This window comes from Musca vetustissima, unplaced genomic scaffold (genome assembly GCF_032173495.1).
Source record: "Musca vetustissima isolate MV318-11 ecotype Yass unplaced genomic scaffold, APGP_CSIRO_Mvet_v1 utg10700, whole genome shotgun sequence".
Lineage (NCBI taxonomy): Eukaryota > Metazoa > Arthropoda > Insecta > Diptera > Muscidae > Musca > Musca vetustissima.
Window position 1 is genome coordinate 89,865 of NW_026876745.1, and position 72,089 is coordinate 161,953.

A 72,089-nucleotide genomic window follows, 5' to 3' on the forward strand; every position below is an offset into this window, starting at 1 on the left:
TATGAATAGGTCATCCGTTGGGCTATGTCTGTACTTCTAGAAAACGCAACTACGTAATTCTATGTTCAATTTTTTAAGTTGTGCAAACTTTGATGTCAATCTGACTAACATGAGGAGTTTGATGCCCAATTTACTTGAAATCGGGCGAAAATATGTATGGAAGCTCTATTCAAATATTAAGCGATTTCAAACAAACTTATCACAGGTTAGGTTATACTAATTTAAGAACGCTGTGTTCCTAAAAGCTTATTGGATCCTTGCTGCGTCAATTACTTATAATCAATCTATAATAAAAGGGAGCTATATCTAAATCTGGACCGATTTTCAGTACGTTATGCCAAATTTCGTGCAAATCGAAAGATATATAGAGACTTTGGTGAATCATTTACATGAAATCGGACGAAACTATATATGGGAGCTATATAGAAATCTGGACCGATTTGCTCGAAACTTGGCAGACATCTTTCTAGGCTCAATTCAGTACGTTATGCCAAATTTCGTGCAAATCGAAAGATATATAGGGACTTTAGTGCACCATTTACATGAAATCGGACGAAACTATACATCGAGCTATATCTAAATCTAGACCGATTTTCTCGAAACTTGGCAGACATCATTCTAGGCTCAATTCAATACGTTATGCCAAATTTCGTGCAAATCGAAAGATATATAGGGACTTTGGTGCACCATTTACATGAAATCGGACGAAACTATATATGGGAGCTATATCTAAATCTTGACCGATTTTCACGAAACTTGGCAGACATCATTGTAGACTCAATTCAGTATGTTATGCCAAATTTCGTGCAAATCGAAAGATATATAGCGACTTTGGTGCACCATTTACATGAAATCGGACGAAACTATATATAGGAGCTATACTTGGCAGACATCATTCTAGGCTCAATTCAGTACGTTATGCCAAATTTCGTGCAAATCGAAAGATATATAGCGACTTTGGTGCATCATTTACATGAAATCGGACGAAACTATATATGGGAGCTATATAGAAATCTGAACCGATTTTCTCGAAACTTGGCAGACATCTTTCTAGGCTCAATTCAGTACGTTATGCCACATTTCGTGCAAATCGAAATATATATAGCGACTTTGGTGCACCATTTACTTGAAATCGGACGAAACTATATATGGGAGCTATATCTAAATCTGGACCGATTTTCAGGAAACTTGGCACACATCATTCTAGACCTAAACGATTAGGCTGTACCAAATTTCGTGCAAATCGGAAGATATATAGGGACCGTTTACATTAAATCGGTTAAATATATATATGGGAGCTATATCTAAATCTGAACCGATTTTTCCCAATTTCAATAGGGTTCGTCCTTGGGCCAAACAAATGAGCTGTGCCAAATTTCATCCAAATCGGATCATAAATTCGACCTGTACTTTGCTCACAAAAATACATGGACAGACAGACAGACGGACAGACGGGCGGATGGACATGCATAAATCGACTAGAAAGTGATTCTATGCATATTCTCAAAAGGAACCATGTGTCTATCTCGTTTCCTTTTGCATGTTACAAACATATGCACAAAGATATAATACCCTGTACCACAGTGTGGTGAAGGGTATAAAAAGTGGTCAAGCACCCCAAACTACCGTATAATTTGGGGTAGCATTATATGGGGGCTATCATGAAACATCGGCCAATATGGATAATTTTTGGTAGGGAGGTTTTCTATTCAATGAGAACCCAAAATACCAAGTTACAGCAGACTAGGTTGAAAAAAGTGACCAAAAGACTGAAAATTTAAGGGTTCGGCCCAATGGGGGCTACCTTAGGAAATGAACCGATATCCATCATTTTTGTTTGGAAGATTTAAGACCTTGTGAGAACGCAAAATACCAAATTACAGCAGGGGTACCATTATATGGGAGCAACGATAAAAAGAAGATTGAACCAATATCGATTACTTTTTAACAGCCACTTCCGTTAAAAAATGCCCAAAATACCGAATAATAGGGGTACCATTATATGGGGGCTTTCATAAAAAGTGGACCTATATCAATAATTTTTTGTAGGAAGATTGACTACCCAAATTAGAATCCAAAATTCAAATTGCCGATGATTATTTAAAAGTGGTACCAAAATTCCGAATATGGGGGCTACCTTAAAAAATACCAATATCAATAATTTTTTGTAGAAAGATTTTCTATGAAATGAGAATCCAAAATACCAACATAAAGCTGACTTGGTTGAAAAAATGCCCAAAAATACTCCAGACACCGAAGATTGAAGAGTTCGGCTCAATGGGGGCTACCCTAAATAATTAACCAATATCGATCATGTTTGGAAAGAAATAAGACCCGTGAGAACCCAAAATACTAAATTACAGTCTATTTGGTTGTAAAAAATTGCCTAAACTCCTTAAAATACCGAAATTCGGGATATAGCGTTGTATGGGGGCTATCATAAAAAGTGGACCGATATCGATTATTTTCTATAGGAAGATTTGATACGCATTGAGACCCCAAATTACCAAGTTACAGTTAATTAATGTGAAAATTGCGCTCAAAAACCCCAAAATATCCAAATATCGGGGGTTCCGTTATGTAGAGCCTATAGCGACACATGGACCGATATATCTCATTTTCATTAACAAATATCTTAGAAGTGCTAGCAATGTCTGTGCAACATTTTAGAGCTCTATCTTCTATATTGCGATATCTATGGTGATTTCAACACGGACGGACATACATAAAACGATAGAGAATTTTATTCGGATCAAGAATATATCGACTTTTGGGTCCTGGGTTAATATTTCAAGGTGCTGCAAACGGAATGACAAATTTAGCATATTCTTCACCTTATTGTTGTGAGTATACAAATTTATGGTTTGCTTGTTGATGTGGGATATTAAAAACATCCAACCCTGTCACAGCAATCAAACAATTGACTATTGTATAACACATAGCATACTTTCAGGCGCATTGTGTTAGTAATCAAACCAATGCAATGTGTTAACACGTACAGTCATACTATTAAGTGGTTTGAGGACGTGATTAAACTTTTTATCTGTCATTTACAATTTGTACAGTACTTACCAATATTTTTATAAGAAAAAAACCTTAATTTAATTTTTATTTTTCTTTAAGTATTACTAATTTATTTTTATTGAATTAAATATATATTTTTTTAATTTTTATTAATAAAATTCAATGGTTTTCTTTATTTTCTTATATTGTAATTCAGTTGTTGTTACTTAGATGACTAATTATTTAGTAAGTTCTTGTTGTTGTTGTTTTTTGTTAGAATTATTTTCAATAAACTTATTGATTTTTTTATCTGTTCTTTTTGTTGTTGTTGATTTTTTTACTTAGAAGTAGTGTTTGTTTTAAATATGTAGTTCGTATATTTATATTTAATATTTTATTTAAATACTATTAAAAAAATTATTCTCATAGAGATAATAATTGCAAAATATCTTTGTTATATTTGTTCTTCTTCGTTTAATTCTGTTTTGTCTTTTTTTAAGCTGATAAAAACAATTGGGTTTAAAGAAAAAATATATAATGATAATAATATATAAAAAAATAATATTCCTTTTTAATTAAATTTATAAAAATATATATTTTTTAATAAATGTATAGAAATATTTTCATATTTTTCCCAAATAAAAACTTAATTATTAAATAAAATATATACTAAAAAATATATATAAAAAATATTTTAAAAATAATAATATTAATAAATAAATGTTATAAAATAAAAATATGTAAAGAAAACATATTTTTTAATTAAATTTATAATATTATTTTATTTATAAATATTTTGCAAATAAATTTAATGAAAAAATAAAAAAAAATAGTTTTTAAACTAATTTATAAAAATATTTTTATATTTTTCATATATAAACATTTATTTATGAGATCAAATAATATATAAGAAGTATGTATGTATTATTAATGTTATTAGGAGGGTCATTGATGGAGTTTAGAATAGATGAAGCAATCGAACTATAAGTATCCGAAAAGTACTAAATTTGGTACAATTTCGTAATGGGTTTGTGAGTGTGTTGTCATGTATACGAAAAGTACTAAACGGTACTATATTTGGTACAATTTTAATTTATGGGAAACGAATGAAGCTGGAATCCTGAAATTTAAAATTAACATTACCGACGGAGTGTAGGATAGCGATATAAAGGTAGTTTTGGAAATATTAACTTATTTGCACGAAAAGTACTAAATGGTACTATATTTGGTGCAATTTGAATTTTGAGTGAACCGATAGTGCTGAGATCCTAAAATTTTGAGTTAAGATCATTGTTGGGGTGTAGGACTGGTATATGTAGTAAGCTTAAAAAATTTGTACTAATGTGTACTAATTAGTACCAAATGTATATTTGGGTGAATCGATAGAGCTAGAACACTGAAATTTGGAAATAAGGTGTAGGATTGGTGGAGTGTAGGATTGGTGTATGGATATAGTTTTGGAAATTCATACTTATGGGTACTAAATGGTACTAACTTTGGTGCAATTTGAATATTGGGTGAACCGATAGTACTGAGATTCTGAAATTTTGAGTTAGAATCATTGTTATACCCAGAGATGGTCCGTCAGAAACAGTGACGTAAATGACATACATATAATACATACGTCAGAAACGTCGGAAACCCACCCAAAACCAATAGGTTTTTGACAAAATACCTATTTCTATTAATGAATTTTGAAATTATATGTGCTTTACTGAAATCCATATCAAATTTCAAAAATTGTTTCTCCAAAAAGTATAAAATTTTGTATTAGTTATAGTAAAGAATAGACAGATACATGTATAAATAACTTATATTCTTGAAAATAACGGTACATGGTACTAATATTCGTATAACTGACGTTTTCTACATTTATTACATTTTATACAGGTATGTTACGTTTTCGACGTTTACACGTTTTCGATAGTCGAAAACCTAAAAATTCGTCATACGGACCATCCCTGGTTATACCCTTCACAATAATGTTGTCAGGGTATTATAGCTTTGTGTAGACCCAAGAGTTTGTAACGCCGCGAAATATTGGTCCTAGACCCACCTTTAAGTATACCGATCGTCATATCTCAACTAGCTGAGTCGATCTAGACATGTGTGTCCGCCCGTCTGTCCACTATAATTTGTGAACACGATACAGGCCACAATTATGGACCAATCTACACGAAATTTTGCAAGTTGGATGGGTTCTGGCTAATAAGGACCACTATTGTTTTTGGTAGAGATCGGTTAATATTTTGGGGATGAAATGGACCAAATACTTAATTTTTGTCGTTTTTTCTGGTCGCTGCAAAGGCCTCAATTATGGCCCAAACAATGCGAATTTTTACATGGATTAGGGGATCGGGCCAAAGAATAAGTATGACTTTTGCGATAAAGATTGGTCAATATTTAGCGGGTCAAATGGACCCAGACTTTTGTGTAAAGGAGTAATTGACCTTTAAATATATACCAATTATATGTCGTATGTACTCGGATGTGGGAGTTACACTTAAATAGTTACAGGTGTTTATGTATTCATATAGTATTTAGTAAGCCATTACCACACTAGAGGGCGGAAATATTTGACATTTTTCATGAGGATCCAGGTATGGTCAAGGACAACGCCTATAATTTTCGGACGATCTATAGGCCACGATTGAATGCCGAACATCACAACACAACCCACCGTGAAGGTATTCTAGACAAGTAATTAGAAGGGCTGTACTGAATATTAGTCATATTCGGAAAAATGTCTGTGTAAGGAAGAGGTGCTGTTGACATCAAATCGGGAAATAGGGTGCAAATATCACGAAATATTGTCCAGGCTCGGAAAAAACATCCTCAGAAATAATATATAATAAATAATAATAATAATAAATAAGTAGAAGAAAATAAAACATAATTTATGTTTTTAATTATTATTTAAAATAAATTTATAAAATAAAAAATATTTATAAAAATTAATAGATAATAAAAAATATAAAAATAAGTAAATTTAATCAAATAAAAATATTTTTTATTGCATTTTTAAAATTATTTTTAAATTTTTTATTTAATTAGTCGCTATAATTCAAATAATGTGAATGAAAAGAAAATATTAAAATAATATTTTTAAATTATAACTAAATAGTAATTATAAATAAGTAGAAGAAAATACAAATATTTTTTTTATAAATATTTAAAAATTCGAATATATATTTATATATATTAATAAATAAAAAAATGTACAAACTCTAAATAAAAAAACTATTTAAAAAAATAATTTTTAATTAAATTTATAAAAATAATTGTGTAATTTATAAAAATATATTTTCCTAAATAAATGTATAAAAATGTTTTTATTTATTTATTGAAAAAATATTAATAATAATAAATAAAAAACATATATAAAATTTAATGAAATAAAATTCATTTATAATTTTTATATTATATATTAAAAACTGGAGAATATTTATAAAAATGTTTATTTTAAATTCCAAATAAGTAGTAATTTTGTATAATAATTAAAGAAATAAAAAATTATTTACTTTTTAAATTATCTTTTTTATAAATTATTAGTAAATTGTAACATATTTTAAAATAAAATGTTAGGATAGAACCAAATACCATGAAAACATTGTTTATTTATTTTTAAAATGTATTATTTAAATTATTTTTTAATCTTTGTATAAATAAATTTAATTTTATTTTGGACATTTTTTAGAAGAAAATTTCAATAATATTTTTCCTTATTACTAATATAGTTCCCCTTAATTTATTGTTTTTTAATTCAATTAATTAATTTTATGATTTATTTTTGAAGAAAAATTGTATCTCATAATTCTTGTTATATTTTCAAATTTAATTTAATATTGACTTTACAAACAGTCCATTGTTGTTTATTTATTTTTTACAATTTTAATGACTGCCTAGATTTCTTTAGCATTTTTATAATTTTTTTTTTCTTAAAATTTAAATAAGAATGGTGCGATTCTTTGATTTTTTTAATAAAATATTTTGTTTTTTATTTTTAAAAAATAATTATTTAATATATTATTTTTTCTTCAAATGATTTTCTTTTGGATTTTTTAAAATTTCTAAGGCATATTAAAATATTTCTAGATGTAAATTTATTTTTATTATATTTTTTTAATTAATAAATTTATATTTATTTTTATTTTCCTTATGCTACAAAAAAAGTTTATTTTTCATTTCAGAATTTATATTTTACAACAAATTCTATTCCAATTTTTAGTGGTCTTCATTAAAGTATTGCAATTTTCTTTGACTAAAACAAAATAAGTATGGCAGGAAATTTTCAAGTCTATTTTAGGTGCAATTAGAAAATAAGTTAGTTTTTTTTCTGTTTAGCTTTCAATTCTTTTCTTTCGTATAGTAAATAGTTCCTTTACAGATTTTATTGGCGTTCAGAAAAATATTTTTCATATAGGAAAATCTGTACAGTCCCTGTACATTCATAAACATAACCTGATAATTTCCGTTGATCGATTTTCAAAGCTAGATGGCAACAGAGTAACGTAGAACGATTTATAATGCATCGCATTTTCGATAACATGCAATAAACCGGGTTGGGGCTGAGCTAAGTCTATCCAAACACAGAACCAAATTGGTATTTCAGTGATCGATGCCATAAGAATTCTCATTCACTTGAAAATAAAAATATATGACCTTAACCCAAATCTGATAATTTCCAAAGCTAGATGGCCTCAGAGTAGCGTAGAACGATTTATAATGCATCGTAAAATTATTGAGATTGCTTTAGATAGCCACAGATGTGATTCGATTTGTGTAGTGATGACTTCATCTCTTCGAGTAGATTTAATAGGACCGTACAAATGTTCAAGAGAAATCTGTACAGTCCCTTATATGACCTTAACCCAAATCTGATCATTTCCAAAGCTAGATGGCGTTAGAGTAGCGCAGAACGATGTATAATGCATCGCATTTTCGATAACATACAAAAAAGGGGTTTGAAGCTAAGCTAAGTCTATCCAAACACAGAACCAAAATGGTATTTCAGTGATCGATGGTAAGTGAATTCTCATTCATTTGAAAACAAAAATGATATAAGTTAAAATTATTGAGATTGCTTTAGATAGAAAATAAGTTAGTTTTTTTCTGTTTAGCTTTCAATTTTTTTCTTTCCTATAGTAAATAGTTCCTTTACAGATTTTTTTGGCGTTCAGAAAAATATATATATATAGGAAAAACTGTACAGTCTCTTATATAAGGTCATAATCCAAATCTGATAATTTCCAATGATCGATTTTCAAAGATAGATGTCGTCAGAGTAGCGTAGAACGATTTTTAGGAATCGCATTTTCGATAACATGCAATAAACCAGGTTGGGGCTAAGCTAAGTCTATCCAAACACAGAACCAAAGTGGTATTTCAGTGATCGATGTCATAAGAATTCTTATTCACTTGAAAAGAAAAATTATATAAGTTAAAATTATTGAGATTGCTTTAGATAGCCACAGATATGATTCGATTTCTGTAGTGATGACTTCATCGCTTCCAAAAGAAGTTCGAGTAGCTTTAATAGGACCGCACAAATGTTCAAGAGAAATCTGTACAGTCCCTTATATAAGGTCATAACCCAAATCTGATAATTTCCAATGATCGATTTTCAAAGCTAGATGGCGTCAGAGTAGCGCAGAACGATATATAACGCATCACATTTTCGATCACATGCAATAAAAGGGTTTGGAGATAAGCGAAGTATATCCAAACACAGCACCAAAGTGGTATTTCAGTAATCTATGTCAAAAGAATTCTCATTCACTTGGAAATAAAATTGGTATGAGCTCAAATTATTGCGATGGATTTAGATTTATGTTGCCAAAGATATGATGCGATTTGATCGAACTTCTTAGGCATTGAATATCTCTGAATTCATAGATGCAGTTTCTTTAGAGTTTTGCTACCTAAAAGGGGATCTGATGACATATCATATAAATATGTTCAAATTTCTGTAATGGCAAAATACTTTTGGAGTTTCTGGTTTCAAAATTTATGTATTTTTTTCTAATAGAATTTTTGTTACAGATTATTTTTGCCGTTCCGAAAAATTAGCCTTGAAATAAAAAAACTATACATTTCAATTTTCAAATCCATTATCCGTTTATTTTTCATGGTTAGGTTTTCAAAGCTAAATGGCATTGCATTTTCGATCACATACAGTTAGAGGTTTAGAGCTAAGATAATTTTATCCAAATATCGAACCAGAATAATGTTTTAGAGAATTGTATGGAATCCCATTTTCGATCACATCCAGTAAGTGGATTTGGGCTAAGCTAAGTTTATCCAAAACAGAATCAATGCGGTGTTTAAAATGTTTATGGATACCATAATTTCCATTCACTTGAAAATATAAAAGGTATAAGGTAGAAGTATGGAAATTCCTTTTGATTGGAAATTAGTTGTGTTCTGACCGTCAACGTGAATATACCTACATCGGAAAAGTGCTTAAGTGAATAAAAAAGTGAAGTTGAAACCCTGTCATGGAAGGCCAGTTACCTTGGAGGCGCACACAAGAGGAGGAGTCGTCGTGTAGCTCATCAGACGACGATAGCTACGCAAGCAGCAGCGAGCGGTTGAACGAGAACCGCAAGAGGAGGAACGTTACCTGCGGATGTGAGGAGGCCAACAACTTCCAGATCTTCAGGTTAGTCAACATGGTAAAAAACCTAAATGGGACGATCGACTTGCTCGAGGACAAGGTGGCGTCACTGGCGGAAAGCAACGCGCGCTTAATGGCGCAGTTAGAAGCGGCGAATCTGAGGGCGGCTTGTGACCTGGACTCGTCGATGGAGGTGGAAGGGACGGACGGTTCCTCAACATCTGCGGCGGCGAAGCCGGTTGCTAAGGTCCCGTCTACATCGACTGCAGCCAGCGAAGTCTGCTGCTTTATTGCAATTCGCTCAATGTGATTTAATAAAGTCATTGGGGATGCATGGTGTCTGAGGAAAGATTGGGTGCTGTCTTCAGCTCTAGAGGTCAATGCGGTTAGCTGCCATGTCTAAATCCATTACAAAGGTAGTTGGATCATTCTCAATTGGAAAACCCTAATATTTAATATCTCAAATGTGATTTAATAAAGTCATTGGGGATGTATGGTGTCTGAGGAAAGATTGGGTGCTGTCTTCAGTTCTTCCAGAAGCATATGGTTCGTGTTATAAAGCTCCATTTTGATAGCGAAAATGCTCTGCCACACAATGACGCGAATTAGTGATCCACCAACCTTTTCGGATAACTTTGCAAGAGGCCTATTACAATACAAAAGAATTTCTGAGGTTCCTAGAGAGGATTGCACTGAGTATTGATGGTCGTTGGAACATCCAGCGATCGTTGGAGCATCCCTTATTGGAAAAACCTGATTTTAGGTACCTCAAATGTGATGTAAATTTGGTCTGAGGAAAGATTGGGGAATTTTATTGCTTCAAAATGTACTTCGCCATCTTGTGCAGTCTTCAGTTCTTCCAGAAGCATCATTTTTTATGATGGAACTCCATTTTGATGGTGAAAACGGCCTGCCCCGCAGTGTATACGATTTAGTTACCCATCGAGCTTTTTAGAGATCTTTGAAAATGGTATAAATAATTTGAGTGACATTCTTGAGAGTTCTGGATGGGAACGAACTGAGTAGTGAAGTTATTAGATTTTCCAGCACTAGTTGGAACATCTTTAATTAAAAAAATACTTATTTTAGGTACCTCAAGTCATTGGAGATGCAGTCTGAGGTCTGAGGATAGATTGGGAAACTTAGTTTGCTTCAGAAAGTAATTCATCGTCTTGTGCCGATTTAGATATCCTCTGAGGTTTTTGGAGATCTTTACAAGGGGTCTACTACATTTCAAAGGAATTTCTGTGGGTTCTAGAGGGGAATGTAACAACTAGTGAAATTTTTGGATTTTCCAGCGGTAGTTAGAACATCTGCAAGTGGTAGTTAGAACATCTGCAAGAGGTTGGATCATCAGCGAAGCATTGCATACCATTCCTAATGGAAAAAATCTTTTAGTTAAATATTTTTTTTTTCAAGAACTTGAAAGTCAAGTCTATCTAGAGTTGAAGACAAATATGTAGAGGCTTGAAGATCTGCCAGATAACAATGCACTTGATTTTCTCAAAATACTGGGTCCCATGTTTTTGTTTCTTTTATATCTATGTGAGATCTAAGCTTTGAAGCTCTTAATTTATTATTAATTTTTTCTTCGGCAGGAAAATTCTCTTCCTCCTCTCTGTAAAGCAACATAATTGACAATTAATATTTATTTATTCTGCTTCTTCTTCTCATTTTTGACTATCATAAAAAGGACAAAAATTGGTGTATCTCTTATTTTTTTGGATTTGTTTTTCTTCGTCTTTACATTCAAAGCCTTAATCTAATAGTAAATCAGTTCGTTTTACATTCGACAAAAAATACGAAAATTACCTTTTTTGCTACATCTCTACCACATTTTTTAGTTGAACTATGCTTTTTGGAATACGAATAAATCGAAATAAAATATTGGCCGGGATTTGAACATCACAAAAGTTTGCTGTTTTATTTGCTTTTGCTGCTAAAGCTGCAGAACCAAAATGTCAAAGGTGCTGTGCCGGGGATACAGTGACTTTAAGATGCCACTAGTTCGGAAACCGAATTAGAACGTCGTCGTTTTGTAATTTGTTTCCAAAGGCGGCGATTCAATGACGGTTTGTCCTGGAAATAATGGAAAATAAAGAGGAAATTAGTTTATTTTACGTTGGGCACCATTTAAAAATAATAAGAAAAAATCGATGCTTTAATGTGGACTTTAGAAAAATGTTTTTAAAACTCTTCTCCTTGAGGTAGACTTTAGAAAAATATTTTTTAAACTCTTCTCCTTGAGGTAGACTTTAAAAACTATTTTAAAATATTCAAGCCTTAAGGTAAGCATTAAAAATATTTTTTTTTTAAATCCATGGCAGGCCTTATGTCAGTCCTTTAAAATCTATTTTTAAAAAATCCAGCCCTTATGGCAGGCCTTTAAAATCTATTTTTAAAATAATCCAGACCGGTGGTCGATGTTTTGCAAATTGTTGCCCCACGTTGGGCGCCACATTTTTTGGTTATTGCTTACTTACATTATCCTTGCGTGGCGACATCGGTGCCTGCTTGGCGTGCTGAGGCGTGCTACTAGAATTGGAATCATTAAGCGAGGTTTGTGAGTTATTGGCGCTCGGGGGTATTTCAGAATTGCGACGTTTAATAAAATTTATTCTGCAAGAGATTTTTTTTTTCAAATTAGCATTTATTTTTGTGACCCTTCTCAATTTTTTTCTCACTCACAATTTATTTGCCTTGCCCGTTTCCATTAGAGCGGTCTCATCACGACTTATTTTACGTTGTCGACTCTGGCTCTTCTTCGAGCTACTGCCCGCCTCTTCACTCACACCGGCCATCGAAGTAGTACTCGTCGTCCTCATCAGAGGATTGTTCAATGAATTGCTGGCGGTCGCTGTTGTTGTTGTTGTGGAGGCCATGATTTTCGTTGACGTCATCATCGTCGTCGTCATCGTCTTGACTCGTGAGCCACTCCTCAATTGAGACATGCAGTATATCTTCTCGCGTCTCGCTAAGATTTCGAGATCGCTTAGCTTGCTGTCGTCTTTGCTGTTTGCGTCGCTGGCGTTCACGTCTCGATTTCGATCCGCAAATGCAAAACTGCTCCATGTATTTCGATTTGGCTGCAGGTGTTGTTGAACGTCGCCGACACGTACCGAACCAGCGAAGGGCATTGACGAGACGGCCGCTGTCGTTGTCGGACTGGGCGCCGTTATGCCGGTGCAGGTGGTGGTGTTGGTGGCCGCATGACCGTTGTTGGTGCTGCTGTTGAGATGAGGTCGTGGCCTGCGATTCACTGTGGGCGTATCCATCTTCGAGTTTCGCTGTTGAGAGTACGATATGACAGCCTCTTTTGGTTGAACCCGATTCATGGCCGAGCGATTCAATAAATCTCTGCCCGTCAGACGATGAAATGTTGAGAGGTCGTGCCTGGGAAGACCAAAAAATAAATAAAAAAATTAAAAGAACCCTTCCAACCCTTCCCTTTTGCAAATCACTTACACCAGAATAGTTGTTAGATCTGGCCCAGGATCGTAACTTATCAAATCTTCGTCGCCCATTATATCCTGATTGAGGGCCAAACGCATCTCTAGGCGAGGACTTAAGGCCGAGCCAACTACTGCGGGCTGTGCACAAGTCGATGTGGAATCGTTTTCGGGTTCGTCCTGTGGTCGTCGCTGCATCTCCATTTGCAGTTGCTGATCCAAATCTCGTGATGTCGGGGTTTGTGTCGTTGCCACCTGTTTGCGTTCGGGTTTCATGGGACATTTCCCCTTCATCTTCGAAGCTGTTGTTGATGATGTGCAGTGTGGTCGATTGGTTTTGCAGCTGCTGCTGTTGTCCATTAGACTGAGCAGTGAGGTCTCGATTATTGTTGATGATAGTCGTTGTTGCGGTTCCAGAGGCTGTTGTGGCTGTGGTGGCCCGGTTGGGGGTTTCATTGAGTCGCACATGCTCCTGTTTGTGGGTTTTGCGGAATAATTTCTGATAACATCCTCTACGTTGGTAGTTTTCGGTGTCGCTGTCGTCATATTCATCGACGTCGTGTTCGTGGTGGTTGTCGTTGTCGTGATCTTCGTGTGTTGCGGTCCGACTATATTTGCCGTGGGTATAGCAGGGCTGGCGTCGTAAGCCGCGCCTTCTTTGGCACCCACGGAAGAGCCAGTGTCAGCAAAAGCGCCAGATTTTCGTTGAGGTTGGAGCTAAGGGTAAGAAAAATGAGAGAGGAATGAGGAGAGAGCAAGATTTTATAAAAAAAAAAAATTTTGTAGGACCTTCTATATGTCAAGATTTTTAAAAATATTTTTTCAAGGACCTTCCATAGGCCAGGAATTTTAAAAATAATTTTTATTCATCTTCAAAAAGAACTCACCACTTTTGCTGCCGCTATTTTTGTATCCGCTCCACTTGTCTTGAGATTTGTTTGAGTCAATAAGAGACGACGTGGCGGCGGTGGAGGTGGTATAAATTTCGCTGGTCGTGGCACAATTTTCACTTCGTTCTTCGGCTCCGCCGGCATTGTTGTTTTGACGTCTTTCTCGCTCGCGGTAGTGACGTTCGCGCTGCTGATTGTTGTAGATGCCGACGAGGCTACCCGATTCGGTGTTGTCCGTGTTGTTGAGGCCATCGTAGTAGAGGTCTCCATTGCCGGCGTTGTCATGGCTGCGGTGGCTGTTGTTGTTGCTGTCATCATCGTTACTGTAGTCGTCGACGTCGTCATCATCTTCGTCGAGCAGGTTGCGACTTCGACTGCTGCTGTAACGCTGTCGGCTGTTGTAGCCATCGTCGTAGCCATTATTGTTGTAGCCTCGTTGCTGATCATAGGCCGATCCAAGAGGTACTCGCAAGATGAGGCCTTCAGTACTGCTGGAGGTAAAACGTTTACTTGACCAACTGGTGTTGTAGTCAAGGGTCGAGGACCCAAAATTGTGGTTTGCAGCTGTGGCTGTAGCCGTTCCTCCGTTGAGGTCAAATCCTCGTCCTCCTCCTCGTAATCCGCTGTATTCACATGATCCTCCATCTCCTCCTCCTCCCCCTCGTCCTCCGCTTCCTCCTCCTCGCTGGAACTTCCAGCTTCCGAATCCTCTAAATAGTGGCCATTTGTCGTTGTTTCCCCCTACCAATTTTTTTGAAATAGAATTCAACTAATCAATTCTGGTTTAAAGCAAGCGACTTTTTATAGAATCGTTTAGGCGGGTGGGTGATCGGTCCCAGGCGGGCTGTTGAGGACCTGGGTTGCAGAAGCGTGGTGTAGTTTAATTTTGTTTTGGGAGCAGTGTTGCCGTTAGGGTGAGAATAGAATACATTTTGTTGGGTAGTAATGCCATGAAGATGTGATGTTTTGATTTCCCTGGTGTCAGAATGATGGGCTGTGGCTTGAAATCAAACCCAAAAAACGATACCATTTAACGTGGAGTATTCCTGGGTAACTGAAGAAAATACTTTTTGGGGAAAAACTTGATCCCGTAGGTAGTTGGATGGATTTTCGGATCTTGAGGTCTGATGATTCCTGTTTAAACAAATTTTTGCGGCGTCAGGGAAAAGGACGGTGACATGGAAAGAGAATTTTGTGGGATCCAAGACCGGGCTATATTTAACGAGGAATATTCCTTGGTAACCGAAAAATTTGGGGAACAATTGGTTACGTGTATGGCTGGATGCATTTTCATATCCTGAAGCGTAATGCTTTCTTTTGAAATATGTTTTCAGGCATCAGGGAGAAATACTGTGGTTTGGAATCAAATCTTTGCAGGACCCGGAAAATGGTTCCATTTAACATGGAATATTCTGAAGAAAATATTTTTTACGGAGAAAAATTGGTCCCATAGATAGTTAGATGGATTTTCAACCTCTGAGACCTGATGATTCCTGTATAAACAATTTTTGAGGTGTTTGATGAACGGGCTCTGGCTTGAAAACAAACCTTTACAGGGCCCGGAAATAGTTTCATTGAACGAGGAAAATTATTTTTTGAGGGGGAAAATTGGTCTTATGCTGGGATGGGTGGATTTTTTGATACGGAGGTCTAATACTTCCTGTTTAAATTGAGGAGTGTGAGGAGTCAGGGTGAAGAGCTGTTTCGAGAAAAAAAACGTTTGCTGGATCGGAAAATTTTTTACATTTGACGAGGAATATTCCTAGTTAACTAAAGACATCTCATTTTTGAGAGAAAAATTGGTCCAATAGGTAGTTAGATGGATTTTCAGCTCCTGCGGCCTGATGATTCCTCTTAACGTTCTTCTGCGTCTTCAGGGAGAAGTTATGTGTTTTGAAAATAACCCATTATAGGATCGGGAAAAAGGTTCCATTTGACGCGGATTATTCTTGGGTAACTGAAAATAATATTTCTGACGGAAAAAATTGGTCCCATGGTTTGATGGGTGAATTATAAGATCGTGATGTTTGATGATTCCGTTGTACATATTTTTTGAAATATATAAATAATTTATTTATAGGGGGAATTGGTCCCATGGATGGCTGGGAGGATTTTAAGAACCTGAGGTCTGATGATTCCTGTTGAAATATTTCTGAGGAGTCAGGGACAAGTGCGGTTGCGTGGAAGTAAAGCTTTACAGGACCCGGAAAAGTGTTTTATTTAACGTGGAATATTCCTGGATAACTGAAAATAATTTATTTATTGGGAAAAAATGGTCCCATGGATGGCTGGGTGGATTGGAGGAACCTGAGGTCTGATGATTCCTGTTGAAATATTTCTGAGGAGTAAGGGAGACGTGCTGTTGCGTAGAAGTAAAGTTTTGCAGGGCCCGGAAAAGGTTTGCATATAATGTAGAATATTCCTGGGTAACTGAAGATAACTTATTTTTGGGGGGGGGGGGGGGGGGAATTTGGTCCCATGGATGGCATGGTGCATTTTAAGAACCTCAGGTCTGATGATTCCTGATGAAATATTTCTGAGGAGTCAGGGAGAAGTGCTGTTGCGTGGAAGTAAAGCTTTGCAGAGCCCGGAAAAGGGTTGAGTTTAACGTGGAATATTCCTGGGTAGCAGAAGATGACTTATTTTTGGAAAAAGTTTGGTTCCTAGGATGGCTGGGTGGATTTTAAGAACCTGAGATCTGATGATTCCTGTTGATATATTTTTTAAGGTGTCAGGGGGACAGGGCTGTGGCTTTGTAACAAACCTTTGCAAGACCCAAAAATAATTCTATTTGATGCGGAATATTCCTTGTTAAGTGAAGACAATTAATTTTTGGGAGAAAATTGTTCCCATAGGTAGTTAGGTAGATTTTCGTATCCTGAGGTCTGATGATTCCTATTTACATATTTTTGAGGTAATGAACATTTATTTGATAAGTGTTTGCATAGTTGGGATCCCTGGATTCTATATTTTTTCCTTATGAGCTCTGAGTACTGGACCAAGTGTCTGGAAGATTGGTGAGTGGATTCTCCGATCCTGAGGATCCAGGGCCTTGAGATAAATTTGTTTTGGTTGGTTGAATATTATTTTTGTATGTAAAAAACAATCCCAATTGGCAACACTACTTCTGTCCGGGTATAGTTTTTTTGTGTGTGTATTTGAATTTTATGGTTTGTTTGTAATTCATAGTGCCAAACATAGATGGCGCTGCATCAGTTGCCTTTAATGTGTACAACTTTGCAGTATTGAACGTTTTGCTAGAGTTTCACTAATTTAACTACAACTTTCTATTGATTTATGGGTGGGTGAGTGAGACACGAATGAACGGAACGACATACAGTAACACATAGAACAAGCAAAGTAAGAAATAGTTTACACGCACACAATTAAAGAAAATGGTACAATTACAAACACATAGATGGCAGCGTATGAGAAAAAAATGTTATTTTTCAAAAAATAATTTTATTTTTCAAAAATTGTGTTCGTTTTATTGTTGTGGATGACATGGCGATGATGAAATGGTTGAATGACATTTTGGCATGAAAGAATAAAAATAATGAAAAAGAACAATAAGAGAAAAAATATATTATGAGAAGAAGTATAAAAAAATTAATTGTGATGAGTGCAAATAAGATTGAAGAGAAAAAATGTTCCCAATTAACCTCTCTGTGCTTTGAAAATAAAATTAAATTTTTATGATTAGCATGATGATTGCCTTGATTTAAAAAAATCCCAAAATAATTAAAATAAATTTAAAAAAAAAAGTTTCTAGAAAATTTCTTGCTTTTGTTGCAGTTTTATTTTCATTTTTTGTTGTTGTTATTGTTGCTTGTTGTTGACATGCAATTTTTGTAATGGTGACCCACCTTTTTCAATTCTTCACTTTCCTGTTGCGTTTTCTCTTCATCACTTTCCGTTTCCTCCTCGAACAATGGTTCTAGGCGACGTCTATTGGTGGGGTGTGTGTGTGGGTGGTTTTAAATATTTTTTTAATTTGTTTTTTCAATATTAGAAAATTTTGTGTTGTTGTGGATGATATGAAGATGGCGATGATGTTGATGATATCGATAAATTGTGGTCCGATGATTTCAACAAAAGTCGATGAAATTTTACATAAAAAAATAAATTAAAAGAAATTTTTGATGGTAAAGAAATTTGAATTAAACTACTTTTTAGATATATTTTGAAAAATAATTTTATACTATATATATTTTTTCTATACAATAAATGAGTGTGAAAAAATTGTCTATCTAATCTAATCTAAAAGCTTTGTTTTTATTGAAGATTGAAAAAAACCTAAATGTTTGACTTGATACACTGAGAGACCCATACACAAATATGGATTTTTTTATAGAAAAATTATTCATAGCCATTTATTTAACCCTTCAAATTGTACGAATTCTGCCATCAGCATTATTTTTGATTCTAGTAAAAATAAATATAGAGAATAATTTAAAATTATTTTTCTGTCGATTTTGCATTTGGTTTTCTTGATATTTGATCTTATTTGTTCAAAATACTTTGAACAGAATTTTATGTTACAGAAGATTTGATCGTTGGAGTGTTTTAGGATAAGAGTCTAAAATTCCACATGCAACGCCGATAAGGCGTTGAGATTTTATGACGCACACGATGGGAAAACTCTCCCAGAGCAAATTCTATTATTAGAACAAATAGTTTATTGATAAGTATTTTGTGTTTGAGATTAGGCTAAGCAAGTGTTGTTTAAGTAGAACCTAAGGATAAATATTTTTAAAATAAAATTAGTGCCTCACAAACACTCAACTAGAACAATCGGGGTCACCGTGTCGTGTCTTAATTTGTTATACAGATGAGCAGCGGCTGTCAGTATATTTTTAATATTTTTGGTCCTTCGAGGTAAGAGACTCAGTTGAATCAGCGATTTGCTTTGAAATGAGGAGCTCAAGTATTGTGATTTTCTGTTCTACGAAGTGAACAGTTTTTATTAAAAAATAAAATGGAGTTAGATTTTTTCATAGAGTCTTGGGAAAAAAGAGTTGATGAGAAGTAGAGAACGAGAACGATGTACAGGCGGTTAAATCGAGAAGCACAGGAGTTAAACGCCACATGTGCATATTTAAAGGAAAGAATACCCTTCCGGCCAGAAGGTATACTAAAGGAATGGGTTAAAGTTATTAAAGAGAAGTTGGCTGAACTGAAGCAACTTGAATCCGAAATCAAGAATGAAAATACAACTGCAGCTCTAGAGCAGGTGACCCAAAAATGTGAAACCATTGTAATGGAAGTTGATGAAATCAAGAGGAATTATTTGGAGTTCTATTGTCCGATTTACACCAAGAACATGAGAATTTATGATTTCGCATTAGAGGAAATATACAATGAAGCTGGTTATGTGATTAGCCGATGCGATGACATAAAAAATGAAATGACTACAATGTCAATAAAGAAAGCCCTAACGGAGATGGAATATCTGAAGGCTTCATATATGGAGATCAGAAAGTTCATTGCAAAATTTTAAAATGTGGAATTTTCTGAAGATATGTTCTCCGAATTGAACCGTATGGCAGATATATACTCTGATGTAAAGGAGAAGCTGCATAATAAGCTGGAATCTTCCAACGACATTTTGGTCCCCTCGGCAAGCCCTCACTGCAGAGGGAATTTAGTTACAGAAGGCAGTGATGGAGACAGTCCATTGGAGAAAAACATTTGGAGTTATATTGTCCGATCTACGGCAATAACATGAGAATTTATGATTTTGCATTAGAAGGAATATATAATAAAGCTGATTATGTGATTAGCCGATGCGATGACATAAAAAAATGAAATGACTACAATGTCAATAAAGAAAGCCCTAACGGAGATGGAATATCTGAAGGCTTCATATATGGAGATCAGAAAGTTGATTCCAAAAGTTTCAAATGTGGAATTTTCTGAAGATATGTTCTCCGAATTGAACAGTATGGCGGATATATACTCTGATGTAAAGGAGGAGCTGCATAATAAGCTGGAATCTTCCAATGACATTTTGGTGCCCCCGGCAAGCCCTCACTGCGGAGGGAATTTAGTTACAGAAGGCATTGATGGAGACAGTCCACTGGAGAAAAAACATGAGTTAGAAATAGATGACTACGAAAAGCAGAAGCAAGAAGAAACCCAGCAGTTTACCGAGGCAGAATTTGTGGGCCAGCTTAACAAAAAGGAAGATAGTGGAACGGATCTTAGGAAACAGGAAAAAGAAGTCGATTACCCTGAAGATGAAGAAAGCAACGTAGAAGAAAATTGTGATGTTGTTCTCCTGGATGTGGATGCCAAGCAAGAAGTGACGCTTGGGTTTAAACAGGAATACAGTTCACTAATCTCCGAAGGTAATTTACATTGTGTTGTATTTAATCACTTCTCCAAATTTAGAAAAACAGAAGAAGAAAGCCTCAAGCTAGTCGAAGGTGTGCATTGTCGCGGGAAGAAACCTCCGGCCAACGAAGAGTGGAGAAAGAAATTTCCTAAGAAAAACGATGGCTGGATAATGAAAGCTGTAGACGAAGCTGGAGGAAATTCTGATCGAGACTCTATTAAAAAAATTGGCTGCGAAGATTCTTGGGTGCCGTCAAGTAGAGTTTAGTTTTTCTTAATTTCAGTTTATACGATAAGATTTTATATTTTTAATTTTTAAACATGTCGCCTATGGATAAATGCCCAGTATTGATAATACTTGTTAGTATGTATGATAGAATAATTCCGATCACATTGCTTTAGATTTATATAAGAATGTATGAGTAGATTTAAGAAAACACCACAAGGGATCAATCTATTTAAAAATAAAATAAATAAAATAAATGTTCAAAATGCTTTGAACAGAAATTTAATTTGTCAGCCCTTCTTGCCAGTCGTCAGCATGTTCAAAATACTTTGAACAGAATTTTATGTTACAGAAGATTTGATCGTTGGAGTGTTTTAAGATAAGAGTCTAAAATCCCACATTGTGGAAAAAATTTGGAGCTCAAAGGGTTAAAAAGAAAATAGTTAGTGAATTTTATTATAAAAAATAATTCTAATTATGAAATTGAAAGAAAAATTGTAGATATATTGGTAAATTATATATGGAAAGATCGCCGCACATTGTGCGTTAGCTAGTCACTGCATTAGAATGCATTGGAGTATTTGTTGCGCATGTTTTTTAGTCGATGTAGGTGTAATGTATGTCTAGTCTTATATTTATAGTTTAAGGTTTAGAGTTAAGAGATACATATTAATAAAATCAGTTTCCGATTCATACTCCAAACCTAAATTCAAAATCTTTTGTATTTTTAACAATTTTTTTTTTTTGGCTGAAAATAAATCTTTTTTAAATATTTTTATTGAAAAAAAACTAAAAATTATGAAAAATATCTCAATTCTTTTAAACCTAGGTCAAACCTTTCATTGACGAATTTCGAAAATAAATGATCTTAATTTCTATAATTTTTTTAAAAAAATATTTTGCATCAAGTCAAATATTCTATTCTAAGCTATCTAATCTAAAAATATTCAGTTTTTTCTCTAAAAAAATATGTATCCAACTAAGATGATATTGAATGAAATGACATGATTTTATCAACAGTTTTAGAATGAATTACAACAATAAAAAATATTAACCTGTAAAAACTACAGAAGATAAAAATAGAGCGAAATATATATGTTTAACGCGTTGGTAGAAGAAAAAAAAATAGAACAAGAGAAATATATATTTACGATTTTTATATAAGTTTTACCACAAAGTTATATATAGACTATAGACTAACTAACATATTTTCTAGAACCTTAACTACTTGGGAAATTTAAACAAGTGGAGTTATATTTTCAAATTATAGGAATATTTAAAATATTTGAATTTTTTGAAGAAACATATTTTTAGAAATTATTAAAAATGTTTCAAAGTAATCAAAAAATGAAAAAATATGGTTTTTAATTTCTTAAAAAAAGTATTTAAATAAAAAATTAATAAATACTAAAAAATATTAAAAACTCCATTAAATAATTATTTTTTTTACTAAAAAATATCTTGATTTTTAAACCAGTAAGAAAAGTAGTAAAGTCGGACTGGGACGACTATCTCCACCACTTTGGGGATATTCTACATATGTATCCTAACAGAAGTCGCCTTTTCAAAGGAACATTGACATGAAATTGAACGAACTTAAATATCCGATCGATCTTTATCTATAAGTAAACCGAATTACATCAATTCCAACACATGCCATTCTGCAACCCATTCCATACTTTGTAAATAGATTTAAAGCTATCTTTACACACGCTATTTGGTATGCTTCACTGTTTAAAATGTATCAATCAGGCTTCCATTGATTATTTGGTGTACAATCAACATGAACAGGTCGAATTTATATATGGAGGCTATGCTATATCTAAATCTGAACCGATTTCAAGGAAACTTGCTAGATATATATAAATCTCAAACTCTGCACACGTCATTCTAGACCTAATTCAGTACTCTATGCCAAATTTCGGGCAAATCGAATCGAATGGTGCACCATTTACGTAAAATCGGACGAAAATATATATGGGAGCTATATCTAAAACTGAACTGATTATCACGAAACTTGACATACATCATTCTAGACTCAATTCAGTACGCTATGCCAAATTTCGTGCAAGTCGAAAGATATATAGGGACTATGGTGCACCAGTTACATAAAATCGGACGATAATATATATTGAAGCTTTATCTAAATCTGGACCGATTTTCACGAAACTTGGCATACATCACTCTAGGCTCAATTCAGTACGTTATGTCAAATTTCGTGCAAATCGAAAGTAATATAGGGACATTGGTACACCATTTACATTAAATCGGACAAAAAAATATATATGGGAGCTATATCTATATCTGAACCGATTTGCACAAAACTTTGCACACATCATTCTAGACCAAATTCAATACGCCATGCCAAATTTCTTCCAAATCGAAACATATATAGGGACTTTGTGGCGCCATTTACAAAAAATCGGAGGAAAATATATATGGGAGCTATATCTAAATCTAAACCGATTTTCACGAAACTTAACACACATCATTCTAGGCCCAATTAAATACGCTGTGCCAAATTTCGTGCAAATCGAAAGATATATAAGGTCTTTGGTACACCATTTACATTAAATCGGTCGAACATATATATGGGAACTATATCTAAATCTGAACCGATTTTTGCTAATTTCAATAGGGTTTGTCCTTTGGCCAAAAAAACGAGCTGTGCCAAATTTCATCCAATTCGGATCATAAATGCGACATGTACCTTGTTTACGATTTAACATGGACAGACAGACGGAAGGGCGGATGGACGGACATGCATAAATTGACTTAGAAAGTGATTCTATGCATATTCTCAAAAGGAACCATGTGTCTATCTCGTTTCCTTTTGCCTGTTACAAACATGTGCACAAAGACATAATACCCTGTACCACAGGGTGGTGAAGGGTATAAAAATGTTGAATAAATGTTTATACCCTATACAACTATGTTGTCAGGGTATTACAGGTTTGTGCAGTTCCAAGAGTTTGCAACGCCGCGAAATATTGGTCCTAGACCCACCTTTAAGGCGACTCAGCTAGTCATATCTCGACTAGCTGTGTCGATCTAGACATGTGTGTCCATCCGTCCATCTGTCCATTATAATTTGTAAACACGATACAGGCCTCAGTTATGAACCAATCTTCATGAAATTTTGCATGTAGGTTGGGCTCTGGCCAATGAAGACTCCTATTGTTTTTGGTAATGGTCGGTTAATATTTAGGGGATGAAATGGACCAAATACTTAATTTTTGTCGGGTTTTCTGGTCGCTCCAGAGGCTGCAATTATGGTCCAAACATCGCGAATTTTTACATGGAGAAGGGGATTGGGCCAAAGAATAAGCATGCCTGTTTTGATAAAGATCTTTCAATATTTAGCGGGTCAAATTGATCCTGACTTTTGTGTGAAAAATTATAAAATTTGTATTCTATAGCGCATATGTTTACCCTGAAGGACATAGACCCGAAAAGTTGATAGTATGTTCAAGAGGAGTGGTTGACCTTTAAATTGATACCAATTATATTGTCGTTTGTACTCGGATGTGGGAGTTACACTTAAATATTTACAGGTGTTTACGTATTCAGATATTATTTAGTAACCCATTACCTTACTGGAGGGCGAAAATATAGCGCAGATCGCCTTGAAATGTTCCGTGAGGTTCGAGTTATGGTCAAGGGCAACGCCTATAATTTTCGGTGATGATCAGATACTAATATTGGGATGAAGTAGACCGAAAACTTAATTGTTTATGTTTTTTTCGAGTCGACAATTTAAAGCCGAACATCACAACAGAAACCACGGAGAAGGGAGTCTGGGCAAGTAATTAGAAGGGCTGTACTAAATATTAGTAATATTTATGGACCTCCAGTCGGTCAAGAGGGTGCATATATCAAATATTGTCAAACTCAGAATATAGAGCCACAGAAAGTTAGAGTTCCGTGGTATTTGTCTAGGGTCCGTCCGACTATACTGCCCGTCCGACTATACTGCCCGTCCGACTATACTGCTCCGCTCACTGGTTTTTATATATATTTTTTTAATTTTTTATAGGTTCAATTTTAAGATTTATTACTAAAAAAATAATATTTATAATAAAACAATAATTTTCAAATTGTAATAAAACTGTAATTTTTTACTAAAAAATTAATAATTCTTTTTTTATTTTTCATAGTTCTTAAAAAAATGTTTTAAATAAATATATTTTTTTTAAATTCAAAAATAAGTTTTTTTTATTTAAAAATTTATTTTTAAAATTAAAAAATCATAATTGCTAAAAAATCTATTTTTTATAAGTTAAATTTTTTTAAACCCCTTTTGTTTGAAAAATTTTAAGAGATCTAAATTTTTTTATAAAAAAAACTAATTTTTTATATTTTTTTTTAAATATTTGAAGGCATTTGTGTGGGTGTTTTTCTATTTTCTTTGTTTTTAAATCGCTCACTAAAAAATAATAAACTTACCGTGGCAAGAGACCCCTAATACTGCTGGCAGACATTGGTGGTGCCATTAATAGCTCATCCATCATTAGCTCCGTGTCATCATCATCATTTAGCGAATTACTGGATTTTGTGGGGGACTAAATGTTCGGAAATTAAAAAAAAAATATTAGGTTAGGTCCATATTTTAATAATTTGGGGAATCCCTACCGAATGTGTATTTTCCGAATTGGCCATGTGCATATCATCATTATCTCCCCCACTGGTCGGAGTACCCCACACCTCTTCGCCCGATGTGGCTCCCGAAGTGCATTCATCCATTTGTTCCTCAGGATCAGAGGTCAATGCCGGTCCCGCACTATCTGGCTGTTCCTGATTCCATCTACCCAAATATTTGTCAATGAATGCTCGCGACTCTTCGAAAAAGGACATTTTCCCCGAGACAAATGTTGAGGCACGACTTGTCCAGGCATTGGAGGTGTTAGAGTTATTCGCCGAGCTTAAAATGGAACCACTTGCCTCTTCCGAGGAATAAATGGCCTTAGTTACCACACGTATTTCATTATCCAGTTCTATGTTATCGGCTCGGGCCTTATCCATTAGTTCATCATCATCCTCATCATCATCGATGGCCATGTCATTATCATCGGCATCGATGTCGTCGTCATCATCCTCATCATCGTCGTAATCATTTTCCAGCCGATCCTCTGAGGGTAACTTTTCCAAACTGGACATGGTCCCATAACGCCTCAGAGTGTTGGACATGGGCCTATAGGGTGGTTCCTCATCCAGGGGAGATTCATCGCATGAATCTTCCGGGATGTTTTCGATAATGGCCTGATGTCGTGGTATATTGCTGATCAGGAGATTTGAGGTATTCGTAGGGCTGTGGGTGGAGCTCATATTGGAACTGTTATCCCAAACATTTGTGGAGGTTTTGGTTAGCACAGAATCGGGAGTGGCAGGTACTATGGCAATTGTGGGTACAAAATTTCCAGGTTCTCCACCAGCATAACCGATGTGCGTGTTTTGGGTGGGTGTGGGCAGGGGAGCTGTGGGTGTGGTCATATTTAAAAGTTTGGCTGTGGGTGTCAATTGGGCCAGGCCAATTAACATCAGGGAGAGGTCATCATCATCCTCGTCTTGATCATTCTTCGGAGGATTTTTTTGTTTTCCCGCCACTGTAGTTTGATCTTCTTCATCTTTCCGATTCCCCGGTCCTTGATTGCAAGTACAACGACAAAAACGATGTGGATCTTCGGAAATGTCTTCAGAGGTTGTCTCCTGGGTCTTTGGCATTTTGGGAGATTGTTTGGGGGATTCCAATAATTTACAGGTCTTCAGCTCCACCTCCTCGGGACTTAGAGTGGTATTGGCGAAGTCCTCAGGTCTGCAATTACAATTGCAGGCCACAAATTGTTTGGATTTTGTCGAACTACTGGCGGATCTATCCGATTTGGGTGTGGAGGGGGTTTTTGGCGATTTCGTTGGGGTTTTGGGGGAGCGTGGACACTTCTCAGGGCTTTCGTTGATTTTCACCACTTTCGGAACCTTCTCTTCCTCCTGCTGCTGGCAATTATTTACAAATTTTCTGGGTGGTGGCTGAGGCTTGGCTGAAATCTCCCCCTCCCTTTCCTCTCCCTCACAATGACCATTTGTCATTAAACCTACCCCCACCTCATTATTTTCCTCCTCCTCTAAAATTCGTAAATGATGGATCCTTCCGGTGAGTTGCTGGCCACCGGCGATTCCGTTGATCTCACTGTCGGTGGTGGTGTCCTGATTTGTGGAGGTTGTGGCATTCGCCTCCAATTGGGTACTGCTAATACTGGTGGTGCTGGTGGTGGAACTGGTGGCTGAACTGGTCGTAGAACTGCTGGTGGCTTCGTTGTGATTGTTATGGGCCGTTTTATGCTCGCCAGCCGTTGCAGGTGGGCCGGCAAACCCAGTGTCGCCCTCGTCCATTGCGGTCTCTGAGGGACAATAATTATCATCGGTTAGCAGCTGGGCGACATCACTTTCCGTATCGTCGCGATTACTACTGCGACTACTGGGATGAGGCTCATGATTGTGATGCTTCGTTCCGGGTTTCTCTCCCGTCACCGTACCCCCACCCGATGATATGCTCGTTACACTACTCGCCCGACTGGCAACACTACTCGTGGTCGTTGTTCCGCCATTACCATTTAATTTACAACAACGATGTGGCGATGATTGGCTATGTTGGACTTTAAGGGAATTACAAACTAAGGAGGATTTTTGCAGGGAATTGGGTGAAAGGGGACAACTGTTAGGGGGTGGCATGTTCGATGTTTGTTCTCTAGCCTCGGCAGGATCTTTGTCGCGGTTTTCTTCCGTCTGCTGTTCCTGCTGATGATGATCATGATGCGATTCAGTGTTTGAATGATGGTCTAAGGCATTTTTGGGAGTTTTTTGACAATTTTTATGACAATGACGACACACGGCTAATTTGTCTAAAATAATGGGACTTGAACGAACCGTAATCTAAATGAAGAGAGAAAATGTTTAAATGAGAGTGGGATGAATGGGGAACATAGCAATAATAGTAATAACTTCAAATATTAGATCCCTACAAAATCCACGCCTACAATTAGGCCTTGAAAAGTAAAAAAATCCACGCCTAAAGGTAGGCTTTGAAAAATCAATTTTTAAAAACCCACTCCTTAATTTAAGCTTTGAAAATTTAATTTTTAAAAATCCTCTCCTAAAAGTAGGCCTCGAAAAAAAATATCCTAAAAGCAGGCTTGGAAATTTTAATTTTTAAAGTAAGCCTCCTAAAAGTAGGCATACGAAAAATAAAAGATCGGACAAAAATATATATGGGAGCCATATCTAAATCTGAACCGATTTTCACGAAACTTAGCACACATAATTCTAGAGTTGATTCAGTACGCTTTGGAGCACCATTGACCTTATATCGGACGAAAATATATATGGGAGCTATATTTAAATTTGAACCGATTTTTACGAAATTTTACACAAATCGTTCCAGACTTAATTCAGTACGCTATGCCAAATTTCGTGCAAATCGAAGGGTATATAGGGACTTTGGTGCCTCGTTTGCCTTAAATCGGACGAAAATATATATGGGAGCTATATATAAATCTGACCCGATTTTCTCGAAACTTGACACAAGACATTCTAGACCCAATTCAGTACTCTATGCCAAATTTCGTGCAAATCGAAAGATATATAGGGACTTTGGTGCACTATTTATTTAAAATCGGACGAAAATATATATGGGAGCTATATGTTAATCTGAACCGATACCAACAAAACATTGCACACATCAATCTGGACCTATTTCAGTACTCTGTGTTAAATTTTATTTCATTCGGACCAATATTAGGATTTTGGTGCACCACTTACCTAAAATCGGACGAAAATATATATGGGAGCTATATCTAAATCTGAACCGATTTTCACGAAATTTAACACACATCGTTCTAGACTTAATTCAGTACGCTATGCCAAATTTCGTGCAAATCGAAGGATATATAGGGACTTTGGTGCCCCGTTTGCCTTAAATAGGACGAAAATGTATATGGGAGCTGTATCTAAATTCCGAACACACATCGTTCCAGTCTCAATTCAGTATCCTATACCAAATTTCGTGCAAATCGAAATATATATAGGAATTTTGGTGCCCCATTTACCTTAAATCAGACAAAACTATATAGGGGAGCTATATCTAAATCTGAACCGATTTTCACGAAATTAAACACACATCATCCTAGGCTTAATTCAGTACGATATGCCAAATTTCGTGCAAATCGAAGGATATATGGGGACTTTGGTGCACTATTTACCTAAAATCGGAGGAAAATATATATGGGAGCTATATCTAAATCTGAACCGATTTTCACGAAATTTTGCACACTTCATTCTAGATTCACTTCAGTATCCTGTGCCAAATTTCGTCTAAATCGAAATTTATATAGGGCCTTTTGTGCACCAATTACCTTAAATCGGATGAAAATATATACGGGAGCTATATTTAAATCTGAACCGATTTTCACGAAACATTGCACACATCATTCTAGACTTGATTCAGTACAATATGCCAAATTTCGTGCAAATCGTATGATTTTCAGAGACGTTGGTTCACCAATTACCTAAAATCGGACGAAAATATATATGGGAGTTATATCTAAATTTGAACCGATTTTCTCGAAATTTGGCACAAGACATTCTAGACCTAATTCAGTACGATATGCCAAATTTCGTGCAAATCAAAGGATATATAGGGACTTTGGTGCGCTATTTACCTAAAATCGGACGAAAATATATATGGGAGCTATATCTAAATCTGAACCGATTTTCACGAAATTTAACACACATCATTCTAGGCTTAATTCAGTACAGTATGCCAAATTTCGTGCAAATCGAAGGATATATAGGGACTTTGGTGCACCATTTACCTTAAATCGAAGGAAAATATATATGGGAGCTATATCTAAATCTGAACCGATTTCCAGGAAACTTGACACACATATTTCTAGAATTAATTCAGTACGCTATGCCAAACTTCGTGCAAATCGAAAGCTATATAGGTAATTTCGTGCACCATTTACTAAAAGTCGGACGAAATTATATATGGGAGCTATATCTAAATCTGTACTGATTTTTCCCAATTTCAATAGGGTTTGTCCTTGGGCCAAATGAATGAACTCTGCCAAATTTAATCCAATTCAGATTATAAATGCGACCTGTACTTTGTTTACAACTTAACATGGGCAGACAGACGGACGGACATGCATATATCGACATAAAAAGTGATTCTATGCATATTCTCAAAAGGAACCATGTGTCACCTCTTCAGTAGGCCTTGAAAATATTTTTATTAACAATGATTGTTCCAAAAAGCAACAACAATAACACCTAGCTAAAAATCCACAAATTAATTGAAAAAAAGAAAAAAATCATTTTCAAATATTCACCTGACTATCCGATGTTGTACTATGCGATTGACTAATCTGGCTAACCGCTTCTGAATGTGACACATCACTCATACTCAACTCATCCACACCACTCAAACGTTTACCCCCGAAATTTGGTCTTGCCGATAGATGGCCATTTTCTTTGGCCAAATTTAGCTCTTGAGTACGTTTTTCCAATTGTTGTCGTGTCCAATAGGTTATCCGTTCATCACATGACTCCTGTTGATTAGCATCTTCTGTGTCTGTATTTGTGTCTAATTGATTTTCGGGTATAAACCGGGATACTACCAAACGTGCCTGTTCCTGTTGTTTATCCAATTGGCCTTTCATCCAATTGGCCAAATGGAGGGCACTCGATTTTGAAGTGCCCGTTTTATTGAGGATGCGACATTTTTCATCTATGAGTTTTTCAATTTGCTCCGATACTTGCGGGGTGAGACGGGAGTTCTGTAAGAGAAAATATATTTTATTATTTTTTTTTTAATTTTTTTAAATTAAAAATTAAGTCACAATTTTTTGGATTTTTTTTTGCTAATTTTCGTTAAAGAAAATTGTGATGGGCTCATACCAATTTCTTTTTTTGAAATATATAAATATTATTTTTTTTTTAATATTTTTTAATTTAACATTATTATTTCAAACTAATTTAAAAAAATATATTACAACAAAAAATTCTTTGTTTATAAAAACGCTTGTTTTTTGGTTTTCCTTAAGAAAAAACGCTTAATTGTTAACACTTTTTTTACAATATTTGTATTTCTTGGTTATTTGAGACCATCACTATTTTCTTAAAATTTAATTATTTTTTTATAATTTTTTTGTGACTTAATTTAAAAAAAAATATTTTAATTTATTTATTTTTTTATAAAAATATACCAACTTTTCTTTTTGTTTTTGTTGTGTACCCAAAAAAATTAATCAAAACTTACAAGCGTTTTTATTCAAAGAATTTTTTTCTCTCTCTTTATTTCAAATTATTTCTTTTGTTTTATAGTTTTTAAATAATATTTTTTTTTTTTAAAATTTTAAAAAAATGAAAATTAAAAAAAAAATAAAAAAAATATTTTATAGCTTTAATGGAAATAAAAAAATAATAACTTATATATATTTTTTAACAAATCTAATTTTATAACAAATTTATTTACGCCTTATTTACTACATTAATTTAACAACATTTTCCTTGTAGAGATAACTTTTTTATAGTTTTGGCAAATAATTAAATTCTAGTATTTAATACAGGATGGAATTTGATTAAATAGATCGATACAAAAATTAAATAGAGGAACTACTAATTTTTTTATAAAGAAATTAAAATAATAAAAAAATTAAATTATTTTAATAACTAAAATAGAAAATATTATAAAAAAAAGAAAAATATTAAAAAAATATTTTTTAAAATAACAAAAGTATTAAAAAAATATTTAAGATAAAAAAAATATTTAAAAAACCCAGTAAGGAAAGTAGTAAAGTCGGACGGGGCCGACTATATGATACCCTTCACTACTTTGGGTATATTCAACAGATGAATCCTAACAGACGTCGCATTTTTGAAGGATCAGTAATTTACATTAAATCGGACGAAAATATATATGTGAGCTATATCTAAATCTGGACCGATTTTCACGAAACTTATCACACATCATTCTAGACTCAATTCAGTACGCTATGCCAAATTTCGACCAAATCGGAAGATATATAAGGACTTTGGTACCCCATTTACATTAAATCAGACGAAAATAAATATGAGAGCTATATCTAAATCTGAACCGATTTTCAGGAAAGTTAATTTCAGTTCTAGAGCTAATTCATTACGCTGTGCCAAATTTCGTGGAAATCGAAAGGTATGTAGGGACTTTGGTGGGCCGTTTACATTAAATCGGACGAAAATATATATGGGAGCTATATCTAAATCTGAAGCGATTTTCATGAAACTTTGCACACATCATTCTGGACTTAATTCAGTATGCTGTGCGCAATTTTGTGCAAATCGAAAGATATATACTGACTTTGGTGCACCATTTATCTTAAATCGGACGAAAATATATATGGAGCTATATCTAAATCAGAACCGATTTTCAAAAATTTTTACACACATCATTTTGGACCTAGTTCAGTACTCTATGCCAAATTTCGTGCAAATCGAAAGATATTTAGGGACTTTGCTGCACCATTTACATTAAATCGGACGAAACTATATATGGGAGCCATATCTTAATCTGAACCGATATTCACGAAACTTAGCACACATCATTCTGGACCCAATTCAATACGCTATGACAAATTTCGACCAAATCGGAAGATATCTAGGGACTTTGGTACACAATTTACATTAAATCGGGCGGAAATATATATGGGAGCTATATCTAAATCTGAACCAAATTTCACGAAACTTAGCATACATCATTCTGGACCTAATTCAGTACTCTATGCCAAATTTTGTGCAAATCAAAAGATATTTAGGGACTTTGGTGCACTATTTACCTAAAATCGAAAGAAAATATATATTACAGCTATATTAAAATCTGAACCGATTTTCTCGAAACTTTGCACACATCATTCTTGACTCAATACAGTACGCTATGCCAAATTTCGTGCAAATTGAAAGATATATAGGGACTTTGGTGCACCATTTACATTAAATCGGTCGTACATATATATGGGAGCTATATCTAAATCTCAACCGATATTCACGAAACTTAGCACACATCATACTGGACCTAATTCAGAACCCTTTGCCAAATTTCATGCAAATCGGACGAAAATATATATGGGAGCTATATCTAAATCTGAACCGATTTTCACGAAATTTAACACACATCATTTTTGACTTAATTCAGAACGCTGTGCTAAATTTCATGCAATTCGAAGGATATATAGGGACTTTGGTGCACCATTTACCTTAAATCGGACACATATATATATATATGGGAGTATATCTAAATCTGAACCCATTTTCAAGAAATTTTACACACATCATTCTAGTCTCAATTCAGTACGCTATGACAAATTTCGTGCAAATCGAAAGTTATATAGGAACTTTGGTGCCCCATTTACCTTAAATCGGACCAAAGTATATATAGGAGCTATATCTTAATCTGAACCAATTTTCTTTAATTTCAATAGGGTTCGTCCGTGGGCCAAATAAATGACCTATAAGAAATTTCATCAAATTCGGATCATAAATGCGACCTGTACTTTGTTTACAATTTAACATGGACAGACGGACATGCATAAATCGACTCAATCGACTCAATGCATATTCTCAAAAGGCACCATGTGTCTATCTCGTTTCCTTTTGCCTGTTACAAACATATGCACAAATACATAATACCCTGTACCACAGTGTGGTGAAGGGTATAAAAAGGTGGTTATATGGGGACTACCCCAAAAAGGAGGCGAATATTAATAGTTTTTGGTAGGGAGATTTGTTACCATATTCGACTACAAAATACCAAATTTCAGCGAATTCGGTTGAAAAACGCGCTCAATAACCTCAAAAATACGATGATTAGAGGTGCCCTTATATGGGAGCTACCCGAAAAAATTGACCTATAGTTATAAATTTTAGTGAATAAGTTTGGTACTCAATAAGAACCCATTGTACCAAATTTTAGCGAAATCGGATTAAAAACCATAAATTGGGGGCACTGTTAAAGGGGTCTACCAAGAAACGTGGACCAATATTTATAATTTTTAGTGGAGATATTTAATACCCAAAAAAAAACCCAATGTACCAAATTTTAGCGAATTCGGTTGAAAAACGCACACAAGAACCCCAAAATATCGAAAATTGGGGGTGCAATTATATGGGGCCTAACCGAAAAAAATTGACCTATATTTATAATTTTTAGTGGAGAAGTTTGGTACTTAATATGAACCCATTGTACCAAATTTTAGCGAATTGGGTTTCAAAACGCGCTTAAAACACACCCCCTCCCCAAATACGGTAAATTGGGCGTTCTGTTATAAGGGGGCTACCAGAAAAGGTAGACCGATATTTTTAATTTTTAGTGAAGATACTTGGTATCCAAAAAGAACCCAATGTACCAAATTTCAGCGAATTCGGGTTAAAGCGCGCTTAAAACCAACCCCTCCCCCCAAAATACGGTAAATTTGGTGTACCGTTAAAAGGGGGCTACCAGAAAAAGTGGACCGATATTTATAATTTTTAGTGGAGATATTTGATACCCAAAAATAATCCAATGTACCAAATTTCAGCGAATTCGGTTGAAAAACGCACTCAAGAACCCCAAAATATCGAAGATTGGGCGGTAGTCTTATATGGGGTCTATGCCTAAACGTGGGCCGATATAGCTCATCTTCAAAATTAACCTGCCTGCAGACAAAAGACGACTCTATGCAAAATTTTGGAAATCTATCTCAATTGCTTCAGAATATAGTGTGATTACAACGACGGATGGACATGGCTAGATCGTCTTAGAATTTTACCCTAATCAAGAATATATATACTTTATATGGTCGGAAATTAATTTTTCGATGTGTTACAAACGGAATGACAAAATTAATATACCCTCCATACTATGGTAGAGGGTATAAAAATCCCCGCATAAGGGTAGGCTTTTAAATATTTTTTTGGGACAATGAAATTTTCCCTGATCAAGAATATTTATACTTTATAGGGTCGGATATGACCCTATAAAGAGTTACAAACGGAATGACAAAATTAATATACCCTCCATACTATTGTGGAGGGTATAAAAATCCATGCATAAGGGTAGGCTTTTAAATAGTTTTTTTGGGACCATGAAAAACAATTTGCAAAAAATCATGCCTATTTTGGAACCAAGGAAAAATATTTTTATTGTTGGTAATTTAAAAAAATGATTAAAAATTTCAAAAATATAAAAAAATTAAAAAAAAATCCACAAAAAATATATAGTTCAATTAAAATAAATTTCTAAAAAATAATAAAACTACTTCGTTTACATCTTTCTAATTGACATATGCTCACTGCTCATCAAATGGGGAAAATTAAATTTTAAGATTTTTTTATTTATTTTGTAAAAAAAATCAAAATTAAAAAGTACAATACAAAAGAAAAATATTATAAAATATTTTCATATCTAAAAAGAAATTATAAAATAATAACTATAACATTTTTTTTTAATTTATACGATTTTTTTTTACTAAACTAACAACCAATTGGTGTTGATTTTTAATATTTAGATTTTTGATAAATATGCTTCTTCTTCTTATTTTTTTACGTTTAATATAACAACTGATGATGACAAAAATACTATCTGCCATGTTTTATTTTTTTTTTTTGTTTTCAATCAATGATTATATAATAGTATTTTATGTGTTTTTATATGTTTTATTTTTTTATTTTCTTTTGTTTTTGTAAATACTCTTCACTTAAATACTATTGAAAAAAATTGTAAGCTAAGCAACAACCATATATGATTTAAATTTTTATTTTATTTAAATATGATTTCAACATGAGTTTTCAAAAAATGTTTTTATTATATGAATTTTATTTGTTTTATTTATTTTCTATATTTTATTATGTAGATGATTTTTGCTACTTAAAATTTGTATTTTTGTTATTAATGTCATAATTATTTTCGAATAAGTTTTTGTTTTATGTTGATTGAATAAAGAAGAAGACTACAACATATATATTATTTTTTTAGTATGAGGATTTTTAAAATTGTTTTTTGTGATAGAGCATTTTAAATAAATTTATGAGTTTTATGTATAAAATACTGAGCATTTATAGTTTTCTTTAAGTATAAGCAAATACTTTGAATATATTTTCTATATATATTTTTTTAAAAAAAAAAAAAAAAACAAAAAAAAAAAAAACAATTAAGTGCTTTGGAAAAATTATATATATATACATATAAAAGAATAAGTTAAAAAATAATGTTTATTTTCTTATTATTAAAAGAAAAAGATTAAAGTGATTGACTGACTGGCTGATATAACGATTCATCAACACCAAGACGAAACGGCTGAAGCTAGAATCTTGAAATTTTAGATGAGGGTCACTCTTGGTCAAAAGGTGTCAGATAAGGCTGGGTTTTTGAAAATTCGTACTAGAACGGTACGAAAAGTACTAAATATGGTATCATTTGTATTTGACGAACCAGTAGAGCTAGAACTCTGAAATTTGGATTGAGGGTCACTGATGGAGTGTAGAATAGATGTAACAAATTCGAACTATAAGTATCCGAACTAAAATGTACTAAATTTGGTACAATTTCATAGCATGTGAATGGAATGAGCTTAAAACTTTGAAATTTGGAATACAAATTAAGGCTGAGCAAGAGGGTCGATATGAGGAGAGTTTGGAAAGGGTGTACGCAGTTTTGGTAATTTTTGCATATGTGTACGAAAAGTGCTATATCGTACAATAATTGGTACAATTTGGATTTGGGTGAACCGATAGAGCTGGAACAATGACATTTAGAGTTAGGATCATTGTAGGGATGTAGGATTAGGGTCAGCATTCAGTTTAACAAATTAATACCTATGGGTACTAAATGGTACTAAATTTGGTACAATTTGAATTTTAGGTGAAATAAAAGACCTAGAATCATGAAAATTGGAGTCAGGATCACTGTGGAGTTGTACGATTGAAATATGTAGGAAGTTTTAGAAGTTCGTACTAATTTGTACTAAATTTGGTACAATTTAAATGGTGGGTGAAGAGATATAGTTAAAATCATGAAATTTTGATTTAGGATCACTATGGAGTTGTAGGATTGGGGTATGTAGGAAGTTTTGGAAATTCGTACTACTGTGTACTAAATTTGATATAATTTGAATTGCGGCTGCACCAATAGAGTTGGAGTCCTGAAACTTGGATTTAGGATGACTGTGGGAGTGTAGGTTTGGGGTAGGAAATAAGTACTAGTACTAGGTTTTGGAAATATGTACTACTGTGTACTAAATTTGGTACAATTTGAATTGTGGGTGAACCGACAAAGTTAGAATCCTGAAACTAAGATTTAGGATCACTGTGGGGTGTAGGATTGGGGTAGAAGGAGGTTTTGGAAACATGTACTACTGTGTACTAAATTTGGTACAATTTGAATTGTGGGTGAACCTATGGAGTTTGAATCCTGAAACTAAGATTTAGGATCACTGTGGGGTGTAGGATTGGGTATATAGGAAGTTTTGGAATTGATGCTATGTACTGTGTACAAAATTTGGTACAATTTGAATTGTGGGTGAACCTATGGAGTTTGAATCCTGAAACTTGGATTTAGAATCACTGTCGGTGTGTAGGATTGGGGTAGAAGGAGGTTTTGGAAATATGTACTACTGTGTACTAAATTTGGTACAATTTGAATTGTGGGTGAACCTATGGAGTTTGAATCCTGAAACTTGGATTTAGAATCACCGTCGGTGTGTAGGATTGGGTATATAGGAAATTTTGGAATTGATGCTATGTACTGTGTACAAAATTTGGTACAATTTGAATTGTGGGTGAACCTATGGAGTTTGAATCCTGAAACTTGGGTTTAGAATCACATTCGGTCTGTAGGATTGGGGTATTTAGGGAGTTTTGGAAATTCGTACTACTGTGTACCAAATTTGGTACAATTTAAATTGTGGGTGAACCAATAGAGTTGGAATCCTGAAATTTTGAATTTGGAATCATTGTGGGGGTGTAGGATCGGGGTATGCATGAAGTTTTGTTGGATGGTTGAACAGGACACTTATGGCAATAATGTATGCTAAATGGAAAATTTGGATTTGGGTGAACCTTTAGAGCTCGAATCATGAAATTTGGTACTAAATGGTACTCAAATTTAATTTATGGTCGATATTAATGGTTGAATTGATTTTTCTGACATATGCAGTTTGCTGTGAAAATAATATAATATGTTAATACATGTTTAAATATTTCCTACATTCGCTAACGAAGTTGCGGGCATATGCTAGTAATAATATAATGTAATAAAATAATAGTAATTTATATATATTTTTAAAGGTAAACATATTTCTTATTTATAGAAAATAAAAAAATATATATATATATATATATATATTAATATACGCAAATAGATTCCAAAATAAAATATTTTATTCAAACAAACATATTTTTCAAATAATTATAAATACTATATATATATATATATTCTATATATATAGAAGAATATTACATATTTCATACTTATTATTATATACATTTTATTAATAAAAAGTATTAGTACAGTTGTATACAAAATTTATTACCAAAGTGATATAGTTAAATAATAATGACAAAAGGGATAATATTTTTAAATATACAAATATAATTTTGAATAATATATTTTTTTACTAAAAATTAGAATGTAACAAAAAAAATTGTATGTGCATCTACAAAAAAAAAAAATAAATAAATTAACATTTAAAAAATATATACTTTTATTTATTTATGAGAACAACTAAAATAGTAAAAAAAAATAAAATAAAAATAAATATATATCATTTAAATTTATATTTATAAAAATTACACTACTCCAAAAAATGATATGATTTTCAATCTACAAAATCTTTGATTTTCTTTTAAAACTCTCACTCAATATTATCATTAATAGTTGTATATAAAAAATAATTTATATAATTTTTAGTAATATTTTTTTCAAAGTATTTGCTTTATAAATATTATTAAATAAAAAACATATTCAAGAAAAATCTATAAGTTATTCCAATAGCAAACAACTTTTTTAATAATTAATTATTAATTCTACTAAAGTAAATATTGGACGTAATTTTATCTTACTGTAAACAATTAATTTATCTAAGAAAAATAAAAACATAATATTTTACAATTTTTTTTTCTACATACTTGCAAATATAATTATTTTCTTCAATTGTAATATGAGCACATCATTTCCTTTAACGAGGTAGCATAATTTATTATTATTACATGTTTCTTTTCACACTACAAAGTATATGAGTAATAAAATATTCAAATCAAAAGAACAAAAGTGTAAGGTCAACTATGCTGAGGAATATTGAATTACTGAAATATTATTTTTACATATATTTTTAAAAAAATATTTCGGAACACAGATCTTTTTAATTTGCAGAATTATTGCTTTAAAAAAATATACTTTTAAAAATTTAATATTGAATTGAATATTCATTTATAAAAATAATAATGAATTATTGCTTTTATAGTCATGAAAATTAGAATTTATACAAATTCGAATCATTGCTTTCATATTCTTCCAAAAGCATTTTTATACCCTTCACCACACTGTGGTACAGGGTATTATGTCTTTGTGCATATGTTTGTAACAGGCAAAAGGAAACGAGATAGACACATGGTTCCTTTTGAGAATATGCGTAGAATCACTTTTTAAGTCGATTTATGCATGTCCGTCCGTCCGTCTGTCTGTCTGTCAATGTATTTTTGTGAACAAAGTACAGGTCGCATTTATGATCCGATTTGAATGAAATTTGGCATAGGTCACTTATTCGGCCCAAGGACGAACCCTATTGAAATTGGGAAAAATCGGTTCAGATTTAGATATAGCTCCCATATATATATTTAACCGATTTAATGTAAACGGTCCCTATATATCCTTCTATTTGCACGAAATTTGGTACAGCCTAATCATTTAGGTCTAGAATGATGCCTGCCAAATTTCGTGAAAATCGGTCCAGATTTAGATATAGCTCCCATATATAGTTTCGTCCGATTTCATGTAAATGGTGCCCCAAAGTCCCTATATATTCTTCGATTTGCACAAAATTTGGCATTACGTACTGAACTAAGCCTAGAGTGATGTCTGCCAAGTTTCAAGAAAATCGGTCCAGATTTAGATATAGCTCCCATATATAGTTTCGTCCGATTTCATGGTAAATGGTGCCCCAAAGTCCCTATATATCTTTCGATTTGCACGAAATTTGGCATAACGTACTGAATTGAGCCTAGAATGATGCCTGCCAAGTTTCGTGAAAATCGGTCCAGATTTAGATATAGCTCCCATATATAGTTTCGTCCGATTTCATGTAAATGGTGCCGAAAAGTCCCTATATATCCTTCGATTTGCACGAAATTTGGCATAACGTACTGAATTGAGCCTAGAGTGATGCCTGCCAAGTTTCGTGAAAATCGGTCCAGATTTAGATATAGCTCCCATATATAGTTTTGACCGATTTCATGTAAATGGTGCCCCAAAGTCCCTATATATCTTTCGATTTGCACGAAATTTGGCATAACGTACTGAATTGAGCCTAGAATGATGCCTGCCAAGTTTCGTGAAAATCGGTCCAGATTCAGATATAGCTCCCATATATAGTTTCGTCCGATTTCATGTAAATGGTGCCGAAAAGTCCCTATATATCCTTCGATTTGCACGAAATTTGGCATAACGTACTGAATTGAGCCTAGAGTGATGTCTGCCTTATAGATTGATTTTAAGTAATTTACGCACCTGTGACAAGTGTGTTTGAAATCGCTTAATATTTGGATAGAGCTTCAATATCTCTTTTTGCCCGATTTCAAGTAAATTGGTTATCAAACTCCTCATGTTAGTCAGATTGACATTAAATTTTGCACAACGTCCAAAATTGAGCATAGAATAACGTAGTTGCGTTTTTAGAAATACAGGCATAGCCCAACGGATGACCTATTTATATATGTTTGAAGTCGATTTACATTCTTTATGGACAGATCTAGGTAGATTCACATTTAGATAAATATAACATATTATATTTCATCCAATTTCATGTTAATAGTCCTGTTTAATATACCCATAGTGGTGAAGGGTATCATATAGTCGGCCCCGTCCGACTTTACTACTTTCCTTACTGGTTTTTTTTTTTTGAATTCGAAAATAAAGGTACAATTCTCAGAACGAATATATAAACGGATCATGAAAGAATTTCTGATAGTCCTCGAAAAAAAAATACTCAAAAATTTAAATAAATAGAAAATATTAAAAACAAAATTTACCCCTATAAATAGACCATGAAAAAATATTTTCAAAATATCCACGTCTAAAGACTCAAAAAAAAAAAAATAATTTTAAAAAATCCGCACTATAAAATCATGAAAAATTAGTTTAAAAACCAGTAAGGAAAGTAGTAAAGTCGGACTGGGCCGACTATATGATACCCTTCAACACTTTGGGTATATTCAACAGATGAATCCTAACAGACATCGCACTTTTCAAGGACAGTAAAATGAAATTGAATCAATAAACATGTCATTCTGCAACCTATACTAAATTTTGCTTCTTGCAATGGGATAAAATTATGTAAATAAATTTAAAGCAAAATATCGAAATCTAAATCGATTTCATCGAAACTTGTCACATAATCGGCCACATTTTGAGTTCTTCATTTACTTATAAATTCAAATTTCGTGAAAATCGAAGGATATATAGGGACTTTGGTGCACCATATACATAAAATCGGACGAAAATAGATGTGGGAGCTATATCTAAATCTTAACCGATTTTCACGAAATTTAACACACTTCGCTCTTGACTCAATTCAGTACGCTATGCCAAATTTCGTGGAAATCGAAGGATATATTGGGACTTTGGTGCACTATTTACCTAAAATCGGACGAAAATATATATGGGAGCTATATCTAAATCTGAACCGATTTTCACTAAACTTTACACACATCGTTCTAGACTTAATTCAGTACGATGTGCCAAATTTCGTGCAAATCGAAGGTTATATAGGGGCTTTGGTGCAGCATTTACATAAAATCGGACGAAAATAAGTATGGGAACTATATCTACATCTGAACCGATTTTCTCGAAATTTGGCACACATCGTTCTAGACTTAATTCAGTACGATGTGCCAAATTTCGTGCAAATCGAAAGATATATAGGGACTTTGGGGCACCATTTACATGAAATCGGACGAAACTATATATGGGAGCTATATCTAAATCTGGACCGATTTTTACGAAACTTGGCAGACATCATTCTAGACCTAAATGATTAGGCTGTACCAAATTTCGTGCAAATCGAAAGATATATGGGGACCGTTTACATTAAATCGGTTATATATATATATATATATATATATGGGAGCTATATCTTAATCTGAACCGATTTTTCCCAATTTCAATAGGGTTCGTCCTTGGGCCGAATAAGTGACCTATGCCAAATTTCATCCAATTCGGATCATAAATGCGACCTGTACTTTGTTTACAATTTAACATGGACAGACAGACGGACGGACGGACGGACATGCATAAATCGACTTAAAAAGTGATTCTATGCATATTCTCAAAAGGAACCATGTGTCTATCTCGTTTCCATTTGCCTGTTACAAACATATGCACAAAGACATTAATTTAAATAAAACATAAAAAATCCACGAGTTTTTACAATTTAAGTCCTTTAAAAAAATATTTTTTTTTTAAATCCACTCAGCATAGTTTACCCTTGTTGCATAAAATAAAATTTCAAAATAGCATATTTTTATTTATTAGAAAAAAATATTTGAATAAAATTATTTAATATTATGTACCAATCACACCTTCACACACATATGAATTTAGACGTTTATTTCTATTTGTTGTGTTTTGAAGATCAATTTAATAACAATTTCCTTAGATTTTAATTTTGTTTCCTATAGACATCGATGGAATGAAATATTTTATTAAACACACATAGAAAGGAAAAAATATGTCACGTGGAAAAATATCCAAAAGGAAATGTTAGTTGAGCTGAGCTGAGCTTATCTAAATTCACTTTAGTTTTTTTTTTTTGTTTTATTTGACAACAACAATTCCTAATGCGTAGGAGGACTAAAAGTAATTCCCTTTAATTATTATTTTTAGTTTTTTTTTTTTAAGTAACTGATTTTGTTCTGTATTGGCTGTGGTTGTGTTTTAAGAACTGATTTTTGGCTGAAAGGAAAAATGATTATTTTTTAAGATTTAATTGCAGTTTTTTGTCGATACGAGTTAAAGATTTTTTATTGGTGTTTTTTTTTCGTGAGTGTAAAAACTGAAGCTTATGCTGTGCATATTTTGGCGCTGTGTGTTGAGTAAATACTTTGAGTTTTGAGCGATAGGAAATGCGGAATATTTGAGAAGTTTTGAGGGAGAATAGTTTTTGAGGAGACAATTTTTTAGGTGGTAGATTGTTCATGCTCTGGCAAAAATGGTGTTCAAAATTACAGACATCCAGGTTGGAAAACTGTGGTAGGAAAATTCAGTGGGATATTGAATAATTTCTGGAAATAATTTTTTTATTAACCAGTAATCCGATATGCCAAATTATAGACATTTTTATTAGTAAATCCTTTTATTCGGTAGCTTTTTATGGGTATATATCAAAGCTTGTTCCTATGGAGATAATTTTCCTCCAAAATGTGCTTTACCCTCCACTAGCCCGTAAAGAAAAATTACAGCCACTTCGATGTGAAAATTCTTTTAAAACCTTAAAAATACTGACAATTGGGCGCCACCCTTATATGGGGGCTATGTCAAAACATGGACCTACATTCCAAAATCTCTGTATATGTGTATTTTAGCCTTCAAGAACCCTCTATACCAATTTACATCCACATAGGTGAAAAATGCGGCTAAAACCTTCCAAAATATAGAGAATGGGTCGGAACCTTTATATGGGAGCTATACCAAAACGTCAACCGATATTTATGATTTTTGGTAGGATGATTTGACAGTCCATGAGAACCTGAAAAATCTAATTAGAATCAGTTCAGTTGGAAAACGTGACCAAGCTCCCGAAAATACTGAATATTTTAGGGTACCCTTAAATGGCAGCTACCCGAAAACTTGGACCAAATTTTATAATTTTTCGTAGGTAGATTATCTGCTCAATGAGAACCCAAAGTACCAAGTTACAGCCAATTTGGCTAAAAAACCTGACCAAGCTGCTCAAAATATCGAAATTTGGGAGGAGCTACCTGAGGGGCTACCCTGAAATTTGGTGTAAAATTGATAATTTTTGGTAGGAAGTTTTGAAACCCCATGAGTATCTGAAAAACCAAATTAGAGACAATTCGGTTAAAAAACATGTCCACAACAACCAAATTACCGAAATTTAAGGGTTACCGCTCAAAGGGGTCTACCCAGAGAAGTGAACCAATATTGATAATTTTTGATAGGGAGAATCACTGCCTAGTGAGAATCCAAAATATCAAATTACAGTCAATTCGGTTGAAAAACGAGCCCAAGCTCCCTAAAATATCGAAATTTGAGAGGCATCGTTATATGGGGGCAACCTCGAAACTTAGGTCAATATTGGTAATTTTTGGTGGGAAGTCTTATTACCCAATGAGAACCCATAATACCAAATTACAGCCAATTTGATTGATAAACGTGCTAACAATACCTAAAATACCGAATATTCGAGGGTACCCCTTAATGGGGACTACCCTAAAAAATTGACCAATATTAATCATTTTTAGTAGGGAGATTCACTACCAAGTGAGAACCCAAAATATCAAATTACAGCCAATTAGGTTGAAAAACCTGCTCAAGCTCCCTAAAATATCGAAAGTTGAGAGGTATAGCTATATGGGGGCAACCTCGAAGCATTGGCCAATACTGATCATTTTTGGTGGGAAGTTTCATTTCCCAATGAGAATCCAAAATACCAAATTACAGTCATTTTGGTTGATAAATGCTGCCTAAAGTCACTAAAACATCGGAAATTGGTTGGTACCGCTCAATGGGGAATAGCCTAAAAATGGATCAATATGCATAATTTTTGGTAGGACAAATTAAGACCTTGTGGGAACCCAAAATACTAAATTACAGCCAATTTAATTGATAAACATGCCCACAATCCCCAAAATACCGAATATTCGAGGGTACCCCTTAATGGGGACTACCCTAAAAAATTTACCAATATCAATAATTTTTCTGTAGGAAGATTTGAGACCCTATGAGAACCCAAAATACCAAATTACAGCTGACTAAGGTAAAAAACGTATCCAAGCTCCCCCAAATACCGAATATTGGGGGTACCCTTGTATGGGGGCTACCCTGAAACATTGGCCAATACAGATTATTTTTGGTAGGGAGATTTTCTACCCTATGAGAATCCAAAATACCAAATTACCGTCAATTCGGTGGAAAAATGTGCCCAAAATACCAAAAATTGGCGGGTTCCGCTCAAAATGGGCTGCCCTAGAAAATTGACCAATTTTTGATAATTGTTCGTAGGAAGAATTTGTACTCAGTGAGAACCCTAAATACTAAATTACAGCCAATTCGATTGAAAAACGTGGCCACAACCCGTAATACTCCGAATATTTTTAAGGTACCGCTCAATGGGGCCTACCTGAAAACTTCGGCCAGTATCGATTATTTTTGGTAGGAAGATTTAAGGCCCTATAAGAACCCAAAATACTAACTTACAGCCAATTTGGTTAAAAAACGTGCCGACAACCCCCAAAACACTGAATATTGAGGGTACCGCTAAATGGGTCCTATCCTATAAAGTGTACCGATATATCTCATATTCAATACCAAACATCTTAAGAATAATATCAACATATGTGCAAAATTTCAAAACTCTATCTTCAATATTGCCAACACTATTGTGATTTCAATAGACGGACGGCCGGTCCTCATCAAATCGACATAGAATTTTATTCCGATCAGGGATTTCCATGAATACTTTGAAGGTCTCCGGTGAACATTTCGAGGTCTTGCAAACAGAATGACAAATTCGATATACACCATACCCTATGGTGGAGGGTCCACCAATCTTATATTAAAAAAATCTCCTTCAGGACCCCCCTTCAAAACTTCTCAAAAATTCCCTTCCCTTTTTGGTTTGGCTTGAAGAAAAAACTTCTATTCTACAGTTTCATTTTCTTTCCCTCCCTCTCCTTCTCCCCTTCCCACCAATCTCCACTTAATACCAAAAATCAAATCACAGATCCAAGGAATCTGGTGGTGTTGGCTTTGTCGGCAATACCCCAAACGGATCATCGACAATGTGATGATGAGCCCGCTCAATGGCAAAACTTTCCTCATCCTCTTCGTCCTCGCCCACGTCATCATCATCATCTTCCAGACCCACCGGATCTTTGGTATCACCATGAAAAATATATTCCTCCACATCGGTGTCATAGCAGGTATCCAAATCGACTTCGTGTAAATTTAGATCCATTTCCAAGAGATCCCAAGAGCCGCCAAATTGGGCCAAGGGGATATTGGAATCCAGAGATTTCTTGGCATCATTTGTGGCGGAGTTGCTGGTGGTTACAAAATCATTAGAAAAGGTATCCGGTTCACGGATGGGACTCAAATTAGCTGTGGGTGTATCGGGAGTGGTAAGGGAATTTAGTATGGAATTTTCCCCCGGCGGTGCGAAATCATTTTCATCGATAAAGGATCTACCCACCGAGCTGAGAGAGAATTCGAGAAGTTTGGAGGATTTCGCAATGATTTCTTTGTTATTTGCGGAAGAGGGGCCTGAGGAGGCGGAGGTGGGATCATGGGCTTGAGAACTTTCATTATCAAGTTGATGCGGGACATTGCCATTGGTGCCCGTTCGTACATTTACCAAAGAAGCTGTGGTCACACAACAACGCCCCTCTCCATCGATGAGGAGGTAACGCTCTTCACCACCATTACCGCAGTTCTGTTTCAAAACAATGGCCTTACAATTGCCATCGGATATTTGATAGTCATTCCCCGTTTCGGTGGCTGCCTCCGGTATGGCTGTGAGGCATTTACAACCCATCAGGTGGTCTCCCGAACATATTGTCTGGGTATTGAGGCTACTGCCCGAGCAGGTTAGGAGGGGAGAGGAATTATTATTGCTATTGTTGTTATAGGCTCTACATGCCGACAACGGACGACCACTGTCCAGGGCCTGAGCCAACAAATGTTTCCTACCCATGGCCAAAGATCGCAGCGATGTGGCACTATCACCAGGCGGACCTAAGGCCCCACCCAGCGATCGCCGATATGTGGCCGGTGAATTAGTCTGCGATGAGCAGGAAACAGAGTGCGGATGATGATTATTGCTGGTCTGTGTCATACGTGTGCTACTGCGTGATGAGGCTACTAAGGTGCTGGCCAGACGTTGTAGATTCTCAAAAGAACCACCAGCGCCAGTGGCGCTATCACCCGAACCCGTTAGGGCCTGTGAGCGCATTAAACGAACCTGTTGATTATGCTGTTGATTTTTCAGATTTATGCTGTCCATCGAGGAGAGTTTAATGGAACCAATTGAGGCGGAGGCGAGGCCTATGTCACTCAACGGTACTAAAGTATTGAGTACGTCTGGAGAATCCAAGGGGCTGGAGAGGGGTGTGGAACCCAAGGCGGCATTGACTAGGAATCTGTAAATGGGGGAAAAAATATTTTTTTTAGAAAAATTTGGGAGGTTGATTGAAGGGTGGTACTCACATTTGCCTTTGTAAAAGATTTTGCCACACAGCCTTTAATTCCAACGAGGGAGCCCTTAACACCAAACTTTTGCGTCTGGCTCCCTTTTTGGGGGTTTTAGTGAGATCTGGGGCACAATAACCGGTGGGACTTTCAGCTAAACGTCCATTAGGGTCAACAGTTAAACGGAATTCGGTAGCTGGAAAAAGATAAAACCAATTTTTATTATCAACGCCTAAAAGTATGCTTCGGAAATATTTCTTAAATATTCTACGCTAAAAATAGGCTTCAAAAATATTCGCTAAATATTCGATATTGTGTGAGAGGAAGAGAGTGAGGGAGAGCGTGAACTTACTCTTTTTTCTCATATGAAAACATGAATCCACAATATTCGCAATGGGTATCGGCTCCTCGGTAATGAATAACACTCGATCACGACTGACTTTGGCAAACACTATAATATCACTAAACAGCAGCGTCCAATAGGGTTTCACCGAACGACCCTCCACCCTCGATAAATCACCACCAAATATCCATTGACGACCCTGTACGGCCAAGGTGAAAGGTTTACATTTTGTAAAGACCATACGTGATTCCAAGTCCTGCAACGTTAGCAGCGGTCGTCCTTCACCCAACGGTTCCATAAGGCCAGAGGATACTGTAATTTCACGATAAGCTGCCTGCAGCTCATTAATGACAGTATTAAAGTTTTTATGTTCCTCAGTGTCGACATGGCAATTAGAGGCCAGAAGCTGCATCAGCTTCAGAATTTCACGAAAATGCTGCAGCGGCCGATGTATGAACATGGTGAGATCGGGACGTTTGCGAGGCACTGGCGGTTCGGTAATAAAGGCGACAAATTCGGAGCCAGCTTGGCGGGATTTGTTGACCTGCAAAAGAAAATAATTTATTTTTTGTCCAAAGATATTCCCTAACCCTCCCCGCTACTTACCAGCACACAATCGGCCCGCTTAATACCATTACAGTATTTCTTATAGGCCGCACAAATGGCCGTTGTCTTGGAGAGGTATACCCTTGAGGCAAAATTCATTTGTGGCTCTTGATCGTCATGACACAGTTGTTCTAAGATATCTTCTGAGATCCTCAGTAGTTCATCCATGTTTTGAAACAAAGTTCGATGATCATTCGGGGTGATAAGGTCTTTACGTTCCGCCAGCGGTTGTACAAAACGTTGCATGCCAAAATGCAGGGCAGACATGAAGTTTTGTTCACGCGATATCAGTTGCAGGAGAAAACGTCGACGATTATCCGTAATGGGGGCGATGCTCTAGAGAGAAGAAGAAGAAAAAAATAAGTATTTTTATAAAAACAAAAACAAAAAATTGTAAAAATCCACGCCTATGATGGGCCCTGAAAAATATTTAAACCAGTAAGGAAAATAGTAAAGTCGGACTGGGCCGACTATATGATCTGGCCCGATTTTCTCGAAACTTAACACACATCATTCTAGACCTAATTTATTACGTTGTGCCAAATTTCGTGCAAATCGCAAGATATATAGGAACTTTGGTGCCCCATTTACTTTAAATCGGACGAACATATACATGGGAGCTATATATAAATCAGAACCGAGTTTCTCGAAACTTTGCACACATGATTCTGGACCTAATTCTGTACTCTATGCCAAATTTCGTGCAAATCGAAAGATATATAGGGACTTTGGTGCCCCATTAACTTTAAATCTGACGAAAATACATATGAGAGCTATATATAAATCTGAAATCTGAATTTTCACGAAACTTAGCACACATCACTCCGGACCCAATTTACTAACCTATGTCAAATTTCGTGCAAATCGAAAGATATATAGGGACTTTGGAGCCCCATTTACCTTAGATCGGACCGAAATATATATGGGAGCTATATATAAATCTGAGCCGATTTTCTCGAAACTTGGTACACGTCATTCTGGACCTAATTCAATGCCCTGTGCCAAATAACGTGCAAATCGAAAGATATATAATGACTTTGGTGCACCATTTACATAAAATCGGACAAATCTATATATTGGAGCTATATCTAAATCTGACCCGATTTTCTTGAAACTAGCACACATCATTCTGGACTTAATCCTGTACCCTATGCAAAATTTCGTTCAAATCGAAAGATATATAGGAACTTTGGCGGACCATTTACCTTAAATCGGACGAAAATATATATGGGAGCTATATCTAAATCTGAACCGATTTTTACGAAACTTGGCACACGTCATTCTACACTCAATTCAGTAGACTATGCAAAATTTCGTGCAAATCGAAAGATATATAGGGACTTTAATGCCCCATTTACCTTAAATCGGACGAAACTATATATGGGAGCTATATCTAAATCTGACCCGATTTTCTCGAAACTTAGCACACATCATTCTGGTCCTAATTGAATACTCTATGCCAAATTTCGTGCAAATCGAAAGATATATAGGGGATTTGGTGCCCCATTTAACTTAAATCGGACGAAACTATATAAGGGGGCTCTATCTAAATCTGAACCGATTTTTCCCAATTTCAATACGGTTCGTCCTTGTGGCAAATAAGTGACCTATGCCAAATCGGATCAAAAAGGCGACCTGTACCTTGTTTACAATTTAACATATACAGATGGACATACGGACGGACTGACGGACATGCATAAATCGACTCAGAAAGTGATTCTATGCATATTCTCAAAAGGAACCATGTGTCTATCTGGTTTACTTTTGCCTGTTACAAACATATGCACAAAGACATATTACCCTGTACCACATTGTGGCAACGGGTATAAAAATCCAAGCTTTGTAGAGACCCTTGAAAAAATATTTTTAAACCAGTGAACGGAGCAGTATATTCGGACGAGGCCGACCATATGATACCCTTTACAACTTCCTTGAAAAGCAAACTTTCTGCGGTTCTATATTCTCAGCCTGGGCAATATTTCGCGATATTTGCACCCTTTTTAACCGATTTTTAACTCCATTTTCGTACCTTGGCATATTCTCTAATTTTTTTTTTCGTGAAACGAATTTTTACGCCATAAAATAAAAAATTGGTCACTTTAGGTTTTGGTTTATGTGACCCTCAGAAAATTGACCGATCAGCATCTAATTGTCTCTAAAGCGATTATAAAATCTGACAGAATTGAAGTTTTCGGTTCATTGCACTCCTTGAATGAGATCTCAAAATCACCGAAAACTATGGGCATCATCCTTGACCATAATCGGAACTTCATGTACAATTTCTAAGCGATCAGCGGGACTTTTCACACATAGTCACCTTTGCCTAATTACGTATAACTCCCACATCAGTGTACATACTGACATATAATTGGTATCAATTTGAAGGTCATAAGCTCCTCTTGGATATACTATCAACTTATTGGGTATATGTCCTTCAGGAGCAAGTAAATACGCCCCAGAATATTTTGTACTTTTTCACACAAAAGTCAGGGTCCATTTGACCCGCTAAATAGTGACCAAACTTATTAAAACAAGCATGCTTATTTCTTTTGCCGATCTCCTTCTCCGTGTAAAAATCGTAATGTTTGGACCAAAATTGTGGCCTCTGGAGTGACCAGAAAAACGGACAAAAATTAAGTATTTGGTCCATTTCATCTCCTAAATATTAGTCGATCTTTACAAAAAACAAAAGGGGTCTTCATTGGGCCAAACCCATCCTACACATACATCGAAGATTGGTCCATAACTGTGGCCTATATCGTGTTTACAAATTATAATGGACAGACGGACGGACGGATATACATGTCTAGATCGACTCAGCTAGTCGAGATATGACAATCGGTATACTTAAAGGTGGGTCTAGGACCAATATTTCGCGGCATTACAAACTTTTGGGGCACAAAGCTATAATACCCTGACTACATAGTTGTGTAGGGTATAAAAATCCATGTCCTTTTTATAGCCCTTAAAAGTATTTTTTTTTAATCCACGCTTAATGTTAGGCCATTGTTATGCCTCAAAAAAATATTTTTATAAGAAACTTAAATTAAAAAAAAATAAAAACAAATAAAACCAGTAAGGAAAGTAGTAAAGTCGGACGGGGCCGACTATATGATACCCTTCACCACTATGGGTATATTAAACAGGACTATTAACATGTAATTGGATGAAAAAAAGTAATATTTATCTAAATGTGAATCTACCTAGATCTATCCATAAAGTATGTTAATCGACTTCAAACAAATATAAATAAGTCCGTTGGGCTATGTCTGTACTTCTAGAAAACGCAACTACGTAATTGTATGCTCAATTTTGTGCGTTGTGCACAATTTGATGTCAATCTGACTAACATGAGGAGTCTGATGCCCAATTTACTTGAAATCGGTCGAAAATATATATGGAAGCTCTATCCAAATATTAAGCGATTTCAAACAAACTTGTCACAGGTTAGGTTATACTAATTTCAGAACGTTTTGTTTCTATTGGTTCCTTAGTACGTCAATTACTTAAAATCAATCTATAATAAAAGGGAGCTATATCTAAATCTGGACCGATTTTCACGAAACTTAGCATCATTTTAGGCTCAATTCAGTACGTTATGACAAATTTCGTGCAAATCGAAAGTTATATAGGGACTTTGGGGCACCATTTACATGAAATCGTACGAAACTATATGTGGGAGCTATATCTAAATCTGGGCCGATTTTCTCGAAACTTGGTAGACATCATTCTAGGCTCAATTCAGTGCGTTATGCCAAATTTCGTGCAAATCGAAAGTTATATAGGGACTTTGAGGCACCATTTACATGAAATCGGACGAAACTATATATGGGAGCTATATCTAAATCTGGACCGATTTTCTCCAAACTTGGCAGACATCACTCTAGGCTTAATTCAGTACGTTATGCCAAATTTCGTGCAAATCAAAATATATATAGGGACTTTGGGGCACCATTTACATGAAATCGTACGAAACTATATATGGGAGCTATATCTAAATCTGGACCGATTTTCTCGAAACTTGGTAGACATCATTCCAGGCTCAATTCAGTACGTTATGCCAAATTTCGTGCAAATCGAAAGTTATATAGGGACTTTGAGGCACCATTTACATGAAATCGGACGAAACTATATATGGGAGCTATATCTAAATTTGGACCGATTTTCTCCAAACTTGGCAGACATCACTCTAGGCTTAATTCAGTACGTTATGCCAAATTTCGTGCAAATCGAAAGTTATATAGGGACTTTGAGGCACCATTTACATGAAATCGGACGAAACTATATATGGGAGCTATATCTAAATCTGGACCGATTTTCTCCAAACTTGGCAGACATCACTCTAGGCTTGATTCAGTACGTTATGCCAAATTTCGTGCAAATCAAAAGATATATACGGACTTTGGGGCACCATTTACATGAAATCGTACGAAACTATATATGGGAGCTAAATCTAAATCTGGACCGATTTTCTCCAAACTTGTTAGACATCATTCTAAGCTCAATTCAGTACGTTATGCCAAATTTCGCGCAAATCGAAAGGTATATAGGGACTTTGGGGCACCTTTTACATGAAATCGGACGAAACTATATATGGGAGCTATATCTAAATCTGGACCGATTTTCTCCAAACTTGGCAGACATCACTCTAGGCTTAATTCAGTACGTTATACCAAATTTCGTGCAAATCAAAAGATATATAGGAACTTTGGGGCACCATATACATGAAATCGGACGAAACTATATATGGGAGCTATATCTAAATCTGGACCGATTTTCACGAAACTTGGCAGACATCATTCTAGACCTAAATGATTAAGCTGTACCAAATTTCGTGCAAATCGAAAGATATATAGGGGCCGTTTACATTAAATCGGTTAAATATATATATGGGAGCTATATCTAAATCTGAACCGATTTTTCCCAATTTCAATAGGGTTCGTCCTTGGGCCAAATAAGTGACCTATACCAAATTTCATTCAATTCGGATCATAAATGCGACCTGTACTTTGTTTACAATTTAACATGGACAGACAGACAGACGGACAGACGGACGGACGGACGGACATGCATAAATCGACTTAGAAAGTGATTCTATGCATATTCTCAAAAGGAACCATGTGTCTATCTCGTTTCCTTTTGCCTGTTACAAACATATGCACAAAGACATAATACCCTGTACCACAGTGTGGTGAAGGGTATAAAAACACAAACAAAAGTATTTAGAAAAATTAAATAAGTTTTTATTGACTTAAGAAATTTACAAAACAAGAAGAAAAACATATAAATAATAAAGTAGCGGTAATAATAAAAAAGCTTTAAAACAAAAAATTATAATAAAAAATAAAAATGCAAATAAATTCGTTTTTTTACATTTATATATATATATATATATATATATACATATATATTAAAAATCAATAGAAACTATAAGAAATATGTTTTTCAGTAACAAAGTAAATAGTTAAATAAAAAAATAGATATAAAATAAAAATTAATAACACTCATACGCCACAATGTGCTGTAAATTAATATTAATCATGCGCAACTACGTTCTTCCATAAAGATTTCTTCTTGCTTTTTTGTAAAAACGGTCAAATTCTATCCTTTTGTATCCTCATATATAAGTTATCTTAAAGGAAAAAATGTTCACCATTAAATTCTACTATAAGTCATCGAGCAAAAGAAATTGCTATATAGAAGCAGGACGACTCAATGCGAGCAAAAAGTATCGTTTATTTGGATAGTTCTTATTACTTTCGATGTATTGTCAACAACGCCATCTATACTTCATTTTAGGGAAAAAATATCAAAGGATAAATTATTCCTTATTAAATTTCAATATTAGTTTCTCTGCAATAAAAATCGTTTTATAAAATATTTATCGGAGAAATATCGCTTAGAAAATGCGAAATAAGTATATTTTACTTTCTAAAGTATATTTCGAACGGGGGCAATTTCTCACTTTTCACTTCATTTTAGGTGAGATATCTTAAAGAAAAATATGTTCCTTATCAAATTCTATTATAGGTCTCCGAAAAAAAGGAAATCGGTATATATTATATTTATAGGAGAAAAGGACAACTGAAAATAATGATAATATGCATTTTATTATTTCCGATTTTTTTCTTATGTTTTTCGAATCGGGGCCAATTTCTTCCCTTAAACTTCATTGTAGGTGAGCTATCTCAAAGAAAAACATATTCCTTATCAAATTCTATTATAGGTCTCCGAAGAAATGAAGTCGGTATATATTATATTTATAGGAGAAAAGGACAGCTGAAAATAACTTAAATAATACGTATTTTATTACTTCCGATTTTTTCTTACGTTTTTCGAATCGGGGCCAATTTCTCCCCTTAAACTTCATTGTAGATAAATTACTTCAAATGCACAAATGTTCCTTGTAAAATTCTACTATAGATGTCCGAACAAAATAAATCTGTATATTTAATATTTATGGGATAAAATGGCGACAGAAGAAAACTACAATATATAATTTAATTACTAACGTTTTTTTCGTACTTCGTTCTAATCTGGACCAATTTCTCCCCTTTTACATAATTTTAGGTAAATTCTCTTAGAGGCAAATATGTTCCTCGTCAAATTCTACTATAGGTCTCCGAACAAATGAAATCGGTTTGTATTATATTTATAGGAGAAAACGACAATTGAGTAACGTAACAAATTGTTTTAAATTAAAAATGATTTGTTCGTACTTTTCTTCAAAAAGGACCTGATTTCTCCCGTTTTAAATCATTTTAGATGAATTCTCCAGGAGACAAAAATATTCCTCATTAAATTCTACTATGGGTCCCCGAACAAAAGATATCTGTAAAATCCTTATGCATCCCTAAAATGCCCCAGCAAATAGTTGTCCTAAATATGGAATTTAAATTGGATAGTTTTTGATTTCAATTTAATCAATATTAAATTATTTTTAAGTAAAAACTAATTCATATTGTTTGTTATTTTCATATTAATAACAATCATACGCCTCTATGGTCTACAAAAAACTATTTTTATTACATATACGTTCCGGTGTACCCTGAAATGTATATAAATTATACGCCACCCATAACAATAGTTATTTGTGGGGGTCTTTAACAAATGAAATGGGTTTTTAAATGCAAATAAATATTTTCTTAAATAAAAATCATGAGTTCCCGGTCCACTCGAGACTATGTACAGATATTGTAGCGTATGAGTTTCTGAAATAATGAATAATTAATTAATAATAAATAAAAAAATACATTTAATAAATAGACTATTCAAAGAAAAAATCTTGTGGCAGATTTTTTTTAATTACAACAACTATAATTTTAAAAATAATTAAGGCAAATTTGGCATTAATTAGTAGTATAAAAAACTTATAATACTAGCAAGAAAAAATAACACACAAAAATTTAACAAAAATTTAAAAATAATGTTTTAGCAATATTTGTAATAAATTTAAAAATAAATTTGAAAAATAAACATAAAATTAAATTTTTTTAAATTATTATATTTTTAATATTTTGTAATTAATTAAATTATTATTTAAAAAAATATGTTTAAAATTAAAAATTATTTTTAATTAATTAAAATTGTTTTAAATTAATTAAAATTTGTTTAAAATTATTTCAATTATTTTTATTTTTAACAAAAAAATTTAAATTAATTTTATATTAATTTAAATTATTTTAAATTAATCAACATAAGTTTAAAATAATTTTTAATAATTCAAATATTTTAAATATTTTAATTAATTTAATATAAACTAGTTATAATTTTTTAATTCATTTTTATTAATTAATTTTTATTGATTAATTTTCATTGATTAATTTTTATTAATTACTTTTTATTAATTAATTTTTATAAATTACTTTTTATTAATTAATTTTTATTGAAAATTTTTTATTAATTAATTTTTATTTATTAAATTTTATTAAATAATTTTTATTAATTAATTGTTATTAAATAATTTTTATTAATTAATTGTTAATAATTAATTTTTATTAATTAATTTTTTTTGATTAATTTTTATTAATTAATTTTTTTAATTAATTTTTATTAATTAATTTTTATTAATTAATTTTTATTAATTAATTTTTATTAATTAATTTTTATTAATTAATTTTTATTAATTAATTTTTACTAATTAATTTTTATTAATTAATTTTTATTAATTAGTTTTTATTAATTAATTTTTATCAATAAATTTTTATTATTTAATTTTTATTATTTAATTTTTATTAATTAATTTTTATTATTTATTTTTTATTAATTTTAAAATTAATAAAAATTAATTATTTTTTTATTGATTATTTTTTATTGATTATTTTTTATTTATTAATTTTTATTAATTAATTTCTATTAATTAATTTTTATTGATTAATTTTCATTGATTAATTTTTATTAATGAATTTTTATTAATTAATTTTTATTAATTAATTTTTAATAATTAATTTTTATTGTTAAATTTTTTGAAAAAAAAATTATTAATTAATTTTTATTGATTAATTTTTATTATTTAATTTTAATTAATTACTTTTTATTAATTAATTTTTATTGATTAATTTTCATTGATTAATTTTTATTAATTACTTTTTATTGATTAACTTTTATTAATTAATTTTTATAGATTAATTTTCATTGATTATTTTTTATTAATTAATTTTTATTAATTTATTTTTTTTTAATTAATTTTTATTAATTAATTTTTATTAATTAATTTTTTATTAATTAATTTTTATTAATTAATTTTTATTAACTAATTTTTATTAATTAGTTTTTATTAATTACTTTTTATTGTTCAATTTTTATTGATAATTTTTTATTAATTAATTTTTATTAATTAATTTTTATTAAATAATTTTTATTGATTAATTTTCATTGATTAATTTTTATTAATTACTTTTTATTAATTAATTTTTAATAGTTAATTTTTATTGTTCAATTTTTATTGAAACATTTTTATTAATTAATTTTTATTGATTAATTTTTATTAATTAATTTTTATTGAAACATTTTTATTAATTAATTTTTATTGATTAATTTTTATTGATTAATTTTTATTAATAAATTTTTATTGTTCAATATTTATTGAACAATTTTCATTAATTAATTATTAATTAATTTTTATTAATTAATTTTTAATAATTAGTTTTTATTAATTAATTTTTATTACCTAATTTTTATTATTATAAATTCTATAAAATTAAAAAAAAATATATATATATATATATATATATATTAAATTATTAAAAAATCATAATTAATTATTTTTTAATTCAATTAAATTAAAATTTCTTCCAACATTATCTTAATTTTTCCCTCCCTCACACAATAACACCCTTGCCTACCTCTTTACTAAACGTAACCTGAGGTAAATTTAAACGTCGCTTCGCCGCCTCTACCGATGACATTGTGGTGCCCATCGAACATGCTGTCGGTGGTCGTTGTTGTTTTGCCGCCTCATCGTTTAAATCACGATTTATGCTCGTACCACTACTCGCTGCCATCCTTGAGGTTTTACCATTCATTGGCACTGTCGTGGCCAGAGAACGATGTGTTGTCGCCGTGGCCGCTGTAATCGTTGTTGTAGTGTGACTGCTACCAGTAGCTGCACCCGTAGCTCCCGTACCAGAACCTGATCTTCTAAAAATCTCCAATGTGAGCGTTGCACCTTGTGAACGTATTAGATTTAGAACATCAGCCTCCGGCATAGTCACCACATTGTGTTTGTCGACAAAGATGACATAGTCACCGGGCAGAATGCCACAACGATCGGCTGAGAGGCCCGGTTCCACTTTCTCCACACGTGGCGGATGTGTCCAGACAATGGAAAAGCCAAAACCACGCTCAGCGGTACGCGTTAATTTTTTTGTCATCGTAAAGGGGGTACGGCCAATTGGTTTGGAATTTGAGAGGCGTCGTCCGCCGCCGCCACCACCCGGTGTTGTGGGCATCATGGCATCACTGCTGTTGGGCGGATCCAATTCGAGAAAACGTAAAAATAAATTTTCATCAGCATCACGCTGATGTAAGGCTTTTTTACTCAATATCATTGGTGTCTGTTGGTAATGGTCCAGCAGGGCACCCGACGATGCTACTGGTGCAGCCATACTATCAATACTAACAGCATCGTCAGTGTTACGCATTTGGGTCATGGCTGCCATGGCCAATTTGTTGTTGTTGCTGTTGTCGTTGTTGGTGTTGTGATATAGTGCTGTTGAGGATGCTTGTGCTTGTACGACTCCTGTTGCTCCTTGTGACGACAATGTTTTTGCTTGTTGTACACCAATTATAGTGGTGCTGGTTGTTGGTGTTATTGTTGTTGTTGCTGTTGTGCCACAATGACGTCCAATGCAATGCTGATTTATTGCTGTCTGATGTACCAGCAACTCGTCTATGACTGGCTGTGGATGTGGTTGATTCAAACAGGTCTGGGCCTGTAATTTATAGGAGCCATTGATTTCACGTTGCTGCAACAAAGTTGCCAATGGAAATGAGACACAACCTAAGAATTCACTGCGTCTGTAAATGAAAAGAAAAATAATGGAATTAATGGAAATTTGTTATGAACTTTTCCTGGGATTTATAAATGGAATTAAAAAATAAATTAAAAAATCTGGGTTAAATTAAAAATGGAATTTTTATTACACAAATCCGCAAAGGGATTTGAAAAATAATGGAAGTTTTTCGTAACCAAATTTTTCATATTTAAAATTTGAGATTAAGTAAGTGTAAAAAAGTCTTTCGTTTCCTGAAAAGAGTAGACAAGCCTTGTGTAGGTTATTGCAATCATACGTCAACATTTATTTAACATATTGCCAAAAGATTTGTTTAAAAAATTTCAAGAAAAATATAGAAATATGGCCTGTAAGTATCTTGACAATGCCGTAGAATTCCTGTATTTTATAATTTATAACACTTATACGCCATAATATACCCTCAAATAATATAAATTATACGCCACATAGTCTCAAGGAATAAAATATTCCATATAAGCTCTATAGCACTGTCTAAGGATGTATTAATGACATAAGTATTATGGAAAAAATACTAAAAAGTCCCTCGATGTCCGGAGTACACAAAAACTGCCCATAGCCAATAAAAATCATACGCTCTATGGTCATAAAAATTAATATAAATCATACGCAAAATAAAATTTTCCTTTCGAGTTCAAAATGGCTTTCTAAGTACTTATTAATGACATAAATATTTCGCAAAAAATATCAGAAAGTCCTACAACTTCCAAATTACACAAAAGCTATCCACAATTAATAAATATCATACGCCCTATGGCCACAAAAAAATAATATTAATCATACGCAAAATAAATTTTTTGGAAAGCATAAAAATTAATAGAAAATTGAAAAATTCAAAACTTTACCTCAGTGCTCATACTACAAAACGGATACCAAAAATCAATATAAATCATACGCCCTATGGTCACAAAAATTAATATTAATCATACGCAAAATAAAATTTTCCGGTAAAACTAAATATCGACTTCTCAAGATGTAATTAATGCAAGAAAATTTTGAAAAAAATCTACAATGAACCTCAGTGCTCATATTACAACATGGCGACCCAAAATCAATATAAATCATACGCCATATGGCTACAAAAATTAATATTACTCATACGCAAAATAACATTTTCCAGGAAATCTAAATATCGACTTCTTAAGATGTAATTATGGCAAGAAACTTTTGAAAAAATTCTAAAATAAACCTCAGTGCTCATATTACAAAATGGCTACCCAAAATCAATATAAATCATACGCCCTATGTTCATAAAAAATTTATATTAATCATACGCAAAATAAAATTTTCCGGGAAAGCTAAATCTTCTCAAGATGTAATTATGGCAAGAAAATTTTGAAAACATTCTAAAATGTACATCAGTGCTCATATTACAAACTGCGTACCCAAAATCAATATAAATCATACGCCCTATGGCCACAAAAAATAATATAAATCATACGCAAAATAAAAATTTCCTTGCGAGTTCAATATGGCTTTCTAAGTACTTATTAATGTCATAAATATTTCGCAAAAAATATCAGAAAGTCCTACAACATCTAAATTATACAAAAGCTATCCACAAATAATTATCATACGTCCTATGGCCATAAAAATTAATATTAATCATACGCAAAATAAAATTATCCGGGAAAGCCAAATATCGACTTCTTAAGATGTAATTATGGCAAGAAAATTTTGAAAAAAATCTACAATGAACCTCAGTGCTCATATTACAACATGGCGACCCAAAATCAATATAAATCATTTGCCTTATGGTTACAAAAATTAAAATTAATCATACGCAACAAAAATTTTCCCCGAAAGCTAACAATCGCTTTTCATACACGTAATAACGGCATAATTATTTCGAAAAAATATCCGAAAGCTCCCCAACATCCCAAATACACAAAATCTATCCACAATTATTATAAATCATACGCCCTATGGCCATATAAAATTAATATTAATCATACGCAAAATAAAATTGTCCCCGAACGCTAAATATCGACTTCTTAAGATGTAGTTATGGCTAGAAATTTTTGAAAAAATTCTAAAATATACCTCAGTGCTCATATTACAAAATGGCTACCCAAAATCAATATAAATCATACGCCCTATGGTCACAAAAATTAATATTAATCATACGCAAAATAAAATTTTCCGGGAAAGCTAAATATCGACTTCTTAAGAGGTAGTTATGGCAAGAAAATTTTGAAAAAAATCTACAATGAACCTCAGTGCTCATATTACAATATGGCGACCCAAAATCAATATAAATCATACGCCCTATGGTCATAAAAATTAATATTAATCATGCGCAAAATAAAATTTTCCGTGCGAGTTCAATATGGCTTTCTAAGTACTTATTAACAGCATAAATATTTCGCAAAAAATATCAGAAAGTTCTACAACATCCACATTACACAAAAGCTATCCACAAATAATAATAATCATAAGCCCTTTGGTAACAAAAATTAATATTAATCATACACAAAATAAAATTTTGCAGGAAAGTTAATATCGACTTCTTACGATGTAATTATGGCAAGAAAATTTTGAAAAAATTCAAAAATGTACCTCAGTGCTCATATTACAAAATGGCTATCCAAAATCAATATAAATCATACGCCCTATGGGCACAAAAATAAATATTAATTATGCGCAAAATAAAATATTTCGTACAATCCCAATTTAGAATTCTAGAAATGTATTTACAGCAAGAAAATATTGGAAAAATTACTAAACAGTCTCTCAATGTTCAGAGTACACAATTGCTACCCACAATAAATAAAAATCATACGCCCTATGGGCAAAAAAAAAATAATATTAATCATGCGCAAAATAAAATATTCAGCATAAGCCCAATATCGATTTTATAGAGATGATACAAAAATTTGAAAAATTTACTAGATTCTACCACATTTAATTATTCCCACAATTAATAGAAATCATACGGCCTGGGCTCACAAAAATTAATATTAATCACGCGCAAAAGAAATATTCTGCTTAAGCCCAATATCGTACCTCGACGCCTTACGTTGGCTTCAAAAAATATTTTTTAATGAATCCATGCCTTATGTAGGCCCTGAAAAATATTTTTTAATAAATTCACACCTTATGTAGGCCCTGAAAAATATTTTTTAATAAATCCACGCCTTATGTAGGCCCTGAAAAATATGTTTTAATAAATCCACGCCTTATGTAGGCCCTGAAAAATATGTTTTAATAAATCCACGCCTTATGTAGGCCCTGAAAAATATGTTTTAATAAATCCACGCCTTATGTAGGCCCTGAAAAATATTTTTTAATAAATCCACGCCTTATGTAGCACCTGAAAAATATTTTTTAATAAATCCACGCTTTAAGTAGGCCCTGAAAAATATTTTTTAACAAATCCATGCCTTATGTAGGCCCTGAAAAATATTTTTTAATAAATCCACGCCTTATGTAGGCCCTGAAAAATATTTTTAATAAATCCACGCCTTATGTAGGCCCTGAAAAATATTTTTTAATAAATCCACGCCTTATGTAGGCCCTGAAAAATATTTTTTAATAAATCCACGCCTTATGTAGGCCCTGAAAAATATTTTTTAATAAATGCATGCGTTATTTGGCCCATAGTGCGTATGACTTTTGACAATACTAATACGCCCCATATCATTTCAGTATAATATAAAGGATTTAATGTCAGTTATGGTAATTTTATTATTTATATTTCGAAATTATTTTAAAAATAAATCTTGTTGCTTTTCTTCCCTGCCCTTTCGCTCGGTGCTTTTCCTTTGCAATTTCCCCATACATGTCACTTTGTTACTGTCATGTTTTCTAATAACTCATAAATTATTATCATTGTCATTTACTACATGGAAACAGAACAATTTGTCAATTTGTAAATTTTTTAATAAAATGGAAAAAAATGATACAAAAGCGGAATGGAGGAAAAATAAGTATGTGACAGTTTATTTTCTTGTACATACACCCACACTGCCACAATGCCAATCTTGATAAATGATAATGGCTAAAAAGAATTGTAACCATTTGACATTATTGAAAAACAATAACATATGGTCGTCGGTGTTGTTGTAATTCTGTTTTTTTTTATTTTCAATTTTCCAAATCGTCGTATGAACATTTTATGTAAATTATTCCATCATGGTCATCAATCACTGCCATGATTGTAATCACTTAACACATACAGACATTCTGCGTTGTAATTTTCTAAGGAGGTAAATGCCAGCGAACACACACACACACACGGGAAAAATAACCCTACAATTACCTCACACTAAAAAGGAAATTTAAATAAAAAAGTTTTCTCTTTTATTGATTTTGATTTAAGAGGCACCCACCGTTCTGCTGTCTGTCTGCCGGCCTGACCAACAAAGACAAAAGCCAAGGTTTTGTTTTGGCATTCGGCCAACTCACGTAAGTTTTTGAAATAATCCCGCGGTAAATAAATGACAACGTCGTAATATCGGCTGGGCAGACATTACGTTGTGGTCACTAAAGCTGCTTAAAAAGTGAGAGATTTATTTGCTGTTGTTGTTGTCGTTGTTGTTAATCCCCTTACAGCAACGGGAAAAATACCTGTATATAATATAAACGTCAGACAATGACCTTTGGAAAACAAATATTTAAGAATGTCCCAACAGTGATAAGACATTACAAAGAAGAAGGAAAAAATACAAAATGCTAAAAGAAATATTAGCTAAGATAAAAAAAATTGTATGTAAATAAGTCTTACAAAAACAGAAATGAGAAAAAAATAAATACATTGGACATTGGGGCGTATAACTGATGACAGCACTCAATACGCATCATATAACACAATGAAAATCAATAGGTGGAGGCACTAGATTTTTAAAATAATATTTTTCATGACTACCAAAGACGTGAATTTATTAAAAAATATTTTTTGAAGCCAACATCAGGCGTGGATTTATTAAAAAAATATTTTTTGAAGCCAACATCAAGCGTGGATTTATTAAAAAATATTTTTTGAAGTCAACATCAGGCGTGGATTCATTAAAAACTATTTTTGAAGCCAACATAAGGCGTGGATTTATTAAAAAATATTTTTTGAAGCCAACATAAGGATTGGATTTATTAAAAAATATTTTTCAGTGCCTACATAAGGCGTGGATTTATTAAAAAATATTTTTCAGCGCCTACATAAGGCGTGGATTTATTAAAAAATATTTTTCAGGGCCTACATAAGGCGTGGATTTATTAAAAAATATTTTTCAGGGCCTACATAAGGCGTGGATTTATTAAAAAATATTTTTCAGGGCCTACATAAGGCGTGGATTTATTAAAAAATATTTTTTTCAAGGCCTACATAAGGCGTGGATTTATTAAAAAATATTTTTTGAAGCCAACATAAGGATTGAATTTATTAAAAAATATTTTTCAGGGCCTACATAAGGCGTGGATTTATTAAAAAATATTTTTTTCAAGGCCTACATAAGGCGTGGATTTATTAATAAATATTTTTCAGGGCCTACATAAAGCGTGGATTTATTAAAAAAAATATTTTTTTCAAGGCCTACATAAGGCCTGGATTTATTAATAAATATTTTTCAGGGCCTACATAAGGCGTGGATTTATTAAAAAATATTTTTCAGGGCCTACATTAGGCGTGGATTTATAAAAAAAAATTTTTCAGGGCCTACATTAGGCGTGGATTTATTAAAAAATATTTTTTGAAGCCAACATAAGGCGTGGATTTATTAAAAAATATTTTTTGAAGCCAACATAGGGCGTGGATCTATTAAAAAATATTTTTCGAAGCCAACATAAGGCGTGGATCTATTAAAAAATTGTTTTCAAATTAGTATTGATTATACGCCACATATACTCCCCGAATGAAAAATTATTACTACTCATACGCACTGCAGGACTATACTGCAACATAATTTGTTTAATTTAAACTATAACGTAATTTTTTTTAACATAATGAAACAATTTGCAATTAGCACACACCGAATTGTTGTTGCGAAAAAAGTCATTCCCACAAAAATTCAAAAAACTATTCAAAACCATTCAGTTGTTTAATTTGCCCGGCCACAAACATGTATGGCATTTTTACAAAACCCACATTCCGACACCTTCATTCAAATCGTAATTTTTTTTTTGCACAGTAGTGCGCCAAAAACCCGCAGCTCAAAATACCAGGCCATTACTATTGTTGTTGCTGTTGTTGGCACTGCTTAAAACGGATGTCCTTTCAATTAAGGCAGCCATTGCCTTCTCCCCACCCTTTCGTCTCGCAATCAAACCCCAAAAGCGTTACAATAATCACACAACACTTTCGGAAAAGTGTTAGCCCATAGTAATGCTTTCAGCTTGAATATTTTGAAACAAAAGAGAGAGGGGTGAGGGTGAGGAGGAGAAATAGGGTATGGGTGATAGGCATTAAGCTTATCAAACACATATTGCAATTGTTTACCTAAAACAACTTCACACCCTTCGTTTGCCGAGGGAGCTGGACTGGGCTTAATGAGTTATGCTAATTTATAGGTCAGCTACGGTGGGGAAAAGTTTTCGAAATTCTCACACATTCTCGCATTCACTCACGTACCGATTAAAGATGTTACTGTAAACTGTTTCTTTTGTCGGAGTTTTCTGTTCTTATGGGAGATTTAGCTAAAGTTTATTATGGTGATTATATTGAAGTTTAATTGTCTGGAAGAAGTTTTGCTAGTTTAAGTTGGCGTGAAAAATATTTGTTAAAACAAAATTCACGCCTTATGTAGATAAAAAAAATCCACGCCTTATGTAGATCCAAAAAAAAACACACCTTAAGTAGATCCAAAAAATACTATCAAAAATCCACACCTTATGTAGATGCAAAAAAAATACTATAAAAAATCCACGCCTTATGTAGATCCAAAAAAATACTATCAAAAATCCACACCTAATGTAGACCCTGAAAAATATGTTTTAATACATCCAGGCCTTATGTAGACCCTGAAAAACAATTTTTAATACATCCACGCCTTATGTAGACCCTGAAAAAAGTTTTTTAATATTTTATAATAAATCCACACACTATGTAGAGCCTTGCTGATATTTGGTGCGTATGAGTGTTGTCAATAGTTATACGCCCCAATGTCAGCATTCAATTGATTTATTAACTTATTTCAGAAAAATCCAAGCCTTATGTAGGCTTTAAAAAATATTTTTAAGAAAATCCACGCCCTAGGTAGGCCCTGAAACATATTTTTTAATAAATCGCCTTAGGTAGACCCTGAAAAATGTTTTTTAATAAATCCACACCTTATGTAGACCCTGAAAAAAAGTTTTTTAATAAATCCACGCCTTATGTTGGCCCTGAAAGGTATTTTATAATAAATCCACACCCTATGTAGGGCCTTTTAAAAAAATCCACGCCTTAGGTAGGCCCTGAAATTTTTTTTTTTAAAATCCACACTTTATATAGACCCTCAAAAATGTATTTTAAAAAATCCACACCTTATGTAGACCCTTAAAAATGTCTTTTAATAAATCCACGCCTTATGTAGACCCTGAAAAATATTTTTTTTAATCCACACCTTATGTAGGCATTGAAAAATACTTTTTAATAAATCCACGCCTTATGATGGCCCTGAAAAATATTTTTTAATCATCCTATGTAGGGCCTTGCTGCTATTTGGTGCGTATGAGTGTTGTCAATAGTTATGCGCCCCAATGTCAGCCTTTAATTGATTTATTAACTTATTTCAGAAAAATCCAAGCCTTATGTAGGTTTTGAAAAATATTTTTAAAAAACCACGCCTTAGGTAGGCCCTGAAACATATTTTTTACTAAATCGCCTTATGTAGACCCTGAAAATGTTTTTTTAATAAATCCACACCTTATGTAGACCCTGAAAAGAGTTTTTTAATAAATCCACGCCTTATGTTGGCGATGAAAATTCAATTGATTTATTAATTTATTTCCATTCTCTATAATAATTTCAAAATTAATTCGAAATATCAAATTTCCATAGTTTTCTAAAAAAAATCCAGTAATTCATATTTTTGCAATTGGTTAACTTATACATTTTAAAAAATTGCTTAACATTCCAATCGAATTTTTTTCCAAATGCAACAAGAACTGCAAAGGAAATCGACAATAACAACAACAGAAGAAAAAGGAAAAATGACTTCAAATATCCTTTTTGTTGTATAAATAGTTTGTAAAACAATTGCAATTACATGTGTAATTTGTTGTGAGACTTCCTTGTAAAAGTTGTGTTTTTCTTCTTTGCATTCAACATACCCACAAGTTGTAGTGGCTATGTGTGTGGTAGTGAGTGAGTATATGTGTTCAGAAGTCAACAAAGTATATAAGAAAACTATTTGTTAGCGACAAATTTTTTGAATAATGTGAGCAATCAATATATTTGTGCAATGGAAAATTGATGGATGTTAGCAAATTCGAAGAGGTGTCTAAGGATAAAGGGCATATTTAAGGATAAAGGACATATATTTATATTAAGAGGATGAATTAAAAGGTCAGAAAATTTGTCGTTAAAAAGATACTCAAATAGTCTTCAAAATATCAATTAAAATTCTTAAATTTCTTTCAACCTTTAACGTTTGTGTGTATTTTTCACTGGCCACATGGACGTATGACTGTTGTCAATACTCATACGCAACATATGTTAGCCATTTTAAAACCTTATTTAAATTGAATTAAGAGGATTTTTTTTACGAAAAAGATACCACTGACTTGCAGAGAATTTATCCAGAAAAATATGAACAAAATTTCAGACGCCCTGAAAAAAAATTGAGAAATATTTGAATATGTTCTTACATTACAAAAGTGTGCTTCATATTTTCAATTTTCATTCTCCTACAATACCCTTTTATAACCTAAAGGGCTTTAAAATTTTACTGGACATAAATAACCATAAAAAACTATTTTCCTTAATTGAAAGACTACAAAATACCTTTAACTTCGCCTCCTCTATTTATTAAAATTTTATAATGGCCATATATAAAAAAATAATAATATACAACTTGTGTAAAATAAAAAAAATGTGCTCCTAGTAATTTTATAATTTCCTGATGGCATAGCTCTAAACATTTTTTTCCAGTTTTGTTCATGTCAGACAAAAAACAAACTCGACCATAAACAAAATTGTTGGTTCGGATCTGACACGCAACCAGGAGGAACCTCGTTGCCATATGGAATTTTATGAATTTATTTTTAGTTTCACATTTTTTATTATTATTATGACTGAGAGCTTAGGAAATTGCGGGAGTCTTCAACAGCAAACAACAAATAAAGTTGATGGTAATCGGAAAAATGTTGTTAAAATTTAGTTTATCAAAGGAAATTTCAAATTACGAGGGGGAAAGCATAGCTTTGGAGATTGGTGAGGAAAATTATGAGAATATTCATGTTTAAAAAAAATTGATATTATTTTATTGGATAGTCTACACATCCTACTTCGATCGAACGCTTTAAACATTGCCAAATCTAGAATTTCTCCTTAAGGCCAATAGTGCGTATTAGTCCTGACAATACTTATACGGACCATATCATACTTCTTTAGGCCTTTGGAAAAATATTTTTTCGTACTTCGATCGAACGCCTTACGTTGGCTTCAAAAATTATTTTTTTAATAAATCCACGCCTTCTGTTGGCTTCAAAAATTATTTTTTTAATAAATCCACGCCTTCTGTTGGCTTCAAAAATTATTTTTTTAATAAATCCACGCCTTCTGATGGCTTCGAAAAATATTTTTTAATAAATCCACGCCTTCTGATGGCTTCGAAAAATATTTTTTAATAAATCCACGCCTTACGTTGGCTTCAAAAAATATTTTTTAATAAATCCACGCCTTCTGATGGCTTTGAAAAAATATTTTTTAATAAATCCTCGCCTTATGTTGGCTTCACAAAATATTTTTAATAAATCCACGCCTTATGTTGGATTCAAAAAATATTTTTTAATAAATCCACGCCTTATATTGGCTTCAAAAAATATTTTTTAATAAATTCACGCCTTATGGTGTTTGGAAAAAATATTTTTTAATAAATCCACGCCTTATATTGGCTTCAAAAAATATTTTTTAATAAATCCAAGCCTTGTGGTGGCTTCGAAAAATATTTTTTAATAAATCCACGACTTATTTTGGCTTCAAAAAATATTTTTAAAAAAATCCACGCTTTATGTTGGCTTTGAAAAATATTTTTTTTAATAAATCCACGCCTTACGTTGGCTTCGAAAAATATTTTTTAATAAATCCACGCCTTATATTGGCTTCAAAAAATATTTTTTAATAAATCCAAGCCTTGTGGTGGCTTCGAAAAATATTTTTTAATAAATCCACGCCTTATATTGGCTTCAAAAAATATTTTGAAAAAAATCCACGCTTTATGTTGGCTTTGAAAAAAATTTTTTTAATAAATTCACGCCTTATATTGGCTTCAAAAAATATTTTTTAATAAATTCACGCCTTATATTGGCTTCAAAAAATATTTTTTAATAAATCCACGCCTTACGTTGGCTTCGAAAAATATTTATTTAATAAATCCAAACCTTCTGGAAGTCTCAGGAAAAACATTTTATAAAAATATAGAGGGTACGTATAATTGATTTTAATTGTCCCGGACATGTGTGCGTATGATTGTTATTAATTTAATATCGAAACCAAAAAAATGTACTCTAGTGTGGAATAATTAAATAAAATCGATAATTATTGATCAACTGAGCTGGTCAGACATTTATTTGGACCCTTGTTCGTGTACAGTCAGTTCACCCCACATCAAATTGTTTAACTCCCGCACCATAAACTTCTAGAAGCCTTTCACAAAAAAATATTTTGTAGAATATAAAAGAAAATTTGTTAACCACACCATCATCATAAACCACAGAACTTCTAATGTTTTAATTTCAAAGAAATAATTTTTTTGTTCACATGATTTCTCATCAAGGGCCGGGAGGGAGTCGAAAATCAGAGTACACACCTTGTTTTCGTGCGGTAACAAAAAAAGGCTAGAAAACTTTGCAGGTGTAACGACAGGAAATGTTCTAATAAACTATGAATATACCACACCTAGGTCAGTTATATAAATTTCAAAATAGCTATAAAAGGCAAAACATAGAGGCAGGAGGATATGAAGGAGTTATGTTAGCCATTATCCATGCAACACCCTCTCAACTTTATGGGTTTTTTGGGTAATTTTTTCACATATTTTCTTGTTGACTAGTTAATGTGTGAATATGTGAGAGCAGAGAGAAAGAGAGGGAATGAAAAGGAAGAGAAGGGGAAGGTCGTATTTTGCAAATAAATTTATATGACTCCATTGGCCAGTGGCACGCAAAGGTCATAAATGTACATCACTCCTACCCATAACATAGTAGCACTCTGGTAACCAAACCTAGTTGCGATGGAGAAAAGTTTACCTTCCTGTTCTGTTTATATTTTGTGTATTTTTTGCCTTTAGAGAACCTAAAGATACTTCTGCTCATGTCCTGTTTTGTAGTCTTTTGTTGAAAAAAAATAGAAAAACATTTACAAGGGTTTTCTAATTTATTGCAGTTTTACAAAACATGTGAATGTGCAAAGGAGTTTTCTTTTTGTAGGGATATTAAAAAAAAGTTGATATGGTTTTTGAGGTAGGACTTGAGAAATACAGAAAAGTAAACATCAAAATAGAAAATGCATATAAATAGAAGTATGTACTGAAGAAGATGGAAAATTACTTTTTAGATAGCATATTACAAAAAGATAAATTAAGGAGGATACATTTTTTCAACAATTATTACAGAAATTATTGAAATGAACTGGTAAATCCCTTGTGAGCGAGCAAGGAGCGTATGAGTGCCGACAACACTTATACGCCCTTAGTACCACACATTAAACATGTAAATATGCTGAAAGAATAATTTTTTAAACATCTACGCCTTGTTGGGATATGGACAAATATTTTTTAAAAAATGTACGCCTTGTTGGGAGTTGTAAAAAATATTTTTTAAAAAATCTACGCTGTTGGGAGTTTTAAAAATATTTGAAAAAAATGGAAAAAAAAATTTTTTAAAAATCTACGCCTTGTTGGGAGTTGTAAAAAATATTTTTTAAAAATCTACGCCTTGTTGGGAGTTGTAAAAAATATTTTTTAAAAAATCTACGCCCTGTTGGGAGTTGTTAAAAATATTTTTTAAAAAATCTACGCTTTGTTGGGAGTTGTAAAAAATATTTTTTAAAAAATCTACGCCTTGTTGGGAGTTGTAAAAAAAATATTTTTTAAAAAGTCTATCCCTTCTTGGGTGTTGTAAAAAATATTTTTTAAAAAATCTACGCCTTGTTGGGAGTTGTAAAAATATTTTTTAAAAAATCTACGCCTTGTTGGGAGTTGTAAAAATATTTTTTAAAAAATTTACGACTTGTTGGGAGTTGTAAAAAATATTTTTTAAAAAATCTACGCCTTACTAGTACTTCAAAAAATATTTCTTAAAACATCTACGCCTTACCAGTACTTAAAAAAATATTTTTTAAGAAATCTACGCCTTGTTGGGAGTTGTAAAAAATATTTTTTAAAAAATCTACGCTTTGTTGGGAGTTGAAAAAAATATTTTTTAAAAAATCTACGCCTTGTTGGGAGTTGTAAAAAATATTTTTTAAAAAATCTACGCCTTGTTGGGAGTTGTAAAAAATATTTTTTTAAAAAAAGCTACGCCTTGTTGGGAGCTGTAAAAATATTTTTGAAAAATAGTTTTTTAATTTTTTTTAAATCCATGCCTTGTGGTAGCTTCGAAAAATATCTTTTAAAAAATCTAAGCCTTAGATAAGTCCTGAAAAATGGTTTTAAAAAATCCACACCTTGTGGCTTCGAAAAATATTTTTTTTATAAATCCCCGACTTGTTGAGTTTAACAAAAACTACTGTAAATAGACGTAATCACTCTGGAAGATAATTATTTTTGACGGCCTATTAAAGAATGACATTAGGTGGACAACTCCCTTTTTTGAGGAAACAGGGAGAGCGTATGAGTGCCGACAATACTTATAGGCCCCTAGTACCAATCACAAGGGTCTGAAAATGTATTTTTTTTAATCAAGGCCTTTGGTAGGTCCTTAAAAATAATTTTTAAAAAATCCACGCTTTTTGGTATGTCTTAAACATTCTGGAAAATATTTTTTTAAATCAAAGATTTTGTTAAATCCTCGAAAGAATTTTTGTTAATTTTATTTCCCCTATAACTTATTTAAATATTCCACTCTGTCGATTGTAGATTTTCATCTTTGTGGTATAATTAAAAATTCCAAGTGTTTTCCTTTTTTCTGTTTTCCATTTATTTCCTTTTGTTTGGTTATGTTGTTGTTTTTGTTGTGCCTTCGTTCTTTTGTTGTTAATGTTGTTTTTATTATTACTTGCTTCTTGGCTTGACTTGACTGCATGCCACTCCACGGG

General features: G+C 33.1%; 1 protein-coding gene across 1 annotated transcript; it reads right to left on the bottom strand.

The window, feature by feature from the left end:
* Positions 1-11,611: 11,611 nt before the first annotated feature.
* On the bottom strand, positions 11,612-58,690 carry LOC133321306 (serine-rich adhesin for platelets-like; the record flags this gene model as incomplete). The annotated part of the gene is given in 18 exon segments (XM_061530398.1): positions 11,612-11,698; positions 12,103-12,238; positions 12,308-12,749; positions 12,831-13,012; positions 13,085-13,785; positions 13,956-14,699; positions 17,825-17,906; positions 24,967-25,082; positions 25,153-26,069; positions 26,151-27,447; positions 29,904-30,350; positions 45,795-47,169; positions 47,237-47,414; positions 47,571-48,105; positions 48,168-48,503; positions 57,512-58,320; positions 58,379-58,528; positions 58,531-58,690. Coding segments are annotated over 18 exon segments (8,694 nt in total), but the record flags the coding sequence as incomplete, so codon positions are not given.
* Positions 58,691-72,089: the final 13,399 nt, after the last annotated feature.